General features: G+C 39.1%; 1 protein-coding gene and 1 long non-coding RNA gene across 2 annotated transcripts; both read right to left on the reverse strand.

Moving 5' to 3' along the window:
- Window positions 1–639: 639 nt before the first annotated feature.
- Window positions 640–1662, reverse strand: LOC103029449 (polymeric immunoglobulin receptor-like). The gene is made up of 3 exons (XM_049469546.1): window positions 1555–1662; window positions 1117–1422; window positions 640–1004 (listed from the first exon to the last, which is right to left on the reverse strand). Exons 1-3 carry the CDS (start codon window positions 1592–1594, stop codon window positions 640–642), a joined length of 711 nt encoding a protein of 236 aa, XP_049325503.1. The 5' UTR covers window positions 1595–1662.
- Window positions 1663–27411: 25749 nt separating this feature from the next.
- On the reverse strand, window positions 27412–28641 carry LOC125785670 (uncharacterized). Its single transcript, XR_007427996.1, has 3 exons — window positions 28214–28641; window positions 27992–28032; window positions 27412–27663 (listed from the first exon to the last, which is right to left on the reverse strand). It is a non-coding gene; the product is annotated as an uncharacterized LOC125785670 (long non-coding RNA).
- Window positions 28642–72089: the final 43448 nt, after the last annotated feature.

The following is a 72089-nucleotide window of genomic DNA, read 5'->3' on the forward strand; positions in this document are numbered from 1 at the left end:
ATCAGTGCGTAACACATTATAAAGAAAATTCACTTCACTTAAAAATCAGTAATGACTGTATTGAAGGCTTCATATAAGCTTATATATATATATATATATATATATATATATATATATATATATATATATATATATATATATATATATATATATATATATAAGCTTATGCAATGTGTTATATAAGCTTAATAAGCTTAATTTGAGAAATGATTGCTGCATATTATAATGCATTATTACACCAAAATATACCAAATCTGTTATAGTGCATTACATCACTACAACATTGTACAATGTTCTTATGAACAGATATTATAAGGCATTATAAGCTCTTACTTTATACACCCTTATACTTGTAGTTCATAATGTGTTATGAATGAGGCTGTAAATAATTATAAGCTATTATACAGTCTTATTACAGTCATTAATAAGGTATTATGCATGGCATACAATGCACTATGAATGCATTCATAATGCATTATGAATAAAGGGTTCATAGGAAGTGTTGCCGACATGCCTTGTGCAGAACATAAGATAGGGTATGATGTGGTTAATAGAAGTTAATAGAAGCAAAAAGTACTAAATCAAGACTAACAGATAACATTTGGTGACTTCAAAGTCCATGGACACAATGTGATACAGTTAGTAAAAGAACACATGGACATAATTATATGATAAATGGTCCTTACCAGTAACTCGTAGATAAGTCTTAGTGAAGAAGGTGTCGTAACTGACTGCACCCGGATCACCTGATACTCCACAGTAATAAACTCCTCCATCGCTTTTTCTCACATCACTGATTCTCACAACTCTAGACCTTCTGTCCTCAGAGATGGAGAATCTTCCTCTTGAAGGGTCTGAGGTATGAGCCATTTCAGTAAAGTCTAGACCGTTCAGTCTGGAGATGAATTTAGATTTTTCTTTAAACTCCTCTGGATAGGAACAGCTGATAGTTACGGTTTCTCCTGGGTGGCTGGTCAGTGTCTTTTGTTCAGAACAACATTTGTCTGTAAATCACATACAATATATTTACTTTCGCAATTATTTTAGAAGGAAAGATCTTACTAAGCTTACAGAAAATTAGTATCTACACAAAAGCATTAATAAGATTATTCTGACCTGTTTTCACTTTCAGATTTACAGTGTTCTTCCACTCTCCAGTTCCTCCACACAGATATAATCCAGTGTCCTCTGAACTCAGATCTCTGTAGATCACTGTGAGGAATCCGTCAGATTCTTGTAGAGAAACTCTGCCTTTATGATCCCATGTTTTCGGTGTTGAATCAGATTTCATATACACACACTGATGTGCTGAATCCTTACAAAAATACATATTGTATCCTCTATTGGTTACTCTTGGTATTGTGCAGTGAATCATGACAGTACCTCCAGAGTAGCCAATCACATCAGAGCAGCTCACAGGACCTGCCAATCAAAGTAACTCACTTCACAAAGTGTCTCACTTCTACACTTCAGAATAGTTCTTTATAACTGCTTTATAAACACATATAAACTGAATATTAAACCTTATCTAAAGACTGAAGTAGAAAATCTGACCTGAGATCAGGTAGAAGGTGAAGAAGAGGAGGATCTTCATCTTAAACTTCAGCTTTAGTCCACGAGTGAAGTAAAGAATCGTCGTCTCCGTGAGAAAACTCGTGTCTTCTGGTTAGTGTGTTTAGTTCCTGTTTCTCAGCAAGGGGATAAAATTAGTAAAACTCACACCTCCTCCCATCAGCATCACTGACCACAAGAACAAACCAGAGAGTGTTAGGTCATACTCTCACAAACACATTCAGAGATATATAGTGTGTTTAATGCGCTGATACTGTTGAAGAAATTGAATCAGTGTTAAATTAACAACATCTAGAGGGATTATTATGCTTAATTTCATTCATTCATTCATTTATAGATTAGACTTTAAACTATTTGGTTCAATTTAAATTATCATGTCCATTGGCCAGGCTTCCTTGAAGCTCCACCCTTTACTTAAAGCATGTATCTGGACTCCAGACAGGGATTAGGCCTAGTCTTGGATTAAACAGCAATTTAAATTGATATTTTACATTGAAATAAAAAAGAAAAATCCCTATATCCAAGATTAATTCATGTCTGGAGGAGAAGGAAAGAGATTAAGGCCTAGTCTTGCTTTTTACATTGTGGGTTTTAGTTTAGGTTTAGATAAAGATTAACCTGTATGTTAGGATTAGGTCATAGTTAAATTTAGATTTAGATGAACCGGTAGGTTAGAATTATGTCATAATTAGGTTTGGGTGTGGATTAACCTGTAGGTTAGGATTAGGGCAGGACTAGTTTTGGGTGTAGATTAACCTGTAGGTTAGGATTAGGTGTAGGGGTAGATTAACCTGTATGTTAGGATTAGGTGTCAGAGTAGATTAACATGTAGGTTAGGATTAGGGCAGGACTAGTTTTGGATGTAGATTAACCTGTAGGTTAGGATTAGGTCACAGTTAGGTTTGGTTGTAGATCAACCGGTAGGTAAAGAGTAGGTGTAGTTTAGGAATGTAGGTTAGGATTAGGTCACAGTAAGGTTAGGTGCAGATTAAGGCTCTGATTAATGTTAAGTTACGATTAGGTTTAGGTTCAGACTAATTTGCAAGTTAGGACTTGGTCGTAGTTAGGTTTAGGTGTAGATTAAGGTGTAGGTAAGAATTAGGTCACAGTTATGTTTAGATGTAGATTAATCTGTAAATTAGGATTAGGTACCAATTAGGTTTAGGTGTAGATTCAGGTGTAGATTAGAATTAGGTCCAGATTAGGTTTAGGTTTTATATTAATCAGTAAATTAGGATTAGGTCACAATTAGGTTTGCTGTAGGTAAAGTTAGGTTAAAATTGGGTTTAGGTTTACATGAACATGTAGGTTGAGATTACGTTTAAATTATGTTTGGCCACTGTGGTGTTGCCATGGTAACAGGTTTCTTTGGAAAGGAAAGGGGTTGGTTGGTTGCTGAGGTGCTGCTAGGAAGTTACCATGGCATACCAAGTGCTTGCTAAGGCGTTTCTGTGGTACAGACTTTGGTTGCCATGACATTGCTAGGTGTTAGCAACGCCTGTAGTTGCTAAAGTGCTACTCTGGTACAGCTGTTGGTTGTTACCCTGTTGCTTTATGATTGTAAGGGGTTGTGTTGCTAAGGTGTTGCTAGGAACTTTTTTATACTGTGGATGAAGGGATGAAAAGAAAACTACAAATAAACGAGTGCAGGTCGAAATAACAGTGAATTTGTTCTCGGAAGCTTAACGTTTAACAATTTTGATAAGAAGGACAGTAGATGGGTGCATGTATACAAAATGAATGGGACCCTATGAAAAATAGAGATAAACGAAAAGAAAAAGAAGTATATATACATAAACAAAAGCTGTAAACAAACCTGCAACATACAGAATTGATATCCAAGAAACTGTGGAATTAGTTAGGTCTAAAATGAAGCTTCTTACCACTCAACAGTCTGATCCAGCTCAGATCTAACCCAGTTTCAGTCTTCAGAACCGGAGCTGAAGAAGGATCTTCGTCTCTTCGACACGATTTAAAAAATTCTTTAAGCTTGCTTTTATACTCTATAATTAAACTCTGATTTTCTTAGAAATGCATCTTCCTCTTATCTCCGGTCTGGTTGGTTCCTCTTTCTCTGCTTAAAGTCCGAGTTACAGTAACTCATGAACTCCGCCCCACCAGAACCACTGATGACTCACTAAACCCAGTGAGAGGATATTAATAAATAATTTATATTATGTTATACTCTTACACACTTCAGTATGAACTCAACCAACAGAGAAAAGTTAGCATATAAGAACATTCAGCAATGTTTTGTAAAGGTTTTGGGAAGGTTAGTCTCTGTAACGTTACATACATAAGGTTTCATAAATGTTCTAAAAAAACGTGCGACAAAATAATTAAGATTTAAATCACAAAGATACTATAGAGTTTCTTATATAACATTTCAGGCTAGGTTAGTGGTGCGATTGTGGATGCATTAAAAATAAAATTCCAAATAACTAAAAGTGAAAACATTGACACCAGTGATGTTGAAGCGAAGTTACCAGAATGTTTAAAAACGTTAAAGAAATGTTCTAAGAACATCCCGAAAAACCTTGAGATTGAGGACCTTATCTTATACCTTGTGCAAGGTGTGTCACAATGCTCATTGCTACCTTACACCCTGTGTTGTAATTTACAAACATATTTACACCAATAGGCATGATGATCTAGAAGTAAGTTGTATTAATGTAAAATTTATATTGCTATCTTGGCGATGGAAAACACATTTATGCCACTGACAGATTTAAACCCTGACAGTAGTCAACAGTCAGATGTTGAATTTCTTATCCAGCAGGTCAGTTTCCTCTGCTGAGATTCGTCAGACATTTCTAGGTAGCTGCACCGTTAAAATAGCAATCTGCCAAAGTCAGAGCTCACCTGGCTCTGTGAGTGATTAACTAAGTGAATTATTTAATCCCTTTTGTACATTTCAAGTCGCACAAGGTGTACTTTTCCCATCATTACGATAGCAAAGACACAATGTCATACCTGAGCAATAAAATAGGGCCATGGTTGTTCTAAGAATGTTAATTGTAATGTTCTGAAAATATTCTACTAAATACAATTCGTTACCTATTAAAACCTCCTCCGCCACAGTTCTCTAATTCTGTTGTTATTATGAGTTATTTTCTATTATCAGATCTGATAGATTTTTTATAGAAATAAAATCAATTAAAACACAGTAGATAATGTGTTTATTCAGCTTTATTATACAGTTCATACAGTAGATTTCCATCATTTGATTCACACTGACATAACAAACATCACTAAACAGGAATCAGTACAGTACAGTGTCCCATGACTTTTTGCCATGTCCCATAGAAGGTAAAGACCTCTGCACTGTTCTGTGGGATATGCCTGTTAGGCTCTTACATAGACAATTCCAGCCAATTCCAGACAATTCCAGATGGTGCTGCCGGCACCATCATTAGCACCCACTGCACAGCACTGTCCACTGTGGGTGGTAATATTAGCTTTTTAATGCAGATTTCTGGTACAAAAATTACACTGTGGATCGAGGAAGGCTTAACCCTCAACCTCACTCACAAGATAACACCTCACAACTTATACAGGTTTGAGCGATCCCAAGCCATTCGCTGATGTAACACTTTGTGATCAGTTTAAATACTGCTGTCCAAAGACTTTTCACATCACAGTATCATATATCAGTTTTTATGATTCTTAGGCTACGTTCACACAGCGAAACTGATGTTACATTTGCAGCAGTTTTAGAAGTTTGTTATTGAATTTAAATACATATCCAATATATTTATGAGACTTTTATATCTATTTAACTCAAATTCAACATAAATTCTCAACAAGAACAAGAGAAAATGGATTTTGGTGAAAGTGAAATGCTGTAAAATCAAAGTAAGTTACAATAGCAATTAAAACTGTTTTACATAAAAACAGAATAATAAAAATGTGCTTATAAAAGCTTAAAACATCCCGAGTTCTAAGACCTCAAGAAGGCTTTTGCAAGATCAGTTACAATAACAATAAAAACTGCAAAAATTGGACAAAAGTAAAATTAAAAGTAAAAAAAAAGTAAGAATATAGTACAATAACATAATAAAAATGCTAATTTCTGAGCTTACTAAAATATAAATGTGTATTTTTTAAATGTTTTTATCTGACAGCTACACAAGAAGAAAATACGAACATTTCAACAGTGAGCTTAAAGGTACAGCCTTTTAAAACCTGTAAATACTGTATATAGCAAAAATGTATGACATTATCTAAATGCTAAAACATCAAATAGATTACTGCAACTGTAACACATCATATCAAAGAGATATCAAAAATATGTAACAAAATATAAAATATATGAAATACTATCTGTGAATGAATGAATTGAAATGTTTTAACATATATTGAAAAAGTATTAAAAATACAATATATCTGGTCAAATTCAAATCAAGGGTGTCTTTAAATAATTGGTTGGTGTTGGGGTTTAGACTCTGGTAGACTGAATCTGATTGGTTGCAATTAGGCTTTAGGCCCTGATTGACTGAATCTGACTGGTTGTTTCACGAGTTTAGACTCTAGTTGACTGCATTTGGTTGGCTTATGTTGGGTTTCGACTCTGCAAGACTGAATCTGATTGATTGATTTAGGAATTTAGACACTAGTAGACTAAATCTGTTCAGTTGGTGTTGGGATTCAGACTCTGGTAGACTGAATCTGATTGGTTGGTGTTGGGGTTCAGACTCTGGTAGACTGAATCTGATTGGTTGGTGTTGGGGTTCAGGGTCTGGTAGACTAAATCTGATTGGTTGGTGTTGGGGTTTAGGCTTTGGTAGACGGAATCTGATTGGTTGGTATTGGGGTTTAGACTCTGGTAGACTGAATCTGATTGGTTGGTATTGGGGTTTAGGCTTTGGTAGACTGAATCTGATTGGTTGGTGTTGGGGTTCAGGGTCTGGTAGACTGAATCTGATTGGTTGGTGTTGGGGTTTAGACTCTGGTAGATGGATTGTGATTGGTTGGTGTTGGGGCTCTTGTTCTGGTCGACTGGGCTCATGCTGATGTTCCTCTGTGTTCTACGTGAATCATTTTCATAATCACCATCATTCTGAAATCACACATCAAGAATCCATTTGTAAATATGATATTGATGCACTTTAACATGTTCTATCATTTAAACTGATAAAAGAAACAATTTTATGGTACGAGTAAATATACTCATATGGAGTAATATTTTATATAATGTAAAACATTAATGCTTTTTCTATGGTTTTATAGGACAGAGTTCATTATTTGTCCTCAATGTAGTTCATTTAAAAACAAAAAACAAGCAGGAGATAAAGACAGATATAGTAAATTTCCCGTTCACTTACTGCATCATTAGTTCCAGATGTTTGGCTGATGTGGGCGGAGTCTGCAGAGAAAGAGACAATGTTAATGATAAAAATGCTGCATTATATCAGTAATTAAGAAAAAGCGGGAACTGTTACATCACTCCTACTGTATTACACTAATCACACCTTTACACCTGAATCTGAATCCATCATCTACATATAATGAACAGGTGTGAACAGTACCTCCAGTCCTGCAGCATCTCAGCTTGTAGAAGATCAGTGTTAATCCTCCAATCAGCAGCAGAGACACACAGATACATATAATCACGTTAAATGGGTTGTTATAAACTGTAAAAGAGAGAGAGAGAGAGAGAGAGAGAGAGAATGACCAATTTTAACTTTAGTCTAAAACTTTTAAGTTCTGTCTGAACACATTTAACATGAATATAGAATATAGAAAAACAGAGAGCTCTGGATAAGGACTGAGTTCTTACTGTTTGATACACCGTCGTGAGATGCTGTTGTTGGTGCCGTGGTTGTTGGTGATGGGTTTCTGTCTGTAAAACATCAAGAACTAAGAGTAAGTTTATCATGTTTGGTTGGTCAGAAAATGTATAAAAGATAAAGTGACCCCAAATGGGCTTTATTAGAGCCTGCCCACTCATTAGGACTCCCCCTATCACTAGTGATGCCCCAACACACCAGGAGGGTGAAGACTGGCACATGCCTCCTCTGATACATGTCAGAAGTCAGACTCCTCCTATTTTTGAACGCTCGGACGAAAGCGCAGCGACTCGGTTCTGATACAGCTTTGGGCTGATCCACATCACCCTAGGAGTGATGAGGGGAAACATAGAGCGCCATCTACTGTACTGTACCCACCCAGAGAGAGCAAGGACAACTGTGCATGACCCGAATTCGAACCAGCGATCTCCTGATCATAAGTGGCAGGGCCTTAGTCCGCTGGACCACTCAAAACACATGTCCCAAGACTTTTTTCATATCTCAAATGACTAGAATGGCAATTCTACCTAGAAATATCCAGTCCTATTATTACCATCCACTGTGTGTGGTAAAATTAGCTTCTGTGGTGTAATCATGCTACACTGTGGATGGAGGTATGTTAAATACCCAAAACAGGACTTCATCCACTTCATCCACTATCAGGTTCTGTAACCTGTCAAATCGAGAATAGTCTCTTTTCTGCATTGCTTTTTTCAACTATGGGGCATCAGTGAATAGGAATGCTCCATGTTATCTCCTACCAGGGTTTTTACACTTCTCATATCAGAAGCTCTACTTTAACATTGAGCAATCAGTTATAGAATGGATCTTACCTGTAACCTGTAGATGAATCTTAGTGAACAAGGTGCCATAACTGACTGCACCCTGATCATCTATTGCTCCACAGTAAAAAACTCCTTCATCTTCTCTCACGTCACTGATGTTCACATTGACAACTTTAGACATTCTGTCCTCAGAGATGGAGAATCTTCCTCTTTGAGATTCGTTGGTATGGACCATTTCAGTATCTATTATAGAGTCTAGACGAATAGAGTCGTTCAGTTTTAAAAATAACTTTATATTTTCATTAAACTCCTCTGGATAGGAACAGGTGATGGTGACGGTCTCTCCCGGGTGGCCGGTCACGGTCTTTGGTCCAGAACAACATTTATCTGTAAATCATATAAAATATATTTACTTCCTTAATCATTTTAGAAGGAGAATCTGATTGGGCATCTACAAATAAGCATGTTTTAGATGTTTTACAACAAATTAATCTGATTTTCTGACCTGTTTTCACGTTCAGATTTACAGTGTTACTCAACTCCCCAGTCTCTCCACACTGATATAATCCAGTGTCCTGTAGGGTCAGATCTCTGTAGAACACTATAAGCGTTCCAAAAAATTCAATAACAGAAACTCTGCCTTTATGATCCCATGTGTTCAGTGATGAATCAAATTCCGGATTCACACACTCTTTTCCTGAATTCTTACAGAAATACTTATCGTATCCTTTATAGATAGCTCTTTGCATGCTACAGTGAATCATGACAGTACCTCCAGAGTACCCAATCACATCAAAGCAGCTCACAGGACCTGCCAATCAAAGTAAAGATTCTCAATCTCATTAAAAAATATCTCTGTCTCACTTCTACAGTTCAGAATAACTAAAGCACAGAAACCTCTTTATAAACACATACAAACTGAATATTATATCTTATCTAAAGACTGAAGGTAGAAAATCTGACCTGAGATCAGGTAGAAGGTGAAGAAGAGGAGGATCTTCATCCTAAACTTCAGCTTTAGTCCACGAGTATTCTTAAACTGATCTTGAGTTTATAAAGAGTCGTCGTCTCTGACTGAGAGTCTCTTCTGGTTAGTGTGTTTAGTTCCTGTTTCTCAGCAAGGGGATAAAATTAGTGAAACTTAAAGCTCCTCCCATCAGCATCACTGACCGCAAGAACAAAACAGAGAGTGTTAAAGTCATACTCTTACAAACACATTCAGAGATATATAGTGTGTTTAATGCGCTGATACTGTTGAAGAAATTGAATTAGTGTTATTATGCTTAAATTCTTTCATTAAGTCGTTTGTTGTTTAGGCATTACTCGGCTGGACCATGTGTATTGGCCAGACTTCCTTCAAGCTCCACCCCTTTAATTGAAGCTTGTGCCATGATTTGGTTAAGGGATTAGGCTTAGTCTTCGATTAAAAAGCATTTTAAATTAAGAGTAAAATTCCCACTAACTTCCCAAATTCCCAAATAACATCTGACACAAGTGACGGTGTAGGGACATTCCCAGAATGTTTGAAAACATTCGAAACATCCCAAAGACTTGACAGATTATACCCTGGTCACGATGCTCATCACTACCTTAGACCTCACCAAAGAGTCTATTTTAACACCTCCCCCTTCACTACCTAGTATTAAAATTTGCGAACAAACTGTATTTACGGCAATGGAGACGATGGTCTGGAGGTGTGGTGTAATTGTCACATTCTCATCCGGTTTTGTGTCTCTCTGGTCTGTCCCTGTGTTTATCCTGTGTCTCCTCCCCTGTTGCTCACCTGTTCATTTGAAGCTCCGCCCCCTGTTGTTTCCCCCAGGTGTTTCCTGTTTCCCCCTCTGTCACATCCTGGTCTTGTCTCATGTCTCTGTGTGTTATTCCCACGTGACCTGTGCCCCTCTGTGTCTCCTGTCAGTAGTTTTCCACCACGTGTTTCTCATTTGTAGCTCCGCCCCTTCCCCAGGTGTTTCCTATTCTAGTGTGTGTCCTGTTTGGTTAAATAGCCCTCCTCTGTCACTTGTCTTCCGTCGGTCTTTGCACTAACCTCTGTTGTTTTGTCTCTCTGTGTTTCTCTGCGTTTCTATAGCCCTAGTTCCGTATTTATTCCTAGTTTGTTTCCCTTGCTCCTTATTCCGTGTTTTTCTCTGGTTATCTCTAGTTACCTGTTTATTTCCCTGCCCAGTTTAGTTTTGTATTTATTCAGTCCCTCGTTTGTTTCTTTGTTTATTTACTCCCTGTTTGTTTATCATTAGTACTTCTTGTTTTGTTTAGTTTATGTTCTCTAGTTTCACTGGTTTGTTTTGGTTTTTGGTTTTGGTTTTGTTTTGGTTTCTTGCGTCCATCAGCCTCCCATGATGCGCTCCTGCTCCAGCAGTTCTAGCCTCCGTGTCAGCACCCGCTGCCAGAGTCGCCGCGCCGCCAGCACCCGCTGCCAGAGTTGCCGCGCCGCCAGCACCAGCTTCCGATGCCAGAGTCGCCGCGCCGCCAGCACCAGCTTCCGCTGCCCGAGTCGCCACCCCACCGGTTCCTGCTCCCAGGACAGTGTTTGGCTCCAGGTACCATGTACCCAGGCAGGCACCGAGGTCCCCGGACTTTGACCCCAGAACTGTGCCCAGGCTGGCTCCTCAGACTCTGCCTCAGACTTTTCCACAGACATTTGCCAGTCCTGGGCACCCACCCGTGTTTCTGGTCCCCATGTCTCTCCCTGTTTTTGTCCCTGTCTCAGTCTATGTCCCTGTACCCATCTCTGTCTCTGTCTCTGTTCCTGTCCCAGCCACAGTGTTAGTTTCTGCCCCTGTTAATGTCCTCGTCCCTGTTCCCATTTCCACTCCCGTCCAGTCTCCTGTCCAGTTTCATGTTCAGTCTCCGTCTCCTGTTCAGTCTCCATCCCCTGTCCAGTGTCCTGTCCTGTCCTGTCTCCGTCTCCTGTCCAGTCTCCATCCACCGTCCAGTTCCCTGTCCAGCCTCCGTTCCCCGTCCAGTCTCTGTTCTCTGTCCTGTCTCAATTTCAGTCCCCGTCTCTGCTCCTGTTTTTCCCGGCCTCTCCCCGCCACCAGCCCCTGGGGTTCGTTTTTACGCGCCTCGGGAGCTGCGCATTTAGGGGGAGGCTTCTGTCACGTCCTGGTCTTGTCTCATGTCTCTGTGTATTATTCCCACGTGTAGTTTTCCCAGTAGTTTTCCACCACGTGTTTCTCATTTGTAGCTCCGCCCCTTCCCCAGGTGTTTCCTATTCTAGTGTGTGTCCTGTTTGGTTAAATAGCCCTCCTCTGTCACTTGTCTTCCGTCGGTCTTTGCACTAACCTCTGTTGTTTTGTCTCTCTGTGTTTCTCCGCGTTTCTATAGCCCTAGTTCCGTATTTATTCCTAGTTTGTTTCCCTTGCTCCTTATTCCGTGTTTTTCCCTGGTTATCTCTAGTTACCTGTTTATTTCCCTGCCCAGTTTAGTTTTGTATTTATTCAGTCCCTCGTTTGTTTCTTTGTTTATTTACTCCCTGTTTGTTTATCATTAGTACTTCTTGTTTTGTTTAGTTTATGTTCTCTAGTTTCACTGGTTTGTTTTGGTTTTTGGTTATTCGTTAATCTTTGTTACGTGTTTACTTGTTTCTTTGTTTACTTGTTATTTATTTATTAAATTATTATTTATTTCACCCTACCTGCACTTGCGTCCGTCTCCTCGTCTCCCTGCCTGGGTCAACCGTGACACCCTCCTTGTCCCATTGTATAAATAGTCCCCTTGTACCTGTTTTCCCCTGTCCGTGGTTGTACGTCTACCGTCAGTCAGATCCCGTGTTATTTAATGTTAGTTTTTGTTGTTTTGTTTGTTCATTATTCAAGTTTCAGTAAATACTCGCACTTGCACTTTCCACGTCTCATTCCTGCTCCTACCTGACAGTATTGATGTAAATTTCTGGCGTATTGCTATGTTGGCGGTGGAAAACACAGGTGCGCCACTGACTGATTGGAACCCTGACAGCAGTCAACATTCAGACGTCCATTTCTATCCAAGGTGTACTTTTCCTGTCTTTACGATAGCAAAGATGCACGATGCATGGTTAACAGCTGACCTAGAGATCTCTAAAATAGGACCCTGGGTGTACTATGAAGGTTAATTGTAAAATGTTCTACTAAATACTATTTGTTAACTATGAAACCCCCCTCCCACTTAGTCTCTAATTGTGTTGTATGAGTTATTTTCTATAATCAGATGTGATGACTCATTCTCAGACGTTCAGAGTTTATGATCTCATTCAACACAGACTATTACTTTTAATAGCTGAGGGAAAAAAAAAACACAATCAACACAAACTCAATAAGAACACAGTAGAAATATATTATTTATTCAGCTTTATTATACATTTAATACAGTAGATTTCCATCATCTGATTCACACTGACATAGAAAACATCACTAAACAGGAATCAGTACAGTACAGTGTCCCATGACTTTTGCAGTGTCCCATAGAAGCTAAAGAACTCTGTACTGATCTGTGGGATATGCCTGTTAGACTCTCACATGGACAATTCCAGCCAGATGCTGCCGGCACCATCATTACCACCCACTGCACTGCACTGTCCACTGTGGGTGGTAATATTAGCTTTTTAATGCAGATTTCTGGAACACACTTTATACTGTGGATTAAGGAAGGTTCGACCTTTAACCTCACTCACAAGATAACACCTCACAACTTATATCAGGTTTTGGTGTTCCCAAGCCATTCTCTGATGTAACACTTTGTGATCAGCTTACAAACTGCTGTCCAAAGACTTTTGACATCAAAGTATCATGTATTAGTTCTTATGCTTCTTACGCTACGTTCACACAGTAAAACTTATGTGAATTTACGGTATAGTTTAAATTTTAAAAATCAGATTTGGGCCTCTTTACCTGGCTCTTAGTTTCTTACTCAAACTAAGATGAACTAAGTGAGTTTATTTGTATCACACCTTCTTTTTACAATAGTAATTAAAAATGTTTTACATAAAAACAGAAAAATAAAAACATGCATAATACAGCTTATAACAACCTGAGACCTAAGACCTCAAGATGCTGTTTACAATAAAAATAACAGATTGCAGATAGTAAAATTAAAAGTAAAAAATTACAGCGCAATAATGATACAGTACAATAACATAATAAAAAGTGCACATTTCTGAGCTTAGTAAGAAATAAAAGTGCATCTTTTTACTTTTTTATCTGACAGCTACAAAAGAAGAAAATACATATATTTCAACTTAATAAACTTAAAACGTGTAAATATAGCAAAAATATATGACACTATCAGAATGCTAAAATATCAAGTAGTTACACTGCAACTGTAACACATCATATCAAAGAGAAAAACAAGTAAAACATAAAATATATAAAATATATTTTCTGAAAGAAAATTTAAAATGAAATGTTTTAATGAATATTGAAAAACTATTCAAAATATATCTGGTCAGATTCAAATCAAGGATGTTACTAAATAAACTGTTAATGGTATAAGTGGCTCTTAGACTGAACCTGGATTCAATTAGGCTTTAGGGACTGTTAAATCTGATTGGTTGGTGTTGGGGTTCAGACCCTGGTAGACTGAATTTGATTGGTTGGTGTTGGGTTCAGACCCTGGTAGACTGAATCTGATTGGTTGGTGTTGGGTTCAGACCCTGGTAGACTGCATCTGATTGGCTGGTGTTGGGTTCAGACCCTGGTAGACTGAATCTGATTGGTTGGTGTTGGGTTTAGACTCTGGTAGACTGAATCTGATTGGTTGGTGTTGGGGTTAACACTCTGGTAGACTGAATCTGGTTGGTTGGTGTTGGGGTTTACACTCTGATAGACTGAATCTGATTGGTGGGTGTTGGGGTTTAGACTCTGGTAGCCTAAATATGATTGGTTGTTGTTGGGATTAGACTCTGATAGACTGAATCTGATTGGTTGGTGTTGGGGTTCAGGCTCTGATAGACTGAATATGATTGGTTGGTGTTGGGGTTTACGCTCTGGTAGACTAAATCTGTATAGTTGGTTTTGGGATTTAGAGTCTGGTAGACTGAATTTGGATCTCTGTTTTCTAGGATTAGACTCTGGTAGACTGAATCTGATTGGTTGGTGTTGGGGTTTAGACTCTGGTTGACTGAATCTGATCGGTTGGTGTTGGGGTTTAGGCTCTGGTAGACTGAATCTGATTGGTTGGTGTTGGGATTTAGAGTCTGGTAGACTGAATTTGGATCTCTGTTTTCTAGGATTAGACTCTGGTAGACTGAATCTGATTGGTTGGTGTTGGGATTTAGAGTCTGGTAGACTGAATTTGGATCTCTGTTTTCTAGGATTAGACTCTGGTAGACTGAATCTGACTGGTTGGTGTTGGGGTTGTTCTGGTTGACTGGGCTCATGCTGATGTTCTTCTGTGGTCTACATGGATCACTTACATAATCACCATAATTCTGAAATCACACATTAAGTATCCATTTTAAGTAAATTATTGATGCATTTAACATATTCTCTAAACTATTATTGTTATAATTTTCTTAAACTGTTTAAAATAACAAAAAGGTCAGAGTAGATTGATAAAAAATAATCCCAAAACTTCATTGAATACAGTACAGGCCAAAAGTTTGGGCATCACAACTATGAATGAACAAGTGGAGTTTTATGTACTTAACTAAAAAAGGTGGAATAACTGTAAACATGTTTTATATTCTAGTTTCTTTAAAATAGCCACCCTTTGCTCTGATTACTCATCCATCTGCTCTGCATTTAATTGGACGATTATTTATTTTTCAACAGGAAAGCGACCCCAAACACACCTCCAGACTCTGTAAAAGATATTTAACCAAGAAGGAGAGTGATGGATTACCCGGCCTCCAAAGTCACCGGACCTCAACCCAATCCAGATGGTTTGGGGTGAGCTGGAGCACAGAGTGAAGAAGGCAAAGGAGCAACAAGTGCTAATAAACACCTCGGGGAACTCCTTCCTTCCTTCAAGACTGTTGGAAAACTTTTAATTTCAGGTGGCCACCTCTTGAAGCTCATTGTTACGGAGGGAGATGTTTATATTTTTCTTTGTTGCCTTCCTTTTTCTAAGCTACCTCACTTTTGCGCTCTCCTTCACTCTTTCTATCAGTCCTGCAGGTTACCTGTGAGAGGGAGGAGCTGATTGATTGATCCTGGTCCTGCGTCACTATAAAGCGCTGGCCGATGTGGAGTGCAGCGCGACACCCGACCCATTCAACCACCACGCCGCCCAGACCAAACCACCTGTCGTACTATTCTGATTGTTTGTGCTGTCGTGAGTCAAAACGGAGCTGTTTAGATAACTAAAATATGTTACTTAACTTTGTTATACTACTTCTGTAAATACACTTCAAATAATACTAAAAGCCAAGGTAGCACTGTAGGGGATAAGGCCTGTTTCTTTGGGAGGGGGTTTCTTTTCTCCTGTGTTTTGTTAGTTAGGGAGGGAGGGAAGATTTATGTATTTTTATTTCCTTTTTTTTGTTAGGTAAGTGAGCTCTAAATTTCTAAGTTAGTTTTGTTTGTTTGTTATTTTAGGCATTTCTTATCCCTGACGTAAATGCTACTGATTATTATAAATAAATCATTTTGGCTTGTATTTCTGTGGTTGGTATCATCTTTGGTCTGGGCTAAAAATGCGTGAGCGGGTGTCGTCCTAGCATATGTTACTGGTCTGGCTTTCCAGGCCGTAACATAATTGGGGGCTCGTCTAAACGCCTTTTTGAGCCTGTTGTATGAGCGTTTTTATTTGGTTGGCAGTTTTTTTTTGGTGTGGGGCGGTAGAGGTAAGTGTTAGTTATGGCTTCTGGTACCTTTAATTTGACCACTTTCACTCTCTGTCCTTCTATAGAGGAGTTCCAACGGTGCCGTAAGGTGGATTTGTTGCGGATTGCTGACTTCTTTGAAGTTTCTGTACCTGGTGGAGCGTCAAAGCACGTGATCCAAGCTGTGCTTTATACTAAGCTGGTGGAGCTGCAGGTATTGCCGGAATCTGCAGAGCTTGAATCAGTTGCACGTGCGGTCCTTGGGGTGGGCGGGTCAGAAGCGTCTGCGGCGGTGTCGGATCCAAGTCCTGGCCTGGATCAAGCCGCTTCTCCGGAACAGGTAATCCCTCCAGGGGAAGACGTACCGGCTGTAGGGCCATCTCAGCTTTTTGCTGCTGCTCCTGTAACATCTCAGGCTGATGCTGTTTTAGCTATACAGCTTAAAGAGCTCGATCTTAAAGTTAAAAGGCAGGAGTATGAGACACAGTTAGTTCGGCTCCGGGCTATTGAACTTGAAACTGATCGTATGCTGCAGTTGAAAAGGCTTGAGTTAGAGGTGGCGTCATCTGTTAAACCCGTCCCAAAACCGAGGCTCTTAATTTCTCCTGCACCTGCTGCATCTAGCTCCCCAAGTTCTGTAAACGCTTCTGCTATGGATCCTGGAACGCCAACAGGTATTGCAACCCCTGCTGTTTTTGATGTTAGCAAGTACATTAACTTGGTGCCCCCGTTTAGAGAGACTGAAGTAGATGCTTATTTCTCTTCATTTGAGCGCATTGCTGCTGCGTTAAAGTGGCCAAAAGAAGTTTGGTCTCTGTTGCTCCAGAGCAAATTTGTTGGGAAAGCGCAAGAGGTGTGCTCTACTCTTTCAGTTGAACAAAGTTTAAATTATGATCTTGTGAAGGTTACGGTCTTACGAGCTTACGAGTTGGTACCAGAAGCCTATAGACAAAAATTTAGAGCCCATGTAAAAACTGCCAACCAAACGTATGTGGAGTTCGCTCATGAAAAGAGAGCCCTTTTTGAAAAATGGTTGTATGCAAGTAAAATCAGTGACATGGAACAGCTAAAGGAGCTGATTTTATTAGAGTCTTTTAAGGAGTGTATTTCGGATAATATTGTTGTATACTTAAATGAGCGAAAAGTTACTTCAGTTGCTAATGCTGCTGTATTTTCTGATGAATTTGTTTTGACTCACAAAACCGAGTTTTCTCCTTCATTAGGAAGGGAAACGAAAGCGCGCCGTGTTGCTGAAAAGAGTAGTGTTCCAGTCGAGACTATTCGTAGCGCGTCTACTAAAATAAATACAGCACGAAAAAGTGATAGTTCAGGTGATTCTCGAGTGTGTTTTTATTGTTTGGATCCTGGTCATCTTATTGCAGACTGCAAGGCTTGGCAAAGTAAGAAAACCCCCAAGAGAGGTGGTAGTGGTGCTAAAAATGTTGGCTTTGTGCAGAAAGCAGCTGGTCCACAAGCCGATTTTGGTAAAGCGGATCCTAGTTACGCACCTTTTTTATTAAATGGTTTCGTCTCCTTTGATTGTGACAGTAGTGAGTGGACGTCTGTTACTATTCTTAGAGACACTGGGGCCGCTCAATCCTTTATACTGGATAGTGCGTTGAATTTTTCTGATTCCTCGTCATGTGGGGTAAGCGTGCTGGTACGCGGCATGGAGCTGGGCTGCATGAAGGTCCCGTTACATACCGTGTACCTTCGATCAGGGCTCGTAACAGGACGGGTAGAATTAGGTGTGTGCTCCAAATTGCCAGTGGATGGTGTAACCCTGTTGTTGGGTAATGATTTGGCTGGGGGAAAAGTGTTCCCTTTACCTGTTGTGGTTGACTCGCCGGAAGGAAATGTGAGTGAATCCTCTGAATTGTTTCAGAAATTTCCCACGGTGTTTCCTGCATGTGCTGTGACGCGCGCACAGTCTCGTAAGCTGGATAATGATTTTAATTTGGCCGATACGTTCATGCTTTCACCACAGGAGACTGTGGAATGTGAAATTAAATTGCCATCACACAAAGCTGAACCTTCTTTGAATTCTGAAGGGCACGGTACTTCTAATGCTTACTTTGGCAAAGAAAAACTGGCTCAAGCTCAGAAATTAGACCCTTCTTTAACTAAGTGTATTGACTCTGTGGTAGAGAGAGAAAATATCGATCGCTGTAATTTGGCTTATTATTGGGATGATGGGGTGTTAATGCGAAAATGGTCACCAACCGAAAGTAATGCACGTCAGTGGAATACAACTCACCAACTTGTTGTCCCTGCTTCTTACCGTTCGCACATCCTGGCTCTTGCCCATGATCATGTTCTATCCGGTCATTTGGGTATTAATAAAACGTACGAGCGCATACTTCGTTATTTCTTTTGGCCGGGGCTGAAATCCGACGTTCGGGAGTACTGTCGGTCTTGTTCAGTTTGTCAGGTTGCAGGCAAGCCGAATCAAAACATAGCTCCTGCTCCATTACATCCTATTCCCACCATAGGTGAGCCTTTTGAGCGTATAATATTGGACTGTGTCGGGCCATTGCCAAAATCTAAGTCGGGCCATCAGTATCTTTTAACTATAATGTGTGCGGCCACGCGATTCCCCGAGGCTATACCGTTGCGCACAATTAATGCCAAAGCTGTGACCAAAGCTCTTGTAAAATTCTTTTCCACTTTCGGTTTGCCGAGAGTTATTCAGACTGACCAGGGGACAAATTTTATGTCCAAGGTGTTCTCGCAGATTCGAAAACAGCTCGGCATTGAGCATAAGTTCTCTAGCGCTTGGCATCCTGAATCCCAGGGCGCTTTGGAAAGATTCCATCAGACATTAAAATCCATGCTGCGCACTTTCTGTTTAGATACAGGTAAGGAATGGGATGAGGGTATTCCCTTGTTGCTGTTCGCGATCCGGGAGACCGTGCAAGAATCGTTAGGGTTTAGTCCTGCGGACTTAATTTTTGCGCACACGGTTAGAGGTCCACTTCGGCTTCTTCGCGAAGAGTTGTTGTCTGAAAGATATGTGTCGACAAACGTGCTGGATTACGTTAGTGAGTTTCGTGACCGTCTTCAGCATGCTTGTAAATTTGCTCAGACACAGCTGGGTTCAGCTCAGGAGAAAATGAAGAAGAGGTTCGATAAAAAGTCTGTACCCCGCACGTTCAGTGAGGGTGATAAGGTACTTGTGTTGCTACCAGTTGTGGGTTCTGCTTTACAGGCTCGGTTTACCGGTCCTTATGTTGTTGATTCAAAATTGAGTGAAACCAACTATGTCATTTGTACACCTGATCGGCGCAAGAAAACTCGTGTCTGTCATGTTAATATGCTTAAACGGTATGTATCTAGAGAGAGCAATAGCGCGGTGGCAAGTGCTAAAGATAACATGCCTGACTGTGATTTGAAGGTAACTCCAGCTGCGACTGTTACTTTTAATCCTGATTATAATTGTAAAGATGACGACATTGTGATGCGTGATGTTCCAGTCTCTTGCGCACGGTTGGAAAACTCAGTTATTTTATCTGATCTTGATTCGTACTTGTCTTATTTGTCCGAGGCTGAGAAAACGGATGTCACTGACATTTTAAAAGATCATGTGGATCTTTTTGCTGACATTCCTACTAGAACCACTGTGACGCAACATGATATTGATATTGGTGATTCCCGTCCAATTAAACAGCATGCATATCGTGTTAACCCACATAAAAGAAACCTTATGAAAGGGGAAGTTGATTACTTACTCCAACACGGTTTGGCTGTACCTAGTACTAGTCCGTGGAGCTCTCCGTGTTTGTTAGTGCCTAAACCCGATGGTACATCCCGATTCTGTACAGATTTTCGTCGGGTGAACTCAGTAACAAAGACAGACTCATATCCTCTTCCTAGGATGGATGACTGTGTCGATAGGATTGGGGGTGCTCGTTTTGTAACCAAGTTAGATCTGCTAAAGGGGTATTGGCAGGTACCCTTGACGCCCCGAGCTTCCGAAGTATCTGCTTTTGTGACCCCCGATAATTTCCTCCAGTACACCGTTCTTGCGTTTGGTTTAAAAAAATGCCCCTGCCACCTTTCAACGCTTAATGCATTCTGTCTTAGCTGGTGTTGACCACTGTGAGGCGTATTTGGACGATGTTATTTTGTTCTCCTCGTCATGGGGTGAACATCTTCAGCTGCTTAGAACAGTGCTCGGCCGGTTACGTAAGGCATCACTAACTCTAAATTTGGCTAAGTGCGAATTTGGGAAAGCTTCTGTAGTTTATTTGGGAAAACGGGTTGGACAGGGACAAGTGTGTCCTGTGAATGCGAAGGTGGAAAGCATCGCTGATTTTCCCACGCCCACCACCAAACGAGAGCTGCGCCGCTACCTGGGTATGGTGGGGTATTACAGGGGGTTTTGCAAAAACTTTGCTAGTGTGGTATCCCCGTTAACAGATCTGCTGAGTACAAAAAGGGAGTTTGTGTGGTCTGTAGAGTGTACTACTGCATTTAATTCGATTAAAGCGCTATTGTGTACTGCGCCCGTGTTGGCAGCCCCTGATTTCACACGCCCGTTCAAATTAGAAGTGGATGCTAGCGCTGTAGGTGCTGGGGCGGTGTTGCTTCAGGAGCATGCGGATGGTATTGATCATCCTGTTTCTTTTTATTCCAAGAAGTTTAATAAACACCAGGTGAAATACAGCACTATTGAGAAAGAAGCATTGGCACTGTTGCTTGCACTGCAAAACTTTGAGGTATATGTTGGGTCTAGTAGTTTGCCGGTTATTGTATATACGGATCACAACCCGCTGGTATTTTTGAACCGTATGCGTAATTCCAGTCATCGCTTAATGCGCTGGTCTCTTCTGGTCCAGGGATTTAATTTGGAAATCCGGTATAAAAAGGGTTCTGAGAATGTCATTGCTGACGCGCTCTCTCGCGCTTATAGAGAGGTTTAGTCTCAAACATAGTTTGCTCTAAAGGGTGGGGGTGTTACGGAGGGAGATGTTTATATTTTTCTTTGTTGCCTTCCTTTTTCTAAGCTACCTCACTTTTGCGCTCTCCTTCACTCTTTCTATCAGTCCTGCAGGTTACCTGTGAGAGGGAGGAGCTGATTGATTGATCCTGGTCCTGCGTCACTATAAAGCGCTGGCCGATGTGGAGTGCAGCGCGACACCCGACCCATTCAACCACCACGCCGCCCAGACCAAACCACCTGTCGTACTATTCTGATTGTTTGTGCTGTCGTGAGTCAAAACGGAGCTGTTTAGATAACTAAAATATGTTACTTAACTTTGTTATACTACTTCTGTAAATACACTTCAAATAATACTAAAAGCCAAGGTAGCACTGTAGGGGATAAGGCCTGTTTCTTTGGGAGGGGGTTTCTTTTCTCCTGTGTTTTGTTAGTTAGGGAGGGAGGGAAGATTTATGTATTTTTATTTCCTTTTTTTTGTTAGGTAAGTGAGCTCTAAATTTCTAAGTTAGTTTTGTTTGTTTGTTATTTTAGGCATTTCTTATCCCTGACGTAAATGCTACTGATTATTATAAATAAATCATTTTGGCTTGTATTTCTGTGGTTGGTATCATCTTTGGTCTGGGCTAAAAATGCGTGAGCGGGTGTCGTCCTAGCATATGTTACTGGTCTGGCTTTCCAGGCCGTAACACTCATTGAGAGAATGATGCCAAGAGTGTGTAAAGCAGTAATCAGAGCAAAGGGGGGCTATTTTGAAGAAACTAGAATATGAAACATGTTTTCAGTTATTTCACCTTTTTTTATTAAGTACATGTAATATGTATATTTTATTAAGTACTGTATATATAAGACTATATCACATAATTGGTAAAACAGGGTGTAAGCACTGTTCTATGCTTTTATAGGACAGACTTCATTACCTGTCCTCAATGCAGCTCAGGTAAAAACAGAAAGACGCAAAAACGAGCAGAAGATAAAGACTGATATAGTAAATTTCCTGTTAACTTACTGTATCATTAGGTTCAGATGTTTGACTGATTGGGGCGGAGTCTGCAAAAAACACAAATGAAGGTGACATAAAAGTGCTGTATTAATTTAGTAATTAAGCAAAAGTGGATTACACTAAATCACACCTTTACACCTGAATCTGAATCCATCATCTACACATAATGAACAGGTGTGAACAGTACCTCCAGTCCTGCAGCATCTCAGCTTGATCAGTTTTAGTCCTCCAATCGGCAGCAGAACCACACAGACACATATAATCAAGATATAGTGGTTGTTAAAAACTGTAACAGAGAGCAAGAGAGAGAAAATAACCAACTTTACCTTTAGCCTAAAGCTCTGAAGTTCTGTCTGAACACATTTAACATGAATATAGAATATAGAAAAACAGAGAGTTCTGGATAAGGACTGAGTTCTTACTGTTTGATACACCGTCGTAAGATGCTGTTGTTGGTGATATTGGTGCCATGGTTGTTGATATTGTTGTTGGTGTTGTTGTTGCTGCCGTGGTTGTTGGTGATGGGTTTCTGAAGGTTCTGTCTGTAAAATATCAAGAGTTAAGAGTAAGTTTATCATCTTTGGTTGGTCAGAACATTTATAAAAAATAAAGTAACCCCAGGTGGGCTTTATTAGAAGTTGCTGAGGATTTTTACATGATCATGATACACTGAAATTCCCACCTATCATTGTGTCCCAATACTTTATCCCATTTTCTCCCAGTTTAAACATCCAATTACTTAACCCACTCATTAGGACTCCCCCTATCACTAGTGATGCCCCAACACCAGGAGGGTGAAGACCAGCACACGGTCAGACTCCACCTCTTTTTGAACTTAGTCACATAACAGTTTTGGCTAACGTTTAAATACTGCTGCAAACATAACATCAGTTTCACTGTGTGAACGTAGCCTAAGAAGAATAAACACTAATACATGATACTTTAATGTCAAAAGTCTTTGGACAGCAGTTTGTAAACTGATCACAAAGTGTTACATCAGAGAATGGCTTGGGAACACCAAAACTTGTATAAGTTTTTAGGTGTTATCTTGTGAGTGAGGTTGAAGGTTGAACCTTCCTCAATCCACAGTATGAAGTGTGTACCAGAAATCTGCATTAAAAAGCTAATATTACCACCCACAGTGGACAGTGCAGTGCAGTGGGTGGTAATGATGGTGCCGGCAGCATCTGGCTGGAATTGTCCATGTAAAAGTTTAACAGGAATATCCCACAGATCAGTGCAGAGTTCTTTAGCTTCTATGGGACACTGCAAAAGTCATGGGACACTGTACTGTACTGATTCCTGTTTAGTGATATTTTCTATGTCAGTGTGAATCAGATGATGGAAATCTACTGTATGAACTGTATAATAAAGCTGAATAAATATTATATTTCTACTGTGTTCTTATTGAGTTTGTGTTGATTGTGTTTTTTTCCTCAGCTATAAAAAGTAATAGTCTGTGTTGAATGAGACCATAAACTCTGAACGTCTGAGAATGAGTCATCACATCTGATTATAGAAAATAACTCATACAACACAATTAGAGACTGAGGAGGAGGGGGTTTCATAGCTTATGAATTGAATTTTATACTTTGTGTCTTTTCTATCTTTTCTATGGCTCAAAATATACAAAAGGCATGTACTTCTAATACAACACGACTCTCTGATACATCAGCTCACAGATGCAGCCTTGTGCTGATCCACATCACCCTAGAAGTGATGAGGGGAAATAGAGAGCTCCATCTACTGTACTGTACCCACCCAGAGAGAGCAAGACCAACTGTGCTCTCTCAGGGCTCTGGCAGCCAAAAGTAAGTCACATGACCAGAATTCGAACCAGTAATCTCCCGATCATAGTGGTAAAGCCCGCTCAGAACCCATGTCCCAAGTGACTAGAACAGCAATTCTACCTAGAAACATCCAGTCACCATCATTCCCCTCCACTGCACTGTCCACTGTGGGTGTTAAAATTAGCTTCTATGGTGTATTCATGGTACACATGGTACACTGTGGATGGAGAAATGTTAAATACCCAAAACAGGACTTCAAAAATGGAATGTCCCATCCCTCTGCACCTACTATCAGGTTCTGTAACCTGTCAAATCATTTTTCCCCACAAGAATAGTCTCTTTTCTGCATGTCTATGGGGCATATATGCATAGCTTTCTTAACCATGGGTCCATCAGTGAATAGGAATGCTCCATATTTTCTCTTACCAGAGGTTTTACATTCCTCATATCAGAAGCTCTACTTTAACATTGAGCAATCAGTTATAGAATAGATATAGAATGGAGCTTACCTGTAACCTGCAGGTGAATCTTAGTGAAGAAGGTGTCGTAACTGACTGCATCCCCATAATCTGATACACCACAGTAATAAACTTCTTCATCACCTTCTCTCACATCACTGATTCTCATACTGACAACTCTAGATCTTCTGTTATCAAATATGGAGAATCTTTCTCTTAAAGGTACTGAGGTACGAGCCATTTCAGTAAAGACGAGACCTTTCAGTGTGGAGAAGTATTTAGCTTTTTCTTTAAACTCCTCTGGATAGGAACAGCTGATAGTTATGGTTTCTCCCGAACGGCCGGTCACGGTCTTTGGTCCAGAACAACATTTTTCTGTAAATCATTTACACTATATTTACTTTCTCAATCATTTAAGGAGAAGGATCTGATTGGGCTTGCAGAACATTAGTATCTACCCAAAAGCATTAATAAGATTATTCTGACCTGTTTTCACGTTCAGATTTACAGTGTTACTCCACGCTCCAGTTCCTCCACACTGATACGATCCAGTGTCCTCTGAACTCAGATCTCTGTAGATCACTGTGAGGAATCCAGGAATCTCATCTACAGAAACTCTGCCTTTATGATCCCATGTGTTCAGTGTTTTATCAGATTCTGGATACACACACTCTGTTCCTGATTCCTTACAGAAATACATATTGTACCCTCTATCTTTTGGTATTGTACAGTAGATTATGACATCACCTCCAGAGTACCCAATCACATCAGAGCAGCTCACAGGACCTGCCAATCAAAGTAACTCACTTCACAAAGTGTCTCACTTCTACACTTCAGAATAGCTCTATAACTGCTTTATAAACACATATAAACTGAATATTATATCTTATCTAAAGACTGAAGTAGAAAATCTGACCTGAGATCAGGTAGAAGGTGAAGAAGAGGAGGATCTTCATCCTGAAATTCAGCTTTAGTCCAGGAGTGAAGTAAAGAGTCGTCGTCTCTGTGAGGAAACTCGTCTCTTCTGGTTAGTGTGTTTAGTTCCTGTTTCTCAGCAAGGGGATAAAATTAGAGAAAATTAAAGCTCCTCCCATCAGCATCACTGACCACAAGAACAAAACAGAGAGAGAGAGATAGTTAGGTCATACTCTCACAAACACAAGCAGAGATATATTTAGTTTTATGCACTGAAACTGTTGAAGAAATTGAATTCATATTATTATGGTTATATACTTTCATTTATTCCGTTATTGTTTAGGCATTACTGGGCTGGAACATGTGTATTGGCCAGACTTCCTTCAAGCTCCACTCCTTTACTTGAAGCTTGTGCCTTGACTCTATGGTTAAGGGACATTGCTACCTAACACCTGGCCAGCAGTCCATTTTTACACCTTACACCTGTACCACCTAGCGTTGTTATTTGCAAACATATTTACGCTAATGGGCATGATGGTCAGGAAGTGAGAAGTATTTGTCATGTTTTTGTCCGGTTTTGCGTTTCTCTGGTCTGTCCCTGTGTTTATCCTGTGTCTCTTTCCCTGTTGCTCACCTGTTCATTTTAAGCTCCACCCCTCTTGTTTCCCCCAGGTGTTTCCTGTTTCCCCTCCTTGTCTGTTTGTATAAACAGTCCCCTTGTACCTGTTCTCCCCTGGCCGTGGTTGTACGTCCTACCGTCAGTCAGGTCTCATGTTATTTAATGTTTTAAGATTCTTTTGTCTTAGTTTTTGTTTCTTTGTTTGTTTATTATTCAAGTTTCAATAAATACTCGTACTTGACTCCTACCTGACAGTATTGATGTAAATTTCTGGTGTATTGCTATCTTGGTGGTGAAAAACACAGGTGCGCCACTGACTGATTTGAACCCTGACAGCAGTCAACATTCAGACGTCCATACCTATCCAGCAGCTCAGTTTTTTCTTCTGAGAAGCGTCGGATATGTCAAGGTAACTGCACCATTAAAATAGCAATCTGCCAAGGTCAGTGCACACCTGGCTCTTAAAGGGACCAGCAAGTGAGATGCTGATTGGTTTATTTTACATCATGCCTAAAACACACCCATAATTATAAGTACATGCCATTCGTATATTTCGAGCCACACAAGGTGTACTTTTCCCGTCTTTACATGCACGGATGACGGCTCGCTAAGAATAATAAGAATAGTAATTGTAAAATGTTCTACTAAACACCATTTGCTGATTATGAAAACCCCCTCCTCCTCAGTCTCTAATTCTGTTGTATGAGTTATTTTCTATAATCAGATTTGATGACTCATTCTCAGACGTTCAGAGTTTATGATCTCATTCAACACAGACTAATACTTTTAATAGCTGAGGAAAAAAAACCCCACAATCAACACAAACTGAAGAAGAACACAGTAGAATTATATGATTTATTCAGCTTTAATATACAGTAGATTTATATTCATCTTACTTGCACTGACATAACAAACATTACTGGACAGGAATCAGTACAGTGTCCCATTACTTTTGCAAGGTCCCATGGAAGCTAAAAAGCTCTGCACTGACCTGTGGGATATGCCTGTTAGACTCTTACATGGACAATTTGAACTTAAATGCTGTAAAAGCAAAATAAGTCTATTTGTATCACACATTTCTTTTACAGTAGCAATTAAATTGTTTTACATTAAAAGAGAAAAAATAAAAAGAGTGTTAATACAGCTTATTACATCCTGAGTTCTAAGACCTCTGGAAGGCTTTTGCAAGAAAAGTTACAATTCAAGGAAATTTGATAAAAAATCTGTAACATAAAATGCAAGAGAAACACAGTAAAACATAAAGTAGTAGAATTTGTTTGTTATAGAGAAACACGTAATCATGTTATTAAACATGTATTAAGTCGAATTCAAATGAACAGTTGAGGTTAAGTTGCTGGAAGACTAAACTTCATTGGTTGCCCTTGGGCAGTCTGATTGGCTGGTGTTGCGGTTTAGACTCTGGTAGACTGAACCTGATTGGATGGTATTGGGGTTTAGACTCTGGTAGACTGAATCTGATTGGTTGATGTTGGGATTTAGGCTCTGATAGACTGGATCTGATTGGTTGGTGTTGGTATTTAGGCTCTGGTAGACTGAATCTGATTGGTTGGTGTTGGGGTTTAGACTCTGGTAGAATGAATCTGACTGGTTGGTGTTGGGGTTTAGACTCTGGTAGAATGAATCTGACTGGTTGGTGTTGGGGTTTAGACTCTGGTAGAATGAATCTGACTGGTTGGTGTTGGGGTTTAGACTCTGGTAGACTGAATCTGTTTAATTGGTTTTGGGATTTAGAGGCTGGTAGACTGAATCTGATTGGTTGGTGTTGGGGTTCAGGGTCTGGTAGACTGAATCTGTTTGGATGGTGTTGGGGTTTAGGGTCTGGTAGTCTGAATCTGATTGGATGCTGTTGGGGTTTAGGGTCTGGTAGACGGAATCTAATTGGTTGGTGTTGGGGTTTAGGGTCTGGTAGACTGAATCTGGTTGGTTGGTGTTGGGGCCCTTGTTCTGGTAGACTGGGCTCATATTGATGTTCTTCTGTGTTCTACGTGGATCATTTTCATAATCACCATCATTCTGAAATCACATATTAAATATTCATTCGTAAATTATTGATGCACTATAACATATTCTATAAATTGCTATTGTTATTTTATTCTTAAACTGGTCAAAATAACAGAAAGAAGAAAAAATCCAAAAACTCAACTGAATATGTATAAACCTATATTATGTAATTTGTCAAACAGGGTGTAAGCAAATACAGAGTAAATATACTCTATATGGAGTAATATTTTATATAATATAAAACCCTATTACTTTTACTCTATGCTTTTATAGGAAACCAGAAAGACAAAAAAACAAGTAGGAGATAAAGACAGATATAGTAAATTTCCTGTTCACTTACTGTATCATTAGTTCCAGATGTTTGGCTGATGTGGGCGGAGTCTGCAGAAAAAAATAAAAGTTTACTCATAGAAATGCTGTATTAATTCAGTTTTGATTACAGTAATTAAGTACTTAAGATACGGGAAACTGTTGCATCACTCCTACTGTATTACACTAATCACACCTTTACACCTGAATCTGAATCCATCATCTACATATAATGAACAGGTGTGAACAGTACCTCCAGTCCTGCAGCATCTCAGCTTGTAGAAGATCAGAGTTAATCCTCCAATCAGCAGCAGAATCACACAGATACTCACAGAGATGATGGTGGTAGAGGAACATGGAGCTGAGAGACAGTTCTTCAGTTAGCTGGGTTAGCTCTGCGGTTTTGGAGTAACACACAGCTCTCCTCAGCCAGGGCAGAGAGTTAGTTGATAAGTTAGTTGTTAGTTGATTAGTTGGATTAGGTGTGCTGTATGTAATTAATATAAACCAGTGACCTTAATTTACCTGAGCGTGAAGCCTGAAACAGGGACAGCGCCTGCACTGGTTCTGTTCTCTCTGCAGTTTTTGGATTATTAACACGTGTTCACATCTTAATTTAATGTTACTCTCACATTACCGAACACAGCGGAGGTAACGTTACTGAAATGCTCTGTGTGCAGTTTTTTCCGATCCTCCTGTCCGGAGGTGCAAATCTTACCACAAACGGTAAAAAATTGTGGGACAATTTACGGATTAAAAAACGGAGACAAAAACCTCAGTTTTTAAAAATATCCGGCTTCATGTGGGCGGGGCCTAAAGCTCTACATTAAAACGTACCATAAATAGGGAATATAGAAAGAGGGAGTTATTGGTAAAGACTAAGTTCTTACTGTTAGATTTATTGTTTGCGGCCGCTGTGGTTGTTGATATTGTTGTTGGTGCTGTGGTTGTTGGTTTTGTTGTTTTTGTGGTTGTTGAGCATATTTTTGTTGTTGATGATGTTTGTGTTGGTGCTGTGGTTGTTGTTGTTTTTTTGGTTGGTGATGTTGTTGGTGTTTCTGTTGGTGATGTTGTTGGTGTTTCTGTTGGTGTTGTTGTTGGTGCCGTGGTTGTTGGTGATGAATTATTGTAGGTTGTGTCTGTAAAACAGCAAAAAATAAGAGAACATTTTTAATCTCTGTCAAAAACATTTGTAAACAATAAAGTGACACCAAACGGTGCTTCATCAGAAGCTGCAACATGGACTTCTAACATGGAGCTAATTGGAGACAGGATGTGATTGGATGTGTAGGTTAAAGCTGCCCTGCCCTATAAAAAAAAACACACACCAGTTTTGAGTTTTGAGCTGTTCTTAAGAAGCATTTCTTGATGTGAATCATGCCTCACACAAAAGATCAAGCTCTCAGAAAACCTACGTTCAAGAATTGTTGACTTGAAGAATGAAGCTGGAAAGGGTTACAAAAGTATGTCTAAAAGTCTTGATGTTCATGTGTCCACGGTAAGACAGACGCTCTACAAATAGAGAAAGTTCAGCTTTACAGGCTTTACAGGCTTGGTAAAGTCCTGTAAAGATGACTGTAAGAGCACAGCACAGAATGATCAATGAGGTGAGGAAGAATAAATATACTGTGGACAGATGAAACCAAAATTGAGTTGTTTTGAAGGAAAACACACAACGCTATGTGTGGAGAAAAAAGGCAACAGCACACCATCATCAAATCCTCATCCCAACTGTGAAACATGGTGGAGGGAGCATCATGGTTTGGGGCTGCTTTGCTTTGCTGCCTCAGGGTCTGGACGGATTTTGCCTCATCAACAGAAAAATTAATTCCCAAGTTTACCAAAACATTTTACAGGAAAGCTTAAGACCATCTGTCCTCCAACTGAAGCTCAACAGAGGACGGATGATGCAACAGAACAACGACCCAAAATACATAAGTAAATCAACAACCGAACGACTTCAACAGAAGAAAATAAATAAATACTCCTTCTGGAGAGTCCTGACCTCCTGAACCCAACTGAGATGTTGCGGCATCATGACCTCAAGAGAGAGATTCACACCAGATATCCCATAATATTATAGCTGAACATTATCTTGTAGAAAAACTCTGTCTTTATGATCTTATGCGTTCTGTGTTAAATCAGATTCCAGATACAAACACTCTCTTTCTAATTCCTTACAGAAATACATAATGTGTCCTCTCTCCAGTGGTATTATGCAGTAAATAATGACACTACCTCTTGGATAGCCAGTTACATCAAAGCAGCCCACAGGACCTGCCAATCAAAATGAAGATTCTCATTCAATTAAAATACATATAACTGTTTTATAAACACCGAATACTGAAAACTGAATATTACACCTTATCCGTATAAGAAAAATGATCTGACCTGAGATCAGGAAGAAGGTGAAGATGAGGAGGATCTTCATCTTAAATTGATCTTCCGCCTCACTAAATGTATCTGTATGTTGTGTATAGGTTGTACGTTTTCTTCAGATTAAACGCCGTCTCTGTATGAAAGTCTCGGTGTGAAAGTCTCCGTGTGAAAGTCTCTGTGTGAAAGTCTCCGTGTGAAAGTCTCTGTGTGAAAGTCTTCGTGTGAAAGTCTCTGTGTGAAAGTCTTCGTGTGAAAGTCTCCGTGTGAAAGTCTTCGTGTGAAAGTCTCCGTGTGAAAGTCTCCGTGTGAAAGTCTCCGTGTGAAAGTCTCCGTGTGAAAGTCTCCGTGTGAAAGTCTCCGTGTGAAAGTCTCTGTCGTCTTTTCTGTTTGGTTTGGTTGGTTCCTGTTTCTCACGAAGATCCAGAGTTGCTCAACGTTACCAGCTTCTACCATCAGCATCACTGACCACAAGCCAAAACCAATGAACATTAAGTCACAAAAAAACTCAAGAATTTCACACAGTAAAAGCCCTTTCACACCATGTCTCATTTTTATGGAGGAAAAAATAGCATGTCAAATTTTAAAAATAAATGTATGTGTATTAATGATTGTTTTTTTCATTCTGATAGACTGCAACACTGGGTCATTCTTCTTTTCATACTCTGCTTGATGCGTTAAAATCAGATTCATCAATCAAATCAGACCTCTGCTGAACTGCAGAACTCCATCATCATGATTGGGTACCAAACATATGAGCCTACGAGGAGCAAAATGTTGAATTTAAAGTGCAGTGTTTAAAGAAAGAGTATATAGGATAGTATCAGTACCTACCTGTTTTCAAAATTAACTCTTCATATATTCCATATCAGAGCTTTAAAAATAATTTGTGAATGAAGTGCATTACATGACTTTGATCTAGCCAGAGAGAAATCATCAGTCAGTTTTTTACTTACGAAAATACTGTAAGTTCTGTATGTGAAAGGGCCTTAAGTAGTAAGCATATTGTTTCTAATACTACAGTATATACTATACTAGTTGTATTTATGTGGACAAAAGTGTTTAAATTTAATGTAAACTGATTTGAACTATAACTGAGCATCTTTCACCCAAATTACTGCCAGCAACAACTGATGTCCCTTCTCCCATTCACGCAATGCATGCCACCCCTGGTTTGGCGGTGGCACCCAACACTTTAGTTCTACTATTACGACTCCGGAAGGAATGTTGTCAGTTGAACAATTTAAAGTTTTAACATATTTAGCAAAACAAAGATACATATATGAAGAGGTTATATTGAAACAGTCTTCTAGTGGAGTCTTTGGCGTAGGCCCCGTCATCGGCCCAGGACTTGATACATCTGGGCTTTGCAGATCCTGTCGTACATTGGAGACAGGGGCGGAGCCAACCCCCGGGCAACCAAACGGGACCAACCTGGAGGCGGTGGGGAAGGAGGAGGGTAAGAACGACCATCAGCATCTGAAAGGCAGCAAAGGTACTGAATGAGCGATCTTATTTAAAGGCAGAGGGAACAGCTGATTGGATAGGTAATTAGGTGACGTAGCATTGGAGTCTTTAGTAGAACTTTCGCTGCGTTTTCATTTCCTGTACTGCTCCTGTGCCAGCTCATATGTTGCTTGTGCCAGAGTTAGATTTCAGGTCATCTTCACCAGAATCATCTTCCAGATCCTCTTCACCAGTTTACTCCACACACTTTTTCCTTTACAGGTTTTTAACCCCCTTCACTTCAAAAAGGAAGGATCCTAGCAGGTAAGCAAAAGCTCTGAGTTACCATTAGTTACTCTTTTGTCTTATTAGGGAGAACAGGACTGGACACAGGTATGTAACAAAGTCTAATCATGGTGATGAATAGGATTGTTGTAAAAAACAAATAAACAAAAAAAAAAACAACATAAGAGCCACCGGCCACAAGAGGGAGTAATAGGTAGCTACTCTGGATCTACCACTTTTAAGCCTGTCGTCGCACTTTCACATCCCATCTGCTTTTCTACATGAGTGATAGAGCTGAAGATACTACATAACAACGCCTGTGATTGGCTGTTGCAGTTGTGGACCGCAGAAAGTAAGCCAGCTCGAAAGCTTTAAAAGTTCGCTCGAATTCGTGCAGTGCTCTCAAACTTCGTTTCTCGCTCTAACAACAAGGCAGCCTGGGTTCAAAGCCTACACTCTAAAAAACAGAGGTACGATATGAGTACTTTTTTGTACTCAAAGGTACACTCTTCATAATTGTACCCTCAAAGGTACAGTATTAGGGCCTCAAAAGGTGCGTACGCACAAAAACATTGTGTACGCCATATTTCACGCTCACGGTCGGATGTACAAAATTTGACTTGAACGTGAGAAAGTGCGTTCCCCCACGGCGCTTTGTTTCGGGCGTACGCATGTTTTTTTGTACGTATGTTTCTAATGTGTTTTTGTCATTTGGCGACACATTGAAATTACAACTATTAAGATCTCTCTATCCTTTATGCGCACATTGTGGTAAGCATTATTGGGTAAAATAAAGTCAATTATTCAGACAATTTCATTGGCTTACAGAAACAATCGTTTAACGTGTTTCCACTTAGCCTAGATTATATAAACATGCATAAAAGTTTGCGCTGGAGTTGTTGGAGATGCAGCGTTGGCATTATTGGAAAATGGTAATGGCCAAATTCATTGAGAGTGCAATTTCCGTGACAATTATGTTTTTTTGGCCCATGATGATGACTGGCTTAAAAACCGTTTTAGATTTCCCAGAGCATAAGAGGATAAGAAAACGTGCGTGACGTGTTGTTTCTTGGTAAGCAACTCATTTAAAGCATTTATTATCCATCTTAGAATAATACAATTTAAAACATGGGTAATTATACGCTATGCATATATAATAATAATAATAATAATAATAATAATAATAATAATAATAATAATAATAATTATTATTATTATTATTATTATTATTATAACATTATACTCTGTGTAATTGAGGGAGGAGTCGTGGCAGGTGTGATGTTTTCATGCACTTGTTGCGCTTGATTTTAAGTTGATTGTGATGTACTAAGAGGAAGTACGTGGGATTCTGCCTATACGCACGGTTTGATAAATCCAGATTTTTTTTTGCGTACAGAACTTTTCAGGTCTAAGCGAACGGAACATTTTAGTAGGAAGTCCACGCAAGTCTTAGTACATGAGGCCCCAGGTCTTTACAGGGTCAGATTTGTTCCCTCTGAAGTACAAAGTAGGAAGTACAGATTTGTACCATTTAACCTGCAGCCAAAGGGTACATTCAGTATTCTGTATCACTGTACAGATAACAATATATATTTTAATTGCACATTTTTTATTTGAAAGATAGATAATTTTGGATCATCAAGTTTTTGATCCATTTTCAGTTTGATGATAATGTTTATAATCTTTATAATCTTTACTGGCACAAAAACCATGGGTACAAAATAAAAAGGACTTTCACTTAAAGGTGCTTCTTTGTACCTCAATAAAAAGTACAGCCCCAGAGACAAGCTTTATACCCTTTTACTTACTGTTCTTAGTGTGTACGTCCCCCCAGTTTATATTCAGTTCCACTCAGTCGGCTCTCAGTCTTGTCTACTCTGCACCAGGACCTGTTAACTACCTTTACTAGGTAGCTCACACAGTTAGGAAGCTGTGCTGTGAACCATAACACCAGGGTTCGATTCTCTTTGTCTTTCGATTCTCTTAATCACAATCACTTTCAGGGTGAGACAGGATGATTATTGACCACAAGGGCAAAAAAAAACCCTTAAAACTATTAAACTGTGTTGATTACACCAAGTTAAGTTTACTCAAAAGCTGTTGGATGTTCAATTAACTAATTTCTTTACATTTAATGATTATAGTTAGTATTAGATTGTGTGATAAGCACATTGCAATAAAGTCATGTTGCTAACAACGTCAAGATCATCCCCTCCAAAACAAACCAAACATTGTTTGTTAACTGTATTGAGCATTTGTATATTATCTGAGGAATGAAACACAGCAACAGCTTCTTAAAAAACATTTATTGATATTGATATTGTAGGGGTTGGGCTCGCTCTAGTAAGTGAGCCCTCTGAACCAGGTAGTAAAAGGACCCAAGTGCAGGACAGTAGACCTCAAAGCAGGTAAACTCAAGATTAAAACACAATTGAACAAAAATGGGGAAGTTGGTGAGAAAAGCAACTCAAAAGGAGTTGATTTTAAGAATGGGTTGACAAACAAAAAACCACGCCGAGCGTGGGGAAAGCACACTGGACAATAAACAAAAGAACGCCAGGGGAGGACTGGCTGCCCCTTATAAACTGGGGTAAACGTAAATAAAACCTTCCCAAACTAAACTATGAAGTTGATAGGTGCTTTTAGAAACTTAGGGAGTGATCCCCTTCCTAACATGGAAGTGGGGAAGCTTCTAAGAGTAGTGAGAGAGAGAGGGAACGCCCCTCAAACTCTCAGACAAAGAAAAGGAAAAGAGGAAGCTCGAGAACGAACTAGAGAAAGAGAGTCAGAAGGCTTGACCAGACAGGAAAGTTGAAAAAACAGCTCAGGAAACGGGCATAGATTCACTCTGAAAGGTTCAAAGATCCAGCACTGTGTGACTGAATCCCAGAGCTTAAATAGCTCTTACACAGGTGCATTGTGTTGAGCTTGATTAGGTGCTGGTGTTGCTCGAGGCCCCCCTCTGGTGGCCAGAGGGGGCCTTGACCGGGTGCCAACCCTTACAGATATTTAATTTTTTCACATTTTGTGATTTCATACAAATGTTATTGATTACTTGGTAAGGACATAAAACATGTGTCACTTACAAGAACAGGAAATGTTTAAGAGATCAAAGCATTCATCAATCATACTGTTCACATTTCTGAGCAGGACATGGACTAGTCACTTCCTGTCGGGCTTAAGACTGTAGTAAATTGATTCTGGCTCTCTGGTTCTGGGGTTCAGCTTCTGGTAGACTGAATCTGATTTCTTGGTATTAGAGTCCACACTGTGGTTCATGTTCTGGTGAAGTGGGATCATGCTGATGTCATTCCGCGCCCGGGGTGGATCATTTTCATAATCACAATCGTTCTGAAATTACATCAACAAAGACGACAGAGATGACGATAAACTCTTAGAATCTTGCATCTATTTAGGCCAGGGGTGTCCAAACTACGGCCCGAGGTATTTTAGAAATAGAATGAAAGTTGGCCCGCTGTTAAGCAGGTTTTTATAATGTGAGATTCAAAGATTGAACGCTTGGTGTCAGAAACGGGCCACAGAGTCTAAAAGCGGAGAGAGTGCGTATTTCTAGCACAGACAAATGCGCCAAAGAGTCTAAAAGCGGAGAGAGTGCGCATTTCTAGCACAGACAAATGCGCCAAAGAGTCTAAAAGCGGAGAGAGTGCGCATTTCTAGCGCAGAAAAACGGGGCAAAGAGTCTAAAAGCGGAGAGAGTGCGCATTTCTAGTGCAGAAAAACAAGCCAAAGAGTCTAAAAGCGGAGAGAGTGCGCATTTTTAGTGCAGAAAAACGGGCCAAAGAGTCTAAAAGCGGAGAGAGTGCGCATTTCTAGCACAGAAAAACGGGCCAAAGAGTCTAAAAGCAGAGAGAGTGCGCATTTCTTGTGCAGAAAAACGGGCCAAAGAGTCTAAAAGTTGCCGTAATTAAGGAGTTTAATATTAAGAGACATCATGAAATGAAACATCAATTTGAAAATTCTTAGTTTACACAACACTGTCAAAGATAGATAAAGATAGTAAGTCAAGTAAAATGTTGTTTACGTAAAAATAATCAGGAAAATGTATTATTTAAAGTGATATATTTCATTATTTGTTTTATTACAGAGTCTGTGGTCCGTGACTTCAAATATATTTCTCCTTCTGGCCTCCAACAAAAAAAGTTTGGACACCCCTGATTTAGGCAATAGAAGACGAGTCATGCCTACGATCAAATCACAGCTGTGATGATATTAGCGATAACACACAAGCTTGTGAGTGTTCAATTGCTTTTAAACAACAGGTTTTTACAAAATGAATAAAAACACTAAATCAAAGAACGTCAAGAAATTGATAATGAATATTGCTTTGATGCAGACCGTGCCTTCCGCCAAAAATTACAGCAGTTCAACAACAAGTGAACTATAACAGAACTGTATCTACAAAACAGTGTATAGTTTATACAAATCATAGACTGTATATAGCTGGACAGAGCATCGTCTCGCAGAAGTGAAGCCACCACAGGTCGGGCACCACCCCCTGCTGTTTGGTTTCAGAAAGCTGTGTAACCCCACCCATTCCCATAGGTTTCAATGGCAAAACAGACAAATTTCAATCAGGTTTTTTTCTAATATACTGTAATTCTACCTCCATTATTTAAATGCAGCAGTTAGTGTAACCTCTGCTTATATTGTTAAATTTTTATATCCCCACAGAACTCATTTTTTAAAACGTTATTCAGCTCTATTTAAAAAGGTGTGGTTATTGTAAAAGGGCTGCTTATGGGCGGGACCAATAACAGACCCTCAGCTCCGCTCCGCCCCGCTCTGCTCTGCAGCCTGTGACCTCGAGGCAGCCCTTAGGGGCGGGGTTATTCAAATGAGTAGGCTGCTCTCCACAGTCTTTCTCCCTCCTCTGGTCTCTACTGCGCAGAATCGGGTGGCAGGATCACCAACATGGCGGAAGATTTTGGCTTCATTTTCATTGAATGAATGGGAACGGAGACACGACCTCCATCTTTTTTACAGTCTCTGATACAGACTAACATTAGACTAGACTAACATTTCTGCTTGTTTTGCTGGGTGGTGTTGGTTTTAGCTAGCCGGCTGGACTGTGGTTAGATTATCGCAGCTTGCTTTAGCTTAGCATTAGCTTAGCTTAGCCTAGCCTGGTTGGTTTCCGTTCCGGCTATCAGACTGCGACCGAGGTGACTGAAGGATTTTCTTCCTTTTTTTTTCCCACAAAAGACTAGATAGACCTGTGGGCGAGCATGCCTTAGCTGGGCGCTAGCCTGTGCTAAGCTAATGCTAATGCTGGTGCTGGTGGGGGCGATGATGCAAAAATGTGTTGTGTGTATATGCTGTGGTACAGATTTAGTGTGAGAACTGCACTGTTAGAACACTTCTCAAACGGTCAGAGTGTGAGGTCAGAACTAACTGTTGTATAGCATTCAATTTAATAGAAAACCTTTGAAACCTTTGTTTAAGTCTGGAACAGGACTCGTCTTTGGACAGATGAAACCCAGATTAACTTCATAGACTATACAGAATGAAAGACTTGTTCTTCCTAGAAAGTACTGTAACTGTATAGTCATGTGCGGGTGCCACTGGTGTATATTGGCAATGCTCTACTGATAGTATTAGCACAATGAATCATTAATAATAATAATTATAATTATAATAATAATGACCTAAAACAAATAAAAATGCTAAATCAGTCATATGACCTTAAAGCAACAAAGCAGCATTTTGTTTTTCCTAAAGAAAAAACTGAGACAGAATGTCCCTAAAACAGTAGCTGGAAATTTTTAGAGCACCCCTGGTGGCCAATCATGCATAGTGCACACTGCAACTGCCAGAGTAATAGTAGTACTAGTAGTAATTAAGAGTACGTGGATTAGAAGTCATAGGAGTCCTGCCAGAGTAATAGGAGTATAAGTAATAGTTGTAGTTATGTTAGTAGTAATATCAATACTAGGATTACTAGCAGAAGTTTACTAGAAGTGCAATCAGTAGAATTAGTAGCAGTAGTAGTATTAGTAATGTTATTTGTACATTATAAGCCTGGATAAGCTGAATTTACTTTTAAAAAATTGAGGAAACCGGTTACCTTAAAAATGTTAAGTAATGATGAATGAAAACTTGAGTTAACATAACTTATCAAGTTATTACAACTAAAGGGGAAGTTGATTTATTTGTAAGGTAGCCCAGGGGGAATCGCTACACACTGATGGTGAGTGTTAGTCAGAAACTGTTGGACACACCCAGTATGCAAATAGATTGTACAGAAGCCAATAGAAAAGAAGCTGTTAAAGGCAAAACAGACTAAACTCAGTTATTATAAGTTGGTTCAACTCAAATATCTCAGTTTGAATAGTACAGGTCAACTAACTCAAAATAGTTGAGTTTTGTTTAGAAAAATCCAATTTTATGGGAAACAGACTTCAATCAATTGAGTTCAAACAACTTCTGGTTTTACAGTAGCAAAAATGACACTAGTGGCAGTTATAATATTAATACAAACAGAAGTATTAGTCATATTCTGCTTCACTTACTGCATCGTTAGTTCCAGATGTTTGGCTGATGTGGGCGGAGTCTGCAGAAAAAGAGAAAAGGTCACTTATAAAAAACACTGTATTAATTCAGTCCTGATTACAGTAATTAAGCCGTTACAGCACTGTTACAGAACTCCTACTGTATTACACTAATCACACCTTTACACCTGAATCTGAATCCATCATCTACATATAATGAACAGGTGTGAACAGTACCTCCAGTCCTGCAGCATCTCAGCTTGTAGAAGATCAGAGTTATTCCTCCAATCAGCAGCAGAACCACACAGATACTCACAGAGATGATTATGATGATTCCAGAAGAACCTCGAGCTGAGAAACAGAAAGAACAGATCATGACCAGTTTAACCAGTTACCCTCAAACTCTACATCTGTTCCAGTTCCTGCTGCGGAGCCTAAAGCTCTGAACACATTTAACATGAATATAGAATATAGCAATAGGGAGTTCTGGGTAATGATTGAGTTCTTACTGGTAGATTTACTGTTGGTGATCACTGGTGTTGTTGGTGCTGGTGGGGTTCTGTATCTTGGGCCTTTAAAACATCAAGAATTCAGAGTAGATTTGTGATCTTTGGTTGAACGGTTTATGAAAAATAAAGTGGCATTCATTTTGTTTGTAGTGCATTCACTTTGTCAATAATTAATTAAGTTTAAGATTTCTTTAAAAAAAATATACAGCACTCAATAAAGTCTTAATACAGAGACTGCTGACTAGAAGTCAAACCCCATATGGCGTCATCATGCCCTGTGGTATCTGTGGTTTAATGTTAGTGAGAAGTTCTCTTACTGAGTTGTGCAATAACTGGACAATTTAGCTTCATCAAAGTTTTTTATGTTATATCAAATGTAACTATCCACCCATATTTTCCAACCAACATAAGAGAATATGTTAATTTAATTAGGAGTCAACATGGTAACGCTATAGTGTGAGATAGCTCTCGCAAGCAAAATTGTACACATGTGTAAAAAGCTTCGAGATCTGTTATAAAAGAAGGTTTATTAAAGGTTGTTTCTTACCAGAACCCAGGAGCTGAATCTCTGAGAAGATAGAATAATACCTGACTCCATTCTCTCCAATGCCCACAGCACAGGAATAAACCCCTACATCTTCTTCTTTCAGATCTCTGATTCTCACACTGATAACTCTAGACCTTCTGTCCTCCTCAGATAAGGAGAATCTGCCTGTCTGGGGGTTGTGGTATTAACCACATCCGCAAACGTTTCACCGACTCTTTTGTAGATATATTTGATCTTGGTCTGAAACTCCTCTGGATAGGAACAGCTGATGGTGATGGTTTCTCTCAGATAACCAATCACAGTCTTTAGCCCCAAACAACACGGATCTGTCAATCATTTGGAAAAAAAAAGAATATGAATTTATAAATCTTTTTTTTTATATTACACCTGGAATTTCAGTTTTAGTTCAGTCTCACCTTCTTTCACCACAATTTTCACAGCGTGATTCCACACTCCAGTCTCTCCACACTGATATAATCCAGCATCTTCTACACTCAGATCTCTGTAGAAAACTCTGAGAACTTCATATGAAGGATAATCACATACAGAAACTCTGCCTTTATGCTCCCACCAATTCTTTATTTGATCATGTTTCAGATTCACACACTGGTTTGTTGATTCCTTGCAGAAATATTTATCATTTCCTTGTTGTTGTTGGTAGTTGCAGTAAATAACGACACTGCCTCTTGAGTAGCCAATCACATTAGAGCAAGACGCTGGACCTGCCAATCAATCAAATCAATCCAAATTCTATTATTTCCACTTTTTTCCATCAAAATCTACATATTTATTAATACATTCAACTTGATTATGTGTAACTTAGATTTGGTGTAGAATATCTGACCTGAGATCAGGAAGAAGGTGAAGATGAGGAGGATCTTCATCCTGATCTTCACACAAACTCCAATCCAGTGAGTTTATCTTCTGTAAATCAGATTTAATCCTCCGTACAGTGAATTCTGCTCGTCTTTACGTGTCGTTCTCTGTTCGTGTCTCTTCTTCTGTCTGATTTTGTTGTTTCCTGTTTCTCATGAAGTGACACAGTAGCTAAATGTGGAGCTCCTCCCACCAGCATCACTGACCACATACCAAATTAAACACAGGACATTGTGAGATCATTTTTTGAGTTGACTCATTAATGTATCTACACTCTAAGAAATATAAGTACAGATTTGTACTTAAAAGAGTACAAAGCTTGTCGCTGGGGCTGTACCTTATATTGAGGCACAAAAAAGTACCTTTCAGTGAAAGTACTTTTTTGTACCCATGGTTTTTGTGCCAGTATAGATTATAAAGATTATAAACATTATCATCAACTAAATATGGCTCAAAAACTTGATGATACAAAATTGTCTGGCTTTCAAATAAAAAATGTGCAATTTAAATATATACTGTTCATTAGTACAGTGGTACAGAATACTGAATGTACCCTTTGGCTGGTTAAATGGTACAAATCTGTACTTATTGCTGTTAGAAATTACTTTGTACTTCAGAGGGAACAAATCTGACCCTGTAAAGACCAATATTGTACCTTTGAGGGTACAATTATAAAGAATGTACCTTCGAGTACAAAAAAGTACTCATATCGTACCTCTGTTTTTTAGAGTGTATCTACCCCTAAAAAATTAAGACACCGCTTCAGTTTCTGAATCAGTTTCTCTGATTTTGCTATTTATAGGTTTATGTTTGAGTAAAATGAACATTGCTGTTTTATTCTATAAACTACAGACAACATTTCTCCCAAATTACAAATAAAAATATTCTCATATAGAGCATTTATTTACAGAAAATGAGAAATGACTGAAATAACAAAAAAAAGATGCAGAACTTTCAGACCTCAAATAATGCAAAGAAAACAAGTTCATATTCATAAAGTTTAAAGAGTTCAGAAATCAATATTTGGTGGAATAACCCTGGTTTTTAATCACAGTTTTTTTCATGCATCTCGGCATCATGTTCTCCTCCACCAGTCTTACACACTGCTTTTGGATAACTTTGTGATCATCCATCTTCCTCTTGATTATATTCCAGAGGTTTTCAATTTGGTAAAATCAAATAAACTCATCATTTTGAGTGCTCTCTATTTTTTTTCCCATATACATATGATATGGGTTCTCAACTTAACCCTTGTGTGGTGTTCATATTTTTGTTACTCGTTTACTTTGTTACTTGTATTTAATTCAGCAAAATTAAGCAATTTTACATTAAAATGCTTTACACATGCTTGCTTCACCTAAATCGCAAGCAATATAAACAGCTTACATGGTTAATATTTGCCCTTTACCTTTCTTATGTTACATTTCTTTTAAAAAGTGCTACTCTTTTTTTATTAGTTTTTTAATAAAATGTAAAAGAAAATGAATTAAACTCAAGATATGAGTAGAAAATTTGTTTAGTTTCAAATTTACAAATGAAGCAATGTTTATTAGCCCTTGGCCAAACATACTGTATGTAATATAAATGTTTAGGGTGGGGGGGGTGTACAGTGTGTGTTTATGATATATGTTTTTCACAAAAAATGAGCCAATGCCAATGAGTTTGAGTTAGAAAAAATATTTTTTTAGTATCATTTGATGAAAAATGAAAACGGGTCCCACAGACCCGAACACCACACAAGGGTTAAGGTCATGTTTAGGAGCACTCTTGGAGCATTGACCCCCATGCCAGGGCCACCCTACGCCTGTTCATTGGCTGCCATGTTGCCCCTCCCACCCAGAGTTTGACTGTGGCACCACCCCTGGATCATGGACGGGTCAAGTCCAGCTGGCATTATTAATGTCTAGGGTTGGCTTTGTAATTTGTCTTTGTAATTTTGTAACTGGTGTGTTAACTGCACTGGTGAGGGCTGAGTGGTTGCTATGTGGCTATAAGGTGGTTGCTAAGCGGTTGAAATGATCCTGATTAAAAGAAAACTTGCTACAGTTTGCTAAATGGTGAGGTGTTTCCTCAAATGTTGCTAGAAGGTTTGATATGGTTACTTAAAGGCATAAAGACATAAATATCTTCAGTTAAAAAAATGAGGATTTCTACCACTACTGCTCAGGAAAACTAGACCACTTTATTATTTATTCACTTAGCTATAAACGGTGTTCAGATTGTTGCAAAACAATATAAAGTTTTACTATTTATTTGGTATAAATAAGTGCAAATATTACAAAATATGTAGCATAGACAAAATATCAGCTTGAAAGATGTTTATTATTTTTTTAAATAATAACATAAATACATTGTTAGAAAAAAAGAAGATATGCAAACAGATAATTAAACATGAATATAAGTCAAGTTTTCTATAAGTAACATTATATACTGTATATATATATATATATATATATATATATATATATATATATATAAGATATTAGAACATTTAGCTACATTTTAAAAAGGTTTCTATGAACGTTCTGAAATCCTGTGACATAATAAAGGTTTCCATCATTACTAGAACATTACTAGAATGTTTTTTTAATGTAGCGTTCCTTGCTAAATAAATACTAACATTAGTAAAATATTAAGATAAACAATTCCAAAATTAAAACATTGACAGAACAGCGACATTGCATCAACATTACAAGAATATTTAAAAACTTTACATATAAAATATTCTAAGAACATCCAGAAAACTTGAAAAGGTTGAACAGCCTAAGACTGGTAACATTGGAACATTTTGAAATAGTTGTAACATTTTAACATTTTGAAAATCCTCAAAGCCATTAAATGACAATAAACATTTTGACTTCTTTTTCTGTATATACAAACTCAAAAATATTACATAAACATCCAAAAGCATAAAAATCTAAATTAAATGCAAAAAACAAAATAGGCAAAAAATGCTTAAAAGCTAAAACTGCCAAACCTGTTGAAGTATTGTTGCAATGTAGGACATTTTGCTGATTAAGTTAAATGAGCTGATTTCTAGGCTGGAACTGTGAAACTGTGACTGCAGGCACACCACCAGCTAAAGAGCTAAATGCTAATGCTAACACTATGCCCAAACAGAAATAGGGAAACTAGCTGACTGGGTACGATCTGTTCAGCTAGCTTACCACAAACCATGCTAAGAGGAACCAGAACAGACAGCAATGCTATTGGGTAATGTTCTTGTTACAGTGCTAACCAAGGCTAGGCTAGGCTAAGCTATGCTAAGCTATGCCATGCTTTGCTATGCAGATGTGGGCTGCCTTGGTAACACAAAATAGCTAATAAAATAAGAGCCTCCAAAATCTGCTTTTAGCTACAGTGGAGCACCAGTGAGCTGGAATTCAATTTTATTCAATTAAATTCAATTTTTGAATTCATTTTAGACTTGTTTTAAATGAGTATTTTTCTTATTATTTTATTTTTTAAATTTGATTTATTACTTTTTTATTCTAATGTTTTTTATTTCGATTCCTATGCTCTTAGTTCATTATTACTCTTTTAAATAATTTCTTATCATTTTACTTCTTATCTTTTTCTTTATTTTATATTTTATAAATTCTTTACTTTTTATGCGTCAACTTTGTTTAATGTTTTCTTTTTCTTTTTTCAAATATATTTTATTCACCTATTTTAAATGTTGACATAAACTAGTATTACTTTTCTTTATTATTTTTATTTCTTACTAAATATTTTCAATTCCTCTGATGTTGTTAATGCTCGGCAACCTTGTAAATAAGGGTTGCCCTCAATGTTTTCCTGAGTTAAAATAAAGGTTGATTGATTGACAATACAGAAACTAACCTGTTCCATTCTGAGGCAAAATAACAACATCTGAGCATTTACACATCAAACACATCAAGATAAATCCTCAGTATAGTATTCTATAATATATTATAGATTAATATACATATATAATAACTTTCAGTAAGTTGGTGATGAACAGTTAGTTCAGTGCTGATTAAAGGAGAAATCTGGTATAAAATGTACTTTTGTTGTAGTAAAACATGATAAAAAGTTCTTACCTTTCATGAATAGCTCACCTCTGTTCTCCCACAGCGTTCAGAGATCCAGAAATTTTAACAGTTTATCCAAAACATAGCTTACATCCCATAATGCTACTAGCTTCAGCTCCGAGCGCCGCCATCATTGTACTGATAATAACAGACACATATATATATATATATATATATATATATATATATATATATATATATATATATATATATATGCATAGACTCCGCATTGCCTGCCTCCTGGCGCCGGCTGCTATGCTATGCGGAGTCTATGTATATATATATGTCTATATTATTATCAGTACAGTGATGGCGGCGCTCGGAGCTGAAGCAATTGTGTTATAGGATGTAAACAGTGGTTTTTAAGAAGCTTCTTCTGCGCTTTTTTAAGTTATTAATGCCTGGTTTTAAATGTCAGGGCTCTCTGGATTCTAGTAAGGAGGTGTGGAGCTACTTTGAGCTGGATAACGGTGTAAAAAGTGATTTATCAGGGTAAATTGGATAAACTGTTAAAATTTCTGGATCTCTGAACACTGTGGGAGAACGGAGGTGAGCTATTCATCAAAGATAAGAACTTTTTATCATGTTTTACTACAACAAAAGTACATTTTACACCAGAGTTACTCCAGTTCTTTGAGATTTTTGACGGTGGCGTACTCAGTTTCAGGTTCCTCTTTATTAACGCTAACTGAAGCATCAGTGGAGGAACCTGGGTTCTTATGGAAACTCACAGTGGAGTAGGTGAGATCTTGGTCTTTGGGTGGAGTTGGGGTGGAGTAGGTGAGATCTTGGTCTTTGGGTGGAGTTGGGGTGGAGTAGGTGAGATCTTGGTTTTTGGGTGGAGTTTGGGTGGAGTAGGTGAGATCTTGGTCTTTGGGTGGAGTTAAGGTGGAGTAGGTGAGATCTTGGTCTTTGGGTGGAGTTAAGGTGGAGTAGGTGAGATCTTGGTCTTTGGGTGGAGTTAAGGTGGAGTAGGTGAGATCTTGGTCTTTGGGTGGAGTTAAGGTGGAGTAGGTGAGATCTTGGTCTTTGGGTGGAGTTAAGGTGGAGTAGGTGAGATCTTGGTCTTTGGGTGGAGTTTGGGTGGAGTAGGTGAGATCTTGGTCTTTGGGTGGAGTTAAGGTGGAGTAGGTGAGATCTTGGTCTTTAGGTGGAGTTAAGGTGGAGTAGGTGAGATCTTGGGCTTTGGGTGGAGTTAAGGTGGAGTAGGTGAGATCTTGGTCTTTGGGTGGAGTTAAGGTGGAGTAGGTGAGATCTTGGTCTTTGGGTGGAGTTTGGGTGGAGTAGGTGAGATCTTGGTCTTTGGGTGGAGTTAAGGTGGAGTAGGTGAGATCTTGGTCTTTGGGTGGAGTTTGGGTGGAGTAGGTGAGATCTTGGTCTTTGGGTGGAGTTAAGGTGGAGTAGGTGAGATCTTGGTCTTTGGGTGGAGTTGGGGTGGAGTAGGTGAGCTCTTGGTCTTTGGGTGGAGTTAAGGTGGAGTAGGTGAGATCTTGGTCTTTGGGTGGAGTTTGGGTGGAGTAGGTGAGATCTTGGTCTTTGGGTGGAGTTAAGGTGGAGTAGGTGAGATCTTGGTCTTTGGGTGGAGTTTGGGTGGAGTAGGTGAGCTCTTGGTCTTTGGGTGGAGTTGGGGTGGTGAGTGCACTCTCTTCATCATTACTGACCACAGCAGGAACCTAAGAGTGAACATTAATGGATAAAAAAACCTTTAAAAGCTAAATGTACATGTTTAACAACCATATAAACACACAGAAACACAACATATTACTATAACCAACCTCTTTTTGGTCACTCTGATTGGTTCTTTTGGAAGGGGTGGAGCCTGCAAATACACAGCATTAAAAATAATACAGGTCAGATATACAGAACGAGTAAAAAATATATTTACTACACTCACTGTAAGTTTAACATTAGATTCCATGATAATTGCATCTGCCAGGCTGTTGCTACAGAATCACTAGCATGAAACTAGTTTAGCATTTGCTAGGTGGTTGCTATGGTGTTGCCACATGGTAAGTGAGTGAGTATATTAGATGCTTCCTATACTATCCCAGATAGTTGCTAGGAAGTTGATAAAAAGTTATTAAAGCTTTTGTGCTGATAGACTGTTGTTGCTGTGGTGTTACGGAGTGGATGGTATGGTGGTAGTAAATGGATGCTATGTGTGTTTTTTATATAGTTAAAAATTGGTTTATCAGTGGTGACTATGGTGTTGCAAAACACTGTTATGGGGTTGCTAAGTGGTTGCTATGGCATCCTGTATGGTATCCCTGTTGTTGGTAGTTGTTAAATGTTTTTGTAGTGTTATACCATTTTCATTTCTATGGAACTGACAAAACATGTACAGGTTGTTGCTATGGTATCCCATGAGGTTGCTATTCACTGTTATATTGTACCCTATTCATTTTTACAGGACTGGCTAAACATTAGGTAGGATGTTGCTAGGGGGTTGCTATGGGATCCTATAAGGTTGCTATTGTTGCTGATGGCTAACTTGGCTACATTTTTGTAGAGTTGCTAGGGCGTTACTATGGTATCCCACAAGGTTGCTATTCTTGCTAGAGGATGTAATGTTATACCCTTTTCATTTCTATGAAACTGGAAAAAACATTGGCATAGGGTTGCTAGGTGGTTGCTATGGTATCCCTTGAGGTTGCTACTGTTGGTGGGGCCTAAATTGGCCACACTTTTGTAGTGTTACTAGTGGCTGTAACATTGTACCCTATTCATTTCTATGGGACTGGCAAAACATTGATCTTTGATGAGTTCCCAGATAGCAAGCATACGTTGGCTCAACGTTGGCTCAACGTCATTGTTTACGTTGGCATGACGTTGGGCAATCACGTTGGTCCAACGTCATTTTGGCCAGTGGGCCTACGTTGGCCTGACGTTGGGTGCCAACCAATATTTTATGTTGGGACTACGTTGGCCTGACGTTGGCCTGACTTTAAGTGTCAACCAATATTTGATGTTGGGATTACGTTGGCCTGACGTTGGCCTGACGTTGAGTGTCAACCAATATTTGACGTTGGGACTACGTTGGCCTGACGTTGGGTGCCAACCAATGTTAGATGTTGGGCCTACGTTGGCCTAATGTTGGCTTCCGACCAGTTAACATTAGCAAGACAAGGGCTTTGTACCTTTATATAGTGAAATCTATTAGCCCACAAATTTGTATAACTGAATGTAAAAAGAATGTTATGTATTAAATAACCCCTTTAGCAAGAACGTGAAATAACCAACAATAAATGATTGCTAAAATAATGTATTGAATGTATTTTGAAGGGAAAATAAAAACATGTATGTGATACATAACTAACATTAATATAAAAAAACAGTGGACACTGAAAGAGAACAAGAAGACAGAATCTATATAAATTATTTACATTTAAAAATTATACATATTTAATGCTAGTGAGTGCATTTTTTATAAAGTTTAAAAGTAGTTTAAAAGCCAAGTAATTACATTAAGTAAAAAATATTTTGCATTCCTTCTACAAAATTTCTTTCTGTTCATTTAAATTAATTAATAATTAAACAGAAAGAGATTATGTAGAAGTAATGCTACATATTTTAACTTGATGTAAGTTAATTATTACTTGGCCTTAATATATATATATATATATATAATATATATATATATATAATATATATAATATATATATATTATAATATATATAATGTTCATTTCATTTCTTTGTATTAGACATAAAGGCAAAAAGTATATAATTACACACAAAACTCCAAAAACTATAGTTTCAGGTTTGATTTTTATAGTGAGTTTGAACAAGCATCATGTGCTTGAAACCTATAAGTTCTATATTCACTTTTTAAAATGTGACAGTAATTTTGTCCAGTCCATTTTGTCTGGAGTTTTGTGTGAAATTATGTCAATTTTGCCTTTTGTTCTGCGTTGTTTTGTATTGTTCCAATACATACAAAGTATGACACAAAAATATGAAAATATATGGAATTACAATTATTTTTTGGGAGATTTACTTCATTTTCTGGAGTTTTAGGAGTGCCAACATTTTTGACCACGACTGTATATACTGCATACTCTTTGTATGAAACAATAAAATACAAGACAGTGAATTTACAATGCTTTAAAGGATCTTTTAAATAACAGCATTATATCATACATTATTATATATTATCTTAATTTAATCTTACCCTGCTGCGTTTATCCCACTGCGTTTAGGCGAATTCAGCTTCAACTTATTTAAATATAAACATGCGAGCCTGAATTAACGGTCGTTTTTCCCTGAGTGAAATGATCACGCGCTTCAGAACCTCAGTATTATTCATAATTTATCGTGTACAGTGTGTGCATTAACATAAGCAAACGAGTATGGTTTAAAGGATTAAACTTCACCTGTGTTAGCTGAAGTGCTCCGTGTACACACACACACAGACACACACACACAAACACACACACACAGGAGATCGGCGTTAATGCCAATGTTTTTCCAACGTCAGCTTCACGTTCGTCTGTAGGTTATGCCCAAACTAGGGTAGTCGCTACCCGAGAAAGGTCTAGCGTTCTGTACGCGCGCGCACACACACCTACCCAAACAAATGCGCGCACCAGGAGCATGTAGTGTGTGTGTGTGTGTGTGTGTTCGCTGCTATATTAAAAAAATGTATGAGTGAGTGTGTTTGCGTTCTGTGCCCTATGTGTCTGTCTGTGCGCACACAGTAACTTGCCATGTTCCAGCCATGCTCCAATATTCGTGTGAGACTTGGGCTGTTTGGGAATAAGCTAAAGACCAACGTGGAGCTGACATTGGAAAAACGTTGGCATTTTGACGCCGACCTCCGCGCCTTTCTCCAACGTTCTAAAAATAACCACAGACCAACGTTGGTCTGACGTCGAATTTCGACGGCCAACATACTTCTATAACATTGCTTTAATTTCAGAAAGTACAATTAAGTATTTTGTTAAAAAAAAAACAAGTAAAAGTTACTTGTAATTTCCATTTATACAGCAAACTGTTTTAAACTGTTTTAACAATAAATATGCTAGCAACATGGCTATTATAAAGTAAAACTGCATTTCACAACTGGATAAAGGGTTGGATTTGTGTAGTGAGCTATAATAGGCCATACATCTAAAAAAAATTAAACAAAAAATGGTTGATATTAATATATGCACTACTTTTTAGATAATGAATATAAACTATTTTAATAGTTTGTTGGTCTGTAAGTTAGCTTATTCTGAAACTTTATTATAACTTGCTACCCTGCCCTGTGACAGCTGAAGTGCTCCTTGTATATACACACACACAAACACACGCACACACACACACATCAGCCTGCCGTGGTCCAGTCCTGCTCCAAAACTGGTGCGCGCATTTTTTTGGATAGGTGTGTGCGCGGTCGTACAGAACGCTACACCTTTCTCGGGTAGCATAACCTACAGACCAACGTGGAGCTGATGTTGAAAAAACGTTGGCATTTTGACACCGATCTCCTAATAGAAATGTGAGTGTGTTTGTATTCTGTGCCCTGTGTGTCTGCCTGTGGGTTTTTGTTTGTTTCCCGTGAACGCACGCACGCGCGAACGCACACACACGCACAATTGCTGTGCTCCAATATTCGTGTGTGAGACTTTGGCTGTTGGGAATAAGCTAAAGACCAACGTGGAGCTGACGTTGGAAAAACGTTGGCATTTTGACGCCGACCTCCGCTCCTTAACGACCTTAATCCAACGTTCTAAAAATACTGCCAACCACAGACCAACGTTGGTCTGACGTCGAATTTCGACGTGCGACATAGGCGACATTTGCCAACGTTGGGCCAACGTACTGTTGCTATCTGGGTTGTTGCTAGGTGGTTGCTATGGTAATCCCATGAGGTTTCAAGTGTAGGTGGTGGCTACATTTTTGTAGAGTTGCTAGTGGATGTTATGTTGCATCTTGTCCATGTCTATGGGACTGTTATATTCATACAAGGCTTAAGTAATAGGGCTTCAGTGGTTTCCCACCGATAGCAATATTAGCCTACATGTAATTGTGTGATTGTGTTTCCAGTAGACAATACCTTGTTTCTTCTTGAGAATCAAAATAAAAAAGACCAGAGCTGCTCCTCCAATCAGCAGCAGAACCACAATCACAGTGATGATGACTTTGAGACATGGAAACAATGAAGAAAGAGTCAAAAACACCAGTTTCACCCACAACCATTAACATATTTCTATTAACCAGCTTTAAGGTTGACCAGCTGAGGTTTTGACCAGCATGTGAGTTTGATGGTGTAGCTTCCTTAACAGAAGGACCAACTCAATCTGCTTTACAAGAAATATGACCAAGCTAGTTGACCCATTCTTTACCAAACTGAAAGCAGTTGGACCATCCATCAGATAGATTCCGTCAAACCCAAATCTATACCTGTAAAAAACTAAGCTGATGACCGAGTATAGGGTTTGTAGATGATCAACTCTTTAAACACTTTGACTATCAAAAGCCAGGTTAGACCTACTTAAGAGAGCTAACTGCAAAAGCTCAATTCTAGTTTCAGTTTCAGATCCATAGATAATTTAAATTAAATTAAGCTGCAGTAGGTTCTAAAGACTTAAACAGAAATGTATTTACCATTAGGGGTGGTCATCGTTGCTGTTGGTGGTGATGAGCCTTTAAAACATTAAGGATTCAGAGTAAACTTATTATATTTGGTTACCAGAGTTACCAGAGTCTTTGCATAAGTCTACTATCCAGTTCCAGTCCATATTTTTGTAACATGATTTACATTGAGTGCTAAAAATGAGCTTAAGCTCAAAGGACGGTGAAAACACAGGAATATTCATTGATAGACGGAAGATTTACATGGTCATCCAAGTTTCCTGACCTATCATCTCTTAGAGAAGTCATTAGGTGCATTCTGATGTTCATTGCTATCTTATACCCCCACCAACAGTCTGTTTTGACGCCTTCCTCCTTCATCATTTAAACAGCAGCAGATCTTCTGAATATATCTACACTGATGGGCGTGGTGTTCTGGAAATGAGGTGTGTTCAGGTACATTTCTGGAGTTTTGCTTGTTTATCTTGGTAACAGAAAACACAGGAGCTCCACTGACTGAATACAACCTAGACAGATGCCAACAGTCGTAAATGAGCTGCTGGAGCTCCTTCACAGCGTCAACCAGCAGCTCAGTTTCCTCTGCTGAGAAGAGTTTGTTGGACACGTCCAGGTAGCTGCACCATTACAATAGCAATCCACCAAAGACAGAGCTCACCTGATCTACTCTTAAAGACTCTTATTTCACGTTACGCCCAAAATTTACCACACCCATGATTAATTGAAAGAATTAGTTCATGCCTAATTCAAGGTGTACTTTTCCCGTCATTATGATAGCAAAGACACACCGACTCGCCCTAAGTCCTGATGCTGCCTGTCTGCCGGACTCTGGACTCTGAACTACTCAACAAGGACTTCACTTCCCAGCATGCACTCACACTGGACTTCCCTGATCCTGCTGCGAATGTGATGCTACAGAGTTCCCGCTCCCCCAATTACTGATTGTTTACACCTGGGCTGTCTAATATAAATACCGCTCAGTTTGCTCTGTTACCTGCTGAACATTGAATCTAGTTATTTAGTTCTTCTACAGCACATTTTTTGTTCATTGCCTTTTGTTACAGACTTGCTTTTGTTCCTGACTTTTGATTTCTGCCTTGCCCTCTCTATTGTACATTCTGTTTCCGACCATTTTTGTATTTTTGACTACATTTTTGCCTTAGTCCTCTCCTTGCTGGATAGAGAAATAAAAAAACAAGCAAATAAAAAATAAGATTGGCTCTTACCTGTAGCCTGTAGTTGAATCTTAGTGAAGACGGTTTCATAATTGGCTGCACCCTCATCATCTGATACTCCACAGTAATAAACTCCTCCATCATCTTCTCTCACATCACTGATTCTCACACTGATAACTCTAGATCTTCTGTCCTCAGAGATGGAGAATCTTTTTCTCAGAGTCTCAGAGATGGAGGAAGTGTATTTGTGAGAATCACTGGTGCTGATAATAAGAGTAATCTCATCAAAATCCTGTTTATAAAAGATCTTAGGCTTTTCTTCAAACTCCTCTGGATAGGAACAGCTGATGGTGACGGTTTCTCCTGGATAACCAATCACGGTGTTTGGTCCAGAACAACATTCATCTGTCAATCAAACACAATATTTATTTTCCTAATAATTTTAGAAGAGGGATCTAAATGAGCTACAGAAAATCAGCATCTACAAATAAGCATGTTTTAAATATTTTACACTAAATTATTAAGATATTCTGACCTGATTTCACGTTCAGATTCAAAGTCTCCTGCCACTCTCCAGTCCATCCACACTGATATAATCCAGTATCCTGTAAACTCAGATCTCTGTAGATCACTGTGAGGAATCCAGAAATCTCAACTACAGAAACTCTGTCTTTATGATCCCATGTGTTCTTTGTTTCATCAGATTCCATATACACACACTGATGAGCTGAATCCTTACAGAAATATCCATTGTATCCTCTATTCTGTGGTCTTGTGCAGTAGATAATAACACTACATCCAGAGTAGCCAATCACATCAAAGCAGCTCACAGGACCTGCCAATCAGAGTAAAAGTAAAATATATCTAACTGTTTCACATCAACAATTGAGAATAACTGCAGCACTTTATAAACTAAATATGTTTATTTCTTTATTTTTTATTATTTTCTACTTTAGATTCATATTAAAATCATCAAAACTAAGGTGTATGCTATTTTGAAGTAAACAAAAAAAATGTGTTAAACAGGCAAAAAAAAGTTTTATACTTTAGATTCTACAAAGTAGTTCCTTTTGCTTTGATGCCTCATGAACTTTGAACTTTGCCCTCTCCTGGCTGATTCTCTCTGGTGGCTTTAATGAGGTAGAACCTAGAATGGTTCTCCAGCTGTCTTAAAAAGTTCTAGAGGTTCTGAGATCTTCTGAACTGCTTCTATCTATCTATCTATCTATCTATCTATCTATCTATCTATCTATCTATCTATCTATCTATCTATCTATCTATCTATCTATCTATCTATCTATCTATCTATCTATCTATCTATCTATCTATCTATCTATCTATCTATCTATCTATCCAGACACTACTACCTAACTGTACATATATTAAAAATAAAGAACAAATACTAATGAGAATATCTGTCCAAACATTTAACTGGTACTGTATTTAAGTTTGAGATAGAAAAACTGACCTGAGATCAGGTAGAAGGTGAGGATAAGGAGGATCTTCATCCTGAAATGATCGTCGTCTGAAGTGTCGTCGTCTCTGTGTGAGAGACTCTGTGAGAAAGTATCTGCTTGTCTCTGTCTGGTTTAGTTTGTTCCTGTTTCTCAGGAAGTATTAGAGTCGCCCAAACTCACAACTCCTCCCATCAGCATCAGAGACCACAAACCAAAACCCAGAGAGTGTTAAAACATTCTCTCACGATCACCATCAGACATGTAGAGTGCTGATATTGTTTGAAGAAATTGAATTAGTCTATATACAGTGTATATTTAGTTTATATACAGTAAATCTAGAGTATTCCATGCATGAACAGTCATAAATTATCTATTTATTTATCTATTTACTGTATAGGTATTTAACTGCACCTCATTAGGACTCATTTTAAGGCCTAGCGGAGTTTTTAGCCTTGGTACATTTTCCACCAGTTTTAATAACAACAGTACCACTATTGCAGTGTTAGCAATGGACCACCAACATTGCCATTATAAAGACCACATTGTTAGCATTGCTACCATTCCATAAGCATTGCTACCATGCCATTAGCACTTATACTGCTCCACTAGCATCAATAGCTACTAGCTGGTGGTCCTGGTTAGCATCGCTATTGAAGCATTAGCATTAGTCCTGTTAATCAGGACCCTTCACATCTTAATGCTAATAAAAACATTTAATGATCTCTATCTAGTTTTGGCCTTCACTCAGCAAAAAGTGTTTGGGAGATCGCTGGTTCGAATCCCAGTCATGCAGCTTGCCATCAGCTGATGGAGCCCCGAGAGAGCACAGTTGGTCTTGCTCTCTCTGGGTGGGTACAGTAGATGGCGCTCTTCTTTCCCCTCATCACTACTAGGGTGATGTGGATCAGCACAAGGCTGCATCTGTGAGCTGATGTATCAGAACTGAGTCGCTGCGCTTTCCTCCGAGTGTGAGCAGCTCAAAAAGAGGCGGAGTCTGACTTCACATGTATCGGAGGAGGCATGTGTTAGTCTTCACTCTCCTGGTGATGGAGCATCACTAGTGATAGGGGGAGTCCTAATTAGTTGGGTTGGGTAATTGGCCTCATAAATTGGGGAGAAAATGGGATAAAAAAAATTTTAATACAAAATAAGATGATAGTAAAACAAAGTAGTAATTAAAATTTAATTATTTTGTTATGTAGAAATAGATTAACGTATTAAACATGTATTAGTTCAAATTTAAATGAACTGGTGAGATTAAATTGCTGGAAGACTAAACCTCATTGGTTGCCCACGGGCAGTCTAATTGGTTGTTGGTGGGGTTTAATAATTAATTATCTATTTAAATATTGTATAGGTATTTAATTGCACCTCATAAATACTTATTTTAAGGCCTTGTGGAGTTTTTTGTCTAGTTTATTATATTAAAGCTTTGCTGCAACATAATCTTACATATCAACTTAAAACCATTGTTTTTTTGTTCAAGATTAAATATATAATCTTTTTGGTTAATTTTTCACCAATTTTAATGACAATAGACTGAATCTGATTGGTTGGGGTTCAGGATCTGGAAGATCTAATCTAATTGGTTGTTGGGGTTCAGGGTCTGCTAGACTGAATCTGATTGGTTGGTTTTGGGGTTAAGGGTCTGGTAGACTGAATCTGATTGGTTGGTGTTGGGGTTCAGGCTCTGGTAGACTGAATCTGATTGGTTGTTCTGGTCGACTGGGCTCATGCTGATGTTCCTCTGTGTTCTACGTGGATAATTTTCATAATCACCATCATTCTGAAATCACACATTAAGTATCCATTTGTAAATATGATATAAATAAGATTTTTTAGAAGGTTGTTAGATAAAACTTAAACTGACCTGAATATACATAAAAATACAGGGGTTGGACAATGAAACTGAAGCACCTGTCATCATTTTTGTGTGGGATTTTAGGTTTCATGGCTAAATTGGAGCAGCCTGGTGTTCAATCTTCATTAATTGCACATTGCACCAGTAAGAGCAGAGTGTGAAGGTTCAATTAGCAGGGTAAGAACACAGTTCTGCTCTAAATATTGCAATGCACACAACATTATGGGTGACATACCAGAGTTCAAAAGAGGACAAATTGTTGGTGCACGTCTTGCTGGAGCATCTGTGACCAAGACAGCAAGTCTTTGTGATGCATCAAGAGCCACGGTATCCAGGGTAATGTCAGCATACCACCAAGAAGGACCAACCACATCCAACAGGATTAACTGTGGACGCTGTAAGAGGAAGCTGTCTGAAAGGGATGTTCGGGTGCTAACCCGGATTGTATCCAAAAAACATAAAACCACGGCTGATCAAATCACGCAGAATTCAATGTGCACCTCAACTCTCCTGTTTCCACCAGAACTGTCCGTCACCACAATCAATTATTGTGCTCTAAAACCAGGTGTTTCAGTTTTATTCCAAGTAAATATATGAATATATGGAGTGATATTTTATATAATATAAAACCCTAATACATTTTCTATGCTTTTATAGGAAAAAGTAAAAAAAAAAATGCAGAGAATAAAGACAGATATAGTAAACTTCCCGTTCACTTACTGTATCGTTAGTTTCAGATGTTTGGCTGATGTGGGCGGAGTCTATAGAAAAAAAGAAAAGGTCACTTATAAAAACACTTATTTATTCAGTCCTGATTACAGTAATGAAGTAATTAAGGTCTGTGAACTGTCACATCACTCCTACTGTATCACACTAATCACACTTTTACACCTGAATCTGAATCCATCATCTACATATAATGAACAGGTGTGAACAGTACCTCCAGTCCTGCAGCATCTCAGCTTGTAGAAGATCAGTGTTAATCCTCCAATCAGCAGCAGAGACACACAGATACATATAATCAAGATGGTATAATTAAACACTGTAACAGAGAGAGAGAGAGAATGACCAACTTTACCTTTAGCTTTTACCTTTTCTTTATATTTAACATTGATATAAATGATAAAAGAGGGAGTTTTTAACTTACTGCTGGGTGGTGGTGGTGGGAATGTGGAGGCTTTAAAACATCAATAATTAAGAGTAAGTGATGCTTCTGTATCTCTCAGCTTGTCCAGAAATGCATGTATAAAATAGAAAAGGCTCCTTCTAACTTTAGGAGGAGGAAGATATTCACTCACAGATTTTAGTGCTATAGAATTGTCTCCTGATAAAAGTTGCCAAAATTGCTTTTATTGCTGTTATTACTAAAAATTATATACTGATACATGTTTTTGCCAGTGAAACAACTTTGCCATATTTGCAATATTTATTTTATTTTATTTTTCCCAGCTCTGCTTTGTTTGGAGATTCTACTTCGATTCTACAACATTAGTCAAAAAACAAATACTACAAAAAATATTATGTATATATATATATATTATACAGTATTGTGCAGAAGTTTTAAGGCACTTGTGTGAATTTCAGTAAAGAAAAATCTTTTGATCTGTGCAGTAAGTCCTTGTTTATTTTCTCAGTAAAACACATTATCTCAGCATTACAGTAAATACAAACATCAATTTTACAAAAAGCTAAAAATTTTCCTTAAACCAACATCTCCTAATCTCTCCTCTTAATCTGAGTTTAATAGAGTTAGTTATTTCTAGTTCTCATCATATTAATCAACACCTGGTTTGGTAGTAAACTGGTAAATGTGGTAAATCAGGTGAGCTGCTGACGGAACTGAACATAATAATATACACATGCTGGCTGAGGAGCATCCAGGAGAAATCTGGAATCTCTACACTTTGTTCTTCAGCTCGGCTCACAGGATATAAAACATACTGTGGAGTGAGGAGGCGGGGGAGTTGTGGGTCCGCCCCACGCCAGAGCGCAAAGCCATGCCTGTCTCAGCTGGCCCGCATGAGGGCTGATTGAGCCGCCAGTTGAGACAGGCATATATACTCAGCCTCCGCCATCATTAGGAGAACTCTCACTGAGGAGCTGGGGGCTGAGGCTGCGCGGACTCGTATGAACACTTAAAAACTAAGTAATTCTACGGACTCTAGAGCCCCATTGGGCTGAGTTATGTTTTAAGTTTATAAGTTTTTAAGTTTAGTCATTTAATCCCCGTGTCTGTGTATCTCTGTGAGCTTCTTCCTTCCGGGTCACAGTGGTCACGCCCCTAACCCCAGGGGCCTACCACACTGGTGGAGAATTGGGATTTCCCCTTCTCCTCTCTCCTGCCGGAGTGGCTCCGTCAGCGGTGGGAGGATGCCAGCGAGAGGCGGCTGCAGCAGCAGTGGACGCCTCGCCCCGAGCTCGGCTGGTGCGAGTGGTGTCCGGAGCCCAGACACCGCGAGACGGACTGCGCTCACACCGGCCCGGACTTCTGCTGCTGCGTCTTCCCGGAGAAGGAGGACGAGTTCTGCGCCTCTCTGCCCGGGGTAAAGTCCGACTCCGTCCCGCCTCTCCCGCGAAACTCTTCGGCGGCCGAGTCGGAGTCGTGGAGGGGGGACAACGGCCCTGACAAGACCGAGGCCGATCCAGCCCCGGCGCTACCGAGAGCCGCCGCTCATCCAGCCCCGGAGCTACCAAGAGCCGCCGCTCCACAAGCCCCGGCGCTACGAGAGCCGCCGCTCCACAAGCCCCGGCGCTACGAGAGCCGCTGCTCCACAAGCCCCGGCGCTACCGAGAGCCGCCGCTCCACAAGCCCCGGCGCTACCGAGAGCCGCCGCTCCACAAGCCCCGGCGCTACCGAGAGCCGCCGCTCCGAATGCCCCGGCACTACCGAGAGCCGCCGCTCCGCAAGCCCCGGCGCTATCGGGAGCAGCCGCTCAGCCAGCCCCGGTGCCACGAGCCGCCGCTCCACCTGTCCCGGTGCCGAGAGCAGCCGCTCCACCTGTCCCGGTGCAGAGAGCAGCCGCTCCACCTGTCCCGGTGCTGAGAGCAGCCGCTCCACCTGTCCCGGTGCCGAGAGCAGCCGCTCCACCTGTCCTGGTGCCGAGAGCAGCCGCTCCACCTGTCCCGGTGCCCCGAGCAGCCGCTCCACCTGTCCCGGTGCCCCGAGCAGCCGATCCACCTGTCCCGGTGCCCCGAGCAGCCGCTCCACCTGTCGCGGTGCTGCCGAGAGCCGCCGCACCTCCCGCCACGGCGCTGCTGAGAGCCGCCGCACCTCCCGCCACGGCGCTGCCGAGAGCTTCCACGGCGCTACCGAGAGCCGCCGCTGCGCAAGGCTGGGGGACTAAGGCTGGGAGGTGGGCTGCCATCTCCACGGGTCTCTCTCTGGAGGGGAGGGCCCAAGCGAACGAACTGCATCCCCCGCTCTCCTCACCCCGCCTCTCTTCGTTCGCTCCAGTCACCAGGTCACGCCTCACCTTCGACCCTGGTGGCTGGAAGCTTAGGGGGAGGGATTGTCGCGTGAGGAGGCGGGGGAGTTGTGGGTCCGCCCCACGCCAGAGCGCAAAGCCATGCCTGTCTCAGCTGGCCCGCATGAGGGCTGATTGAGCCGCCAGTTGAGACAGGCATATATACTCAGCCTCCGCCATCATTAGGAGGACTCTCACTGAGGAGCTGGGGGCTGAGGCTGCGCGGACTCGTATGAACACTTAAAAACTAAGTAATTCTACGGACTCTAGAGCCCCATTGGGCTGAGTTATGTTTCAAGTTTATTCTGGGTGTGGTGGAGGGCATTTTCAAGCAAATAAAAGGTATGATTTGAGTTCATTTACTCCCCGTGTCTGTGCATCTCTGTGAGCTTCTTCCTTCCGGGTCACAGTGGTCACGCCCCTAACCCCAGGGGCCTACCACAATACTTATAGTTAAAAATGAGAATTCGTTGTTACGTTTTACTGTATTAATCATGTTTATTTGTATCTGTTGAATCATATGTGCTGCTTTTTTCAGGTAAAAACACTCGTATTACTGAGATAAACGGATTAGTGTCATTTGTTTAGGTGCCTAAAACTTTTGCACAAACTTTTAGTAACTTTTTGCAAACTGGCTGTTCTGAGGCTGAAGCGAGTAATTTACAGATTACAACCCACAATAGAAGTGACATTTCAACTGTTAATTTTGTTAGAATCATGTTTAGTTACTGGTTGTATGTAGTGCTTATTTTATGTTATATTTTTTTAAGCCATGCCATTTTAAATTGTGCAAATGCTGAATAAGGTATGCCTGTCTGTAGCCTTCGCAAAAAATAATAATATATATTACCAAAAAGAAACTGCAAGAAATTCCAACTTTTCGGGTAATGCTGTTTTAACTAGCAGTTGGTCTTTATTTATAGTAAATTTCTTTCTTTTATACCATTTTTTCCGATCAATCAGTTCTCACTCCTTATAGCCAGTGATGGTATAGTTACTTTAAAAAAGTAATCTGATTACTGATTACTAGGGGTGTGACGAGATCTTGTGGCACGAGATCTCGCGAGATTAAACTAGACGATATTTCTCGTCAGGCTTAAACCTGTCTCGCGGGAAGAAAAAACAATTTAGTGTGGACTTTAAGAGGGATCTGGCAACACAGTAGTAGTGAGAGCAGCTCTCAGCAGAAGAGGAAAATTCGGGCATTTGAATAGAACAGAGGTCAGTAAAGGGCGGACCCCGGTCTGGGTCCAGACCCAAACCTACTGAGAAGGATTTACTTGTAAACACACTTTGCGGCACAGTAAACTCACGGACCAATCACGTGTGGGGTAAGAACACCAAACACTCTCTTCAGCCAATCAGATCTGTGCAGACGCGGTAAGGAAAATATAAATAAATAAACACACCGCTCCTCACGCGGGATAGAACCCGTGTTGTCAGGGTCGCGGTCCCGCTGCTCCGTCTGTTGAATTGGGACGCGGCCGTGAAAAAACGCCTTTATAAGGAGATAGGGAGCCCGAGAACGGGCGGAAACTAAAGTCATTTAGGCATTTTGCCTAAATTTCCTTCGGGATGAATAAAGTATCTGTCTGTTTGTCTGACTATGGTTCTGCAGAGTTAAATTTCAAGAGATTTAGGAGAAAAAACACAAACCCTAGTCTTAATATGACTGGTTGTGGTTTGCACTTATTGTTTGCACTATATAAAAGCCAGAAAAGTTGTATTCTTATTACATTTTTCATTTTTTACATTTTCTTTAAAATTTTATTTTTAAATCTCGTCTCGTTCTCGTGAACCCAGGATCGTGTCTAGTCTCGTGATATTAGTGTCTCGTCACACCCCTAATGATTACTCCTTTAAAAAGTAACTTAGTTACTTTATGGATTACTTGATTTTAAAAGTAACTAAGTTACTTTACAAGTTACTTTATTAGTTACTTTCAGCAGCTGCAGACAGCACCTCCCGCCGCCTTAACATAAACATTATAACCAGTTTTACCAAAACTCCCTTTATTGGAAAATGCATTTTTAACAGCAACGATGTATCTCTAGACATTTAAAGTTGAACTTTTTATCTGAAAAAAATAAGTTTTTATAAAAATAAAAGACCATTTCTCTTGAATTGAACATAAATAAGTGTTTTAATAAAAAGTAAAATAAGGTCTTTCTTGATTTCACTTAACATAAGTACTTGTTTTTATAAAAATATAAAATAAAGAAAGTCTTTCTGTGGATTGGAAATAGTAACGTGTTAGATTACTCATTACTGAAAAAAGGGTCGAGTAGAGTAACGCGTTACTGACATCACTGCTTATAGAAGAAGCTCTACATTAACAATGAACATTTTAATGGATCTTACCTGTAACCTGCAGGTGAATCTTAGTGAAGAGAGTTTCATAATTGGCTGCACCGTCATCACCTGATGCTCCACAGTAATAAACTCCTTCATCTTCTTTTATCACATCACTGATTCTCACACTGATAACTCTAGATCTTCTGTCCTCAGAGATGGAGAATCTTTTTCTCAGAGTCTCAGAGATGGAGGAAGTGTATTTCTGAGAATCACTGGTGCTGATAAAACGAACAAACTCATCAAAATCCTGTTTATAGAAGATCTTAGGCTTTTCTTTAATCTCCTCTGGATAGGAACAGCTGATGGTGACATTATTTCCTGGATAACCAATCACAGTGTTTGATCCAGAACAACATGGATCTGTCAATCAAACACAATGTTTATTTTCCCAATAATTTTAGAAGGAGGATCTGAATGAGCTACAGAAAATCAGCATCTACAAATAAGCATGTTTTAGATATTTTACACCAAATAATTAAGATTATTCTGACCTGATTTCATGTTCAGCTTCAAAGTCTCATGCCTCTCTCCAATCCATCCACACTGATATAATCCAGTGTCCTCTAAACTCAGATCTCTGTAGATCACTGTGAGGAATCCAGGAATCTCATCTACAGAAACTCTGCCTTTATGATCCCATGAGTTCAGCATTGAATCAAATTCTGGATACACACACTGTTGTGCTGAATCCTTACAGAAATATCCATTGTATCCTCTATTCTGTGGTCTTGTGCAGTAGATAATAACACTACATCCAGAGTAGCCAATCACATCAATGCAGCTCACAGGACCTGCCAATCAGAGTAAAAGTAAAATATCTGTTAATAACTGTTTCACATCAACAATTCAGAATAACTGCAGCACTTTATAAACTAAATGTGTTTATTTCTTTATTATTTATTATTTTCTACTGTAGATTTATATTAAAATCATCAAAACTAAGGCGTATGCTATTTTGAAGTAAACAAAAAAAAAGTGTTAAACAGGCAAAAATATGTTTTATACTTTAGATTCTTCAGAGTAGTTCCTTTTGCTTTAATGCCTCATGAACTGTCAGTCTATCTATCTATCTATCTATCTATCTATCTATCTATCTATCTATCTATCTATCTATCTATCTATCTATCTATCTATCTATCTATCTATCTGTCTATCTGTCTATCTATCTGCCTGTCTGTCTATCTGTCTATCTATCTGCCTGTCTGTCTATCTGTCTGTCTATCTAATGCTTTTCTGTGGAGGCCAAACACTTTTTTTGACTATTATCTATCCGTACATACATTAAAAATAAAGAACAAATACTAATGAGAATATCTGTCCAAACATTTAACTGCTACTGACAGAAAAACTGACCTGAGATCAGGTAGAAGGTGAAGATAAGGAGGATCTTCATCCTGAAATGTCGTCGTCTCTGTGTGAGAGACTCTGTGAGAAAGTGTCTGTTTATCTCTGTCTGGTTTAGTTAGTTCCTGTTTCTCACGAATCATCAGAGTTCCCCAAACTCACAACTCCTCCCATCAGCATCAGAGACCACAAACCAAAACCCAGAGAGTGTTAAAACATTCTCTCACGATCACCATCAGACATGTGAAGTGTTTTACTGAATACGCTGATACTGCATTATCATGGTTTAAATCGTACTTAACCGATCGCTATCAGTTTGTGAGGATAAATGATATGTCTTCCAGTTATACCAAGGTAAGATATGGAATTCCACAAGGCTCTATATTAGGACCGTTATTATTTACATTATATATGCTCCCACTGGGCAAAGTTATTAGAAAACATGATGTGAATTTCCATTGTTATGCGGATGACACGCAGCTCTTCATATCAGCCAAACCTGACGACAGAGTGAGATTAAAGAAAATCGAGGATTGTGTAGAAGATGTAAAATCATGGATGTCGCACAACTTCCTCCTATTAAATAGTGATAAAACAGAAGTTCTCCTATTAGGCCCCAAAGCTGCTAGAAATAAATTATCAGACTTAATGCTAAATCTGTCTGACTTCTCAGCCACCCCTGGTTCAGCAGCTAAAAACCTTGGAGTTATCATAGATTCAGATCTAGCATTCGATAAACACATATCTAATGTTACTAGAACAGCTTTTCTACACCTCCGTAACATCGCCAAGCTAAGAAATGCCCTATCACTGCATGACGCAGAAAAATTAGTCCATGCCTGCATTACCTCAAGGCTAGATTATTGTAATGCGCTACTGTCTGGATGTTCCTGCAGTAACTTAAATAAACTTCAGCTAGTTCAAAATGCTGCAGCCAGGGTCCTTACTAAAACGAGAAAATTTGACCATATTAGTCCAGTACTATCAGCACTGCACTGGCTGCCAGTCAAATTCCGCATAGACTATAAAAATTCTCCTGTTAACGTATAAAGCCCTACACGGACTCGCTCCTGAGTATTTACGAGACTCATCTCCTGTTATGAACCACTGCGATTACTCAGATCTCAGGGTGCTGGTTTATTAGTAGTCCCTAAAATTCAGAGGAGCTCTGCAGGAGGAAGAGCTTTCTCTTATAAAGCGCCTCAACTCTGGAATAATCTCCCCGAATATGTTCGGGACTCAGACACAGTCTCGATCTTTAAGTCTAGACTGAAAACTTACTTGTTTAGTTTAGCTTTTGGTAATTAATGTTTTTCCCTTTAGATAAGGCTGCAGATTCAGGGGTTCATGGACAGAGGGAATTGTGGGTAAACTGAGATGCTGGCGCTGCTGTTCTCCCACTGCACACGGTCACTCAGGTTTGTGGACGGTGGAGTGGGTGGATGCCAGTGTTTCAGGGAGCCTCCATGTCTATGTTACCTTCTGGCTCTCTGCCTTTAGTTAGGCTGTTTTATTTAGATCTGCCGGAGTCATTAGCCACACTCTGATAATGTTTTATATTCTCTGTTTTACATAAATCCAGTCAAAACTAATTCCATTTCTCTGCTTTCCTCCGAGTTACTGACTGCCCACCTGTCTGACCCGATACCGAGGGATGTTGGACCCTCAGGCTCTCGCGTCTCCTGTCCGGCCAGACTGATGGAAGTTTCTGAAGTCAGCTCTTCTCCATCCATCACAGATCAGCTGCTCATCATCCATCTCACTCTCCACTACTGATTACACCCAAGCCATTAGTGGCGCTATTATACTCCTGAATATATAAAACCTATGTGGATGTATGAAAGACTTTTTAAATTTTAATTTAAAAGCCGTTTGACCAGTGGTAGGATGGTCCCCCCTTTAATGTGATTCTTGGTCCTCCCAAGGTTTCTTCCTCCTCCTGCAGCTCTGAGGGAGTTTTTCACTGGGGGTTCTGTATTCTGTATTTTCTATGTGTAATGTTTTTGCCTGATTCTTTGTCCTGTAATCATGTTTCTGTAAAGCTGCTTTGTGCCAACACCTGTTGTAAAAAGCGCTATACAAATAAATTTGATTTGATTTGATTGTTTATAGAAATTAAATAAGTTCATACATTTAGAAAAGTATTAAGGTATTAGATCATATACCGTAAATTTCGATTTTAATGGTAGAATTAAGATTAGGTTAAGGTTAAGATTCCACTCTATCATTTACATTCAAATCAGACTTTAGTTGTATTTAGTAGATGTTCAGCTGGATGTTGGTTGAATGTTAGGTGAACATCTAAGAGGCATCTATAATAGACCATAGAAATAAAGTGATTTTAATATGTTCTAACATTTAAACTATAAAGCTTCCTCTGAACATTTCCCTCTCTACATGGAAATCTTCTAGTAGAGAAACAAGAATCCACTTCTAATCCAGTTTCAGCACCAAGGACAGCAGCCCTCGCCCAATATCGCCACCTACCTTATGATAAACGCAACAGCAAGCATTTAATCTAAAGAGAGGCTCAAATGAATTGCTGGCCAACATCAGGTAAATGTATAGGTAAATAATATTAGCTGGTGTCCCAATATGTTTTCGTTTTTCAAACTTCTAGGCAAATAATAGAGTTCAAACTTAAACATATATATACAGTATTTGTTGGCTCAACTTAACTTTTTTTAATCATTTTGCTTTGACTCTTTTTGAGTTGTGAAGACAAAACAAGGTTGAGTTTATTCAAGTTATGAATAAGGAATCAACCCAAATTCTACAGGTTTGAAAATAGACGTAAAAACTAGACAAACATCACAAAACTAAAGGTCTATTTAAATCTTTTTTTATATATATATATTCTATTACAATTACAATTATGCTTTTCAGTAACGTTCATTATTAAACATAAACTTTTTTTATGTAATTCTTGAATAGAAATCCTCAAGATCTAGTGGTGTCATGTCAGACAGATGATTGACAAAATCGTAATTTACTCAACTGTTTTTTTTTTTGTTTTTTGTTTTTAAGACACGATTATTAACCCTTTCAGATCCTGCATCCATTACAATGGACTGGGTTGTGTATTTTCTTTATTTATAAATGTTTTGTTGAACATAAAACTATTAATACTATTTAAGAGCTGTATATTATCCATCAGAATAGACCAGAATGAACCAGTCAATTAACAAAGTTTATAAACCAATGAAACTGCAGAACTTTAGTAGTAGCAATAGTACTAGAGCTATTGAGGTACCAACAAGGACCAGCTAATGATTAGTAATTTAATCTGATTTTGAACACTTTTTTTGAGAATCCTGTTTATTACTGTGCTATAACTGGGACGGGTTTAAAAAAAAATAAAACATTTTTATTTACATACAGGCTTTCAAAGCAATGGAAATAAAAAAGCTATAACATATTTTAGGTAATTGCCTGTATTTGCTATATAACTAGATTTTATACAACCGCTGGAATCACTGGCCTCAGAGGATGTTCATTCAGATGTTTAATTTTGTAGAAAAAAAAGATTACAGACACAAAACTAAAGTCATTTTAATTGGTAACTTTCTGGCTTTAAGAAACACTTTAAGAAACACTCAAAAAAATTGTGGCAATCAGTAGTAGTTAATTATTTATACCAAGCAGAGGGAAAAAATATGGAATCGTGAAAAACAAACAAACAAAAAACATATTTTGTAATTTGTTGCACCACCTCTGGCTTTTATAACAGCTTCCCGTCTCTGAGGCTGAACTTAATGAGTGACAAACAAACAGAACTCTTCCTCAATCTGCTCCAACTTCCTCTGATTGCTGTTTCATGGACCATTTGCTTCTACTTCCACCAACGATTTTCAAATGGATTAAGATCCGGATTATTTGCAGGCTAGGACTTTGACCTTATGTGTCTTTTTTTAAGGAATGTTTTCACAGTTTTTGCTCTATGGAAAGATGCATTATCATCTCGAAAATTGATTTAATCATCCCCAAACATCCTGTCAAATGATGGGATAAGAAAGGTGTCCTAAATATCAACGTAAACTTGTGCATTTATTGAAGATGTAATGACAGCAATCTTCCCAGTGCCTTTACCTGGCATGCAGCCCCATATCTTCACTGACTGTGAAAATTTAAATGTTCTCTTCAGGCAGCCATCTTCATAAATTTCATTGGAACGACACCAAACTAAAGTTCCAGCATCATCACCATCGCCCAACACGATTCATCACGATTCATCACTGAATATGACTCTCATCCAGTCATCCACAGTCCACCATTGCTTTTCCTTAGCCTGTTGTGACCTTGATTTTTCTGTTTAGGTGTAAATGATGACTTTTGTTTATCTTTTCTGTATGTAATCCTTTAATTTCCTTTAGGCGGTTTCTTAGAGTTCGTTCACAGACGTTGTTCATTTTCTGTTTTTGAATCATATTGCTTTAAGTTTTCTGTCTTGACGCTTTGATGTCTTCCTTGGTCGACCGGTAGGTTTGCCTTTAAAAACCTTCCCATGTTGTTTGTATTTGGTCCAGATTTTAGACACAACTGACTGTGATCAACCATCATGTTTTGGAACATTATGTGATGATTTATCCTCTTTTAAGAGTTTGATAATCCTCTCCTTTGTGTTAATTCACATCTCTCGTATTGGAGCCATGATTCATTCATGTCAGTCCACTTGGTGCAACAGCTCTCCAAGGTGTGATCACTCTTATTTAGATGCTATGTTTGACTAAACAGCAGATCTAATTTGATGCAGGTGTTGAAATGAAAATTTACAGTGTGTTTCCATATTTCTTGTCTACAAAATTAACCGTTAATGCCTGCCACTCTTTTATTTCTTGATTTCTTACAGTGTTTCTTAAAACCAGAAAGTTTCCATTTGAAATGACTTTAGATTTGTCTGTAATCTGCTTTTTTTCTACATTACAATACAAAACAATTATTAAACATTTAAACGAACATCCTCTGCTACTAAATGTGCTCAATTAGTGTTAATTAATGTGCATCAAAACATTCGAAAAATTAAAAAATACATGATTTCCATTAATTTTCCATGATTTACATATTCCTTTGTATGATAGACTGGGTTGAACCCTGTGTATAAAATGACTATGATCACGTACTCCACTATCATTAGTTCCAGATGTTTGGCTGATGTGGGTGGAGCCTGCAAAAAGAGAGGGAAGGTCACTTATAGAAATGCTGTATTAATTTATTTATTTATAAGATTTATTCATTCCTTATAAACAAAATAAATTCTATATACAGAAGAAATAGAAAAAATACAAATCACAAATAAAATGAAAGGCAGCAAAAAGAAGAAAAATAATCTCATAATATTTGCCCCTTTTTTCCAAAGAATAATTTCAAACAATAGTAATTTACAAAAAAAACAAAACTAACAAAACTAGATTTATTGAATTACAACATAAAAACAACATATACAGAGCTTTATTATAGAATAACTGATTTTTGTTCTTAAATGATTAATGTGAGGTTTCCAAGTCATCCAACAACTTCACCTTACTGCACCTTACTACTTAACATCATTAACTTTAAATTTACCATCCGTATCATGTCATTTGTTTTATCCAAATTCATTGATAATGTATTAAGTTGTATTAATTCAATCCTGACTGCAGTTAAATGAGTTAAAGGAGTAATCTGCTTTTTTCTACAAAACAATACAATAATTACACATCTAAACGAACATCGTCCAAGGCCGGTGATTCCATAATTAGGCTTCTTTTCTGTGCATTACAGACAGAAAACAGCATTCTTAAATATTTGCATTCAGGTCTGAAAGGGTTAAAAAGTAGTATAAAGTAGTATAGTAGTATATGATAATATGAAAAATCAGTTTTTAGACTCTTCAGTTCACTTTGTTCCTTCTGAATTTTAGGAGGAAGATAAATGTTCTTGAGTTGACCTCCACTTCTCTTTTTCTCAGACTCTTTCGTTCCTAAAGAAACCGTTACCCGACGCCAGCCAGACCAGCTAAACCCACTCTGACTCTTACTTCCTCTGTTTCCTGTGGTTCTGCGGTTCTTTCTAGTCTTTCACTTTGTATAAAAGGCAACTTCAGTTTAGTGTTTTAGTGATGTGTGGCGTGCAGGTAATGCCCAGTGATTAGAAACAACAAATAACAATGTTTTAAAATCAAAATTTATTTTATTTAACTCTTTAACAAAAAAGTCTCAGTTAAAGGAACAGTTTACAAACGTGAAGTGTAACCACTGTGGTGTAGTATTTTCTTTTAAAACGAGGTGTCTGACTTCACATGTATCGGAGGAGGCGTGTGCTGGTCTTCACCCTCCTGGTGTGTTGGGGCATCACTAGTGATAGAGGGAGTCCTAATGAGTGGTTTGAATAATTGGCCGTGTAAAAAGGGGAGAAAATGGGAAAAAATTATAAAATATTTATTTTTCTTGTTCATTTAAGTTCTGTAAAGCTTTCTACTGGGTTTTATTTTCTGGCTATTTACTTTTGGCCCTTAGGCTCTGGTAGCCTGAATCTGATTGGTTGGTGTTGGGGTTTAGACTCTGGTACACTGAATCTGATTGGTTGGTGTTGGGTTTAGGTTCTGGTAGACTGAATCTGATTGGTTGGTGTTGGGGTTTAGGCTCTGGTAGACTGAATCTGATTGGTTGGTGTTGGGGTTTAGACTTTGGTAGACTGAATCTGATTGGTTGGTGTTGGGGTTTAGACTCTGGTAGACTGAATCTGATTGGTTGGTGTTGGGGTTCAGGCTCTGGTAGACTGAATCTAATTGGTTGGTGTTGGGGTTTAGTCTCTGGTAATCTGAATCTGATTGGTTGGTGTTGGGGTTTAGACTCTGGTAGACTCAATCTGATTGGTTGGTGTTGAGGTTTAGGCTCTGGTAGACTGAATCTGATTGGTTGGTGTTGGGGTTTAGGCTCTGGTAGACTGAATCTGATTGGTTGGTGTTGGGGTTTAGACTTTGGTAGACTGAATCTGATTGGTTGGTGTTGGGGTTTAGACTCTGGTAGACTGAATCTGATTGGTTGGTGTTGGGGTTCAGGCTCTGGTAGACTGAATCTAATTGTTTGGTGTTGGGGTTTAGTCTCTGGTAATCTGAATCTGATTGGTTGGTGTTGGGGTTTAGACTCTGGTAGACTCAATCTGATTGGTTGGTGTTGAGGTTTAGGCTCTGGTAGACTGAATCTGATTGGTTGGTGTTGGGGTTTAGACTCTGGTAGACTGAATCTGATTGGTTGGTGTTGGGTTTTAAACTCTGGTAGACTGAATCTGATTGGTTGGTGTTGGGTTTTAAACTCTGGTAGACTGAATCTGATTGGTTGGTGTTGGGTTTAGACTCTGGTAGGCTGAATCTGATTGGTTGGTGTTGGGTGTTTAGACTCTGGTAGACTGAATCTGATTGGTTGGTGTTGGGGTTCAGGCTCTGGTAGACTGAATCTGATTGGTTGGTGTTGGGGTTTAGACTCTGGTAGACTCAATCTGATTGGTTGGTGTTGAGGTTTAGGCTCTGGTAGACTGAATCTGATTGGTTGGTGTTGGGGTTTAGACTCTGGTAGACTGAATCTGATTGGTTGGTGTTGAGGTTTAGACTCTGGTAGACTGAATCTGATTGGTTGGTGTTGGGATTTAGACTCTGCTAGATTGAATCTGATTGGTTGGTGTTGGGGTTTAGACTCTGGTAGACTGAAACTGATTGGTTGGTGTTGAGGTTTAGACTCTGGTAGCCTGAATCTGATTGGTTGGTGTTGGGGTTTAGACTCTGGTACACTGAATCTGATTGGTTGGTGTTGGGTTTAGGTTCTGGTAGACTGAATCTGATTGGTTGGTGTTGGGGTTTAGGCTCTGGTAGACTGAATCTGATTGGTTGGTGTTGGGGTTTAGACTTTGGTAGACTGAATCTGATTGGTTGGTGTTGGGGTTTAGACTCTGGTAGACTGAATCTGATTGGTTGGTGTTGGGGTTCAGGCTCTGGTAGACTGAATCTAATTGGTTGGTGTTGGGGTTTAGTCTCTGGTAATCTGAATCTGATTGGTTGGTGTTGGGGTTTAGACTCTGGTAGACTCAATCTGATTGGTTGGTGTTGAGGTTTAGGCTCTGGTAGACTGAATCTGATTGGTTGGTGTTGGGGTTTAGACTCTGGTAGACTGAATCTGATTGGTTGGTGTTGGGTTTTAGGCTCTGGTAGACTGAATCTGATTGGTTGGTGTTGGGGTTTAGACTCTGGTAGACTGAATCTGATTGGTTGGTGTTGAGGTTTAGACTCTGGTAGACTGAATCTGATTGGTTGGTGTTGGGATTTAGACTCTGCTAGATTGAATCTGATTGGTTGGTGTTGGGGTTTAGACTCTGGTAGACTGAAACTGATTGGTTGGTGTTGAGGTTTAGACTCTGGTAGACTGAATCTGATTGGTTGGTGTTGGGGTTTAGACTCTGGTAGACTGAATTTGATTGGTTGGTGTTGGGGTTTAGACTCTGGTAGACAGAATCTGATTGGTTGGTGTTGGGGTTTAGACTCTGGTAGTCTGAATCTGATTGGTCGGTGTTGGTTTTAAAACTTTGGTAGACTGAATCGGATTGGTTGGCGTTGGGTTTAGACTCCGGTAGATTGAATCTGATTGGTTGGTGTTGGGTTTTAAACTCTGGTAGACTGAATCTGATTGGTTGGTGTTGAGGTTTAGACTCTTGATAGACTGAATCTGATTGGTTGGTGTTGAGGTTTAGACTCTGGTAGATTGAATCTGATTGGTTGGTGTTGGGGTTCAGACTCTGGTAAACTGAATCTGATTATTTGGTGTTGGGGTTTAGACTCTGGTAGATTGAATCTGATTGATTGGTATTGGGGTTTAGACTCTGGTAGACTGAATCTGATTGGTTGGTGTTGGGATTTAGACTCTGGTAGCCAGAATCTGATTGGAATCTCGTTGGTTTTGGTGTCTAGGCTTATTAGACCCTTGTTTGGTTGGTTATAGTGTTGAGGTTCTCGTAGACTGAATCTGATTGGTTGGTGTTGGGGTTCAAGCTCTGGTAGATTGAATATGGTTGTGTGTTGATAGGGTCGAGGCTCTGGTAGATTGAATCTGATTGGCTGTTGTTGAGTCTGATATTATAGTAGACTGAAGTTATGCTGACGCTTTCCTGCATACCAGGTGGATCATTTGTGCGACCATCATTCTGAAATTTCAACAAAACAGGAAGAATTTATTTACAAACGACAGAGAGACGTTAAATAAATAAGAAATTGGCCATAAAACATTAAAACTACACATTAATTGATGGTAATATATAGGTTTCTTCAGAG

The sequence above is a fragment of the Astyanax mexicanus genome, chromosome 21 (genome assembly GCF_023375975.1).
Source record: "Astyanax mexicanus isolate ESR-SI-001 chromosome 21, AstMex3_surface, whole genome shotgun sequence".
NCBI lineage: Eukaryota > Metazoa > Chordata > Actinopteri > Characiformes > Acestrorhamphidae > Astyanax > Astyanax mexicanus.

Coding starts and splice junctions, on each gene's coding strand:
- LOC103029449 (XM_049469546.1), bottom strand. CDS start 1,594: ATGAAGATCCTCCTCTTCTTCACCTTCTACCTGATCTCAG. Junction 1,423..1,554: donor CACCTTCTACCTGATCTCAG/GTCAGATTTTCT, acceptor TTTGATTGGCAG/GTCCTGTGAGCTGCTCTGAT. Junction 1,005..1,116: donor AAATCTGAAAGTGAAAACAG/GTCAGAATAATC, acceptor TGTGATTTACAG/ACAAATGTTGTTCTGAACAA.